We start from the raw sequence: 72089 nt of genomic DNA, 5'->3' as shown, positions 1-72089 counted from the left end.
ATTATTTCTGCATCCTCTATTGTCCAAGTCCTCAAGGTGTCTGTTAATTTCAATAAAGTGAAGTGAGTGTGAAGCTGTAACCGTCTCCAGCCTTTTTATTGATTTATCTCTGTGTTTTCCTGCTGCCTCAGTAGAGGTCAGCTGTTCAGCCAGCAGATTTGCTTTAAGATCAGTAATGGCTGCAGAGAATGTTGATTTAATGTCTGTTGCAAAGCCCGACATGTCTGCATAGGTAAAAGGGAGATTAGAGCACATGTGATTTTCTTACCATGTCAGGTCATCTTGCCCATTCTAACACTAGGAGGAAGAAAGGAATCAGGCAAAAAGTTTCCAGAATGTTGGAGCTCCTCTATTGTGCAGCCATCCATGCAGCATGCCAAGACAGTCACAGATCTGTAAAAAGTGAATGCTATGTTTTGAGTACCTCAAACTAAAAATGGATGTGTGCCTCTATGAATATAAAACAGGAACAAATAAACCCACAAAAGAAATGAAAACTCCAAAATACCAACCTCTGAAATAAAAGCATTTTTTTTTTAAAAGGAAAGCATTGCAGCATAAAAAAACTTTTCTATAGCTAAAACTGACTGATGACCTTAATAAACAACAAATTCAAATAAAAATACAATTAAAAAAGCCCCTGTGATGGGGTTGTGCCATGTCACAGTGTAGAGAGGATTTGGTGTTGCCCAGGGTTGTCATACATGCAGGTTGAAGGGCTCCAGGATGTGTGCCTCATTAGTAAAAAGCTGGCCTTGAAGTTTTCTCCATGACTGGTAAATTCTGGTATGAGTTCTGGTGCCCCGAGAATATTGGGAGGGTTGAAGCTTTCAATCCTGGGCCCATGTTTTGATGGTAATCAACAACACAAAACTCCAGCGCTAAGATTTTTTGGTCTTATGCTGGCCATACACCATACAATTCTCCTCTACGGATCTCCCCCAGATCTACCAAAACCATATAATATGAGGCCAAATCTAAACACCTTCAATGTGTGTGCAATCAGACAGGCCCTTGTACCACACAGCTGAAGGCAAACCCAAAGAAAATTGAATAAGAAAATTGCATGGTGTATGGCCAGCTTTATTGGAGACAACCTATGAAATTCAGATTAAAAACTAGTGATTCCGAGTGGTATCCAGTGCAGCTGAAAAAACTTCCGGAGAGAGGTTCACATGAATACAATTTAAAATCAGTGCTCAGTGGAACTCAACATAAATACAATCAATGAATTAAAAATATCACATTTAATCAAAAAAGAAGCACAGAGGTAAAGTCATTAATAACCAGCACAACAGTGAGGGATGTACTTATGCACAGTCAAGTAAAAATCCAAAAGTAGGAATAAAGCAAAAGTAATAGTACACTGTGCTGCCTTCCTTCAGGAAACAAGGGGTAACTCTCGGCTATAGATCTATTAACAGGTAGCCAAAGCATAGAGGACTCATAGCTCCACGTTGCAGTAACTTGGCAATTCACTTATCGCAGGCTGGTGTCCACTTAAAAAAAGCACACATGTTTTTGTTTTGTTTTTGATCTATAGCCGAGAGTTAACCCCTTGTTTCCTGAAGGAAGGTGGCACAGTGTACTATTACTTTTGCTTTATTACGACTTTTGGATTTTTACTTTACTGTGCAATAAGTACATCCCTCTCTGTTGTGCTGGATATTAATGACTTTACCTCAGTGCTTCTTTTTTGATTAAATGTGATATTTTTAATGAATTGATTGTATTTATGTTGATTTTCACTGAGCGCTGATTTTAAATTGTATCCATGTTTTGATGGTAACTAGCGTAGTGATTGTGCAAGCCTTTTGAATATGAGCGCTGACTATGGATCAGGACCCCACCTTATAGACGGGAGCCTCTGCCAAGGAGTAAAACCCGATACACAATATGAGTTTTTTCCATTCAACCAAAAAACTGTCGGCTCCGGTTGAAAAAGTTAGAAAAGTTTCTCCTGCTGAGCTATTGTGTCTTGACATGGGGATGGCCCCCCTGCCAGAACTCTCTGATAAGCATTCTCTGCCATTGGGTGTTGGCTGCTGATTTTCCAATGTGCTCATCCGACAGAAGCTGGGCAAATGGTCGGCTTCTGTTGGACAGGGTGGCATACACATGGAGCAATATTTTTTTTTAACCGGCTGATGTCTCCCAACATTTGGCCCATGTGTACAGAGCTTAAAGGTGTGAGTCAATATGGCTGGAGGCAGTTAGAGCCAGTGCATGTGTTCACTGAAGGAGGCAGAAGTAAAGAGAAATTGTTTTGTGGCTTTAAAAGTGTAATGCTGAATAACCACTGCGAAGAAAAATCTGGTATAAGATACTTTTACTTTTAAATAAATGTGAGTAAATCAAGCCCTGAAATCACAAATCACTGACCTTGACTGAAGTCTCTAAAAGCTCTACCCTTGATGCCAGACCTCACACCCCAATAATAAAAACAAAAAAAATGGTTAACTGTCAAAGTGCAAGCAGTCAGAATGAAATTACAATTTCCTAATTGATCCACATGTTTGTGCAGTTTATTGGTTTCTGTTAGGATTAAGTTCGCCAGCTGGTGGCACTATCCTGCTCTGGGCTGTTTGCTGCAGTTCTAGTGTTCACCAGCAGGTGTCACCTAGGAGCCAGCAGACTGGTGTAATCAGGCTAATTAATGTTCAGCTGCCTGGGGGCTACTTAAGGCTTTTCCTCCCTTCCCCTGGTGCGTCACAATTCTGGTCCCTTCCTTGTCCGCTGTGCATAGCTTGATCCAGTCTGTACTGCTCTGCCTTGTTCCTATTTGAGTACCCTGTTGAGATCCCCCTTCCTTGCATTCCCTTATCCTTGTCCTTTAGAGGGTTTTGTATATAGTTAGTAGTTAGGTTCCTTTGTTATTTGTCTTTTGGGGTTTGTTAATGTTAACATTTACTGTTTGCTGTGTGTGCTGTGTTAATGGTTTGCTGTGTTTCACTATAAATAAATATCACTTTAATATATATAAAGCCTTTGTTTTGTCTCAGTTCCTTTGTGTAGCTATGTGTCTGGTCTCCCTAGCTGCTGATTCTGACAGTTTCTCTATTGTTTTCCTACAGCTAATTGAATACATTGTCACTATGGCTGCTTTGTACCTTTCTTTTATAGTAATTTGCTTATCCAAACACCCCCTTATTGGACTATCCTAGCCTGTTGGTAATAAGTTAAAGGCCATGTAGTGCATTTTGATGTAAAACACCCTCCCAGGCTAATTTGTACCTACATTTACTGATACAAGGCTTTGCCTAAAACCCATGGTAGCAACAAACCTGAACCATGTCTCTATTTTATTACATTTGGGAATAAGACTGCAAAATATGAATTATTTTCCATTTTGTATAATATTTTCTACCTTTTCAAGCATATTCTGACACACATTGCCAATAATAACTTATACTAGAGAGCTTTGAGTCCTATCCAAGTTTTACTGAACAAAATTCCAGAATGTACAGTAGAATAGAGTAGAAATCAAAATTAAAAATCAAAGGTGTGATACAAACAATTACATATAAACAAAGTGACAATGTAAACAGTTTAAAGCAAAATGCCATTAGTATCTAAAATTCTAAATATCAGCTGCCTACCTAAAAATGTGTTTTGCATAAATATTCCCTGAAATTAAAGAGGAAGTAAACCCTGATGGGTTTACTTCTTCTTTGTCTCCCTGTAAAGGTAAAGCATAATGGGTTACTATGCATCACATAGTAGCCCATTATGTGTCACTTACCTGACACAGGAGCCAGCGATGTCACCACTGTCCCCTGTAGTACGGAGAGTTCATCTTCTTCCGGGTATCACTGCTCCGGCCACTCACAGCGCCGGAGCAGCGGTGACGTCACCCCCGCGCATGCACAAAGGATCCGCCACTAACGGCATATCGCCGTTAGCAGTGGCATGCCTGTCTTTTAGTAAATATCTCCTAAACCATGTAGGTTTAGGAGATATTTATTGGACCTACAGGTAAGCCTTAATCTAGGCTTACCTGTAGATCAAAGTGGTTTGTAAGGGTTTACAAATACTTTAATACAATCAGAAATATTTTAGGAATTTTCTGGTGGAAAATGTGTGGTGGTTTGCAATATAAATTGTATACTTATTTAATGTATTCAAATGTTATTTTCTACTGAAATTTCAGAAAATTGTTGATCAGTTTTCCAAAAACATTTTTCAATTCTTTATTCCTCAGGCTGTATATAATTGGATTCAGCAGTGGGGTCAATACAGTGTACAGCAATGAAAAGAATTTAGTCATATTCCATGATTCATCTCTTCTGGGTACCATATAAACACTAATGAGGGTAATATAATAAACAGAAACAACAATAAGGTGGGAGCTACATGTGGAAAAAACTTTTTGTCTCCCAGTAATAGACGGGATTTTAGAAATGGTAAATATGATATAAGCGTAGGATATAATGATAATAAAGAATGGAATTACAGCTACAATAATCACCAAATACAAAATTTCCATTTGAACAATTGAGGTATCACCGCAGGCAAGTGCCAATATTGGATCAAGATCACAGAAAAAGTGGTCAATGACATAAGGGCCACAAAACTGCAATTTCGATATGGTTATCGTGTGAATTAGTGCAACCAAAAAGCTTGAAACCCAACAGGTAACAACCATAATCCAGGATAACTGGTGGTTCATTATCAAATTATAATGCAGTGGTTTGCAGATGGCCAAATATCTGTCATAAGACATCACTGTCAGAAGAAGACTATCCAAGACTTCCATGACAGCAAATAAATAATACTGGGTGATGCAATCAGAAAGGGATACCATGGTCTCTTTCACCAAATTCATGTGGAGAAGGTTAGGAAGAATATCAGTTATTAGTAAAATATCTGATACAGCGAGCTGAGAAATAAAAAAGTACATGGGAGAATGAAGGGATTTGCTGTAGGACACCAGTGTGATGATCAGGACGTTTCCACATATTGTCATAAAATAATTTATAAGGAAAATAAAAAATACCACAATCTTAATGTTTTGGGAAAATTGAAATCCTAAAATGTGGATCATGGTCATCCCAGTCATATTTTTCTCATGCATAACCTGAACACAAAACATTACACATTTGTAATATGGGTTGTCCTGTTTGGTGGCTTCAATTCCTGCTATGGGGGAAAAGAAAAGGAAGGGGAAGGAGAAAAGGGAAAAGGAAGACTAGGAGACAATAGCAAATGACGCTCCAATTTTTATTTATGCAGTTTGCTAATTGCTTATTTATAAGAAAATAGTGAAGTGCTCCAAAAAATGTGCAATTAAATATATAAAAAAGTGCAATTCCACCAAATTGTTACTAAACACATACAGTATGATACATTTTATTCATAACAAACCAAGCACATGTGCATAAAAAATCACAAGTGTGTAAATCCACCAAAAAAATTGCTGCTTAGAAGCATAAATGAATCTTCAAGATAGCTACAGTCATTTTTAATACACTAAAAAGGTATAAAATATCATGGAACTCTGAATAATAATTTATATATTTTATAGAGAAGTTCATGGATCTCCCTCTACAAAAAAATGATTCAGGTGACAGAGGGTAGCAATTGGCAAACCCAAAATACAATTCTAACAAAATCAGTAGAAAAGGTACAAGGCACCTATCACAAGCCCACACAAAATGGCATATTTTATTATTCTAAATATATATGTAACACATTAACCCCAATATCAAACAAGCCCCCTCACACCCATCCAACTCAATAAAAGGTAAAAAATAAATAAATAAAAGTAAAAATAATGTTGTTGCTTTAAAAGAACTCAGAAAGTGCTAAACATGTCAATCAAAACTCTAGACCTAATGGGTATATTCTAAAGCAATTAGTGGTATAATATCTGTGTACGCAAAATAAAAAGTCTTGTAATTTTGCCTACCATTCTAAGCACATCCTATGCATACGTTGTATATTACTTAATTCTTATAAATTATGTATTGAAGCATACAGTTGCTTTTTGTCGCTTTATTTTTTGCATTCTATGTACAAACTATAAAGAGGAAAGAGAAAGCAGCACTCTGGAGTAAAAGCTACTGTTTCATTTTTTTTTTATTGCATCTGATATACAGGCAAACCACCAGAACATCCACTCTGATGCGTTTCACTTCAACAAAAATATTATTCATAGAGTACCTTATGAATAAGCTCATTTTTTTTTTAATTAATTACATTAGGAGTGGAGAATCAGGTGGTCTGACGCCTTAATAAACTTGTAACAGTAGCTTTTACTCCAGAGTGCTGCTTTCTCTTTCCTCTTTATAGTTTGTACATAGAATGTTATTAGATGAATAAAGCAAAAATATGTTTTCCTGACAGACTCCATGGCAGCATACGTATGGGTTAATCCCGCCTCTCATACCTCATAGGACCCCACTCCCATAAATCTTTGCTTAAGTACAGAGACTTTGTTCCTTTTTTGTCCTCCTCCTAGGACCAAGGTGTTTGCTTACCTCATGAAGAGTAGTTCCGGTCCAGTCCTGTTTGCACGAAGATTCTGATGGTGGTTATGGATTCCAGCAGTCCCAGCTATTAGCCGGGTGGAGACGGGCAACATATGCAATGCCATAAAGAGCTTACTAACCTGCCATTGGCAGGCAAGCGCTAATTTGGCCATACATCCTTTGTTATTAGCAGGAGGCCTCTGTTTTTATGTCCCGTTCGTGCAGTGGGTAAAGTGCCCCCAGTCAGGATGGATCGGGATCGTGCCGTGGCGGTATCGTATTGGCTTAATTATTTCTCATTATGGCAGCCTGTTTTTGTGTGTTGTTTGTCCTTTCCTTTACCATTTTCCAGTATGTATGGCGGCTGGAGCGCATCTGCGTTCCAGTCCGCCACCTCTTCTGTTCGTTCTGTGCAGGCGCGGGCCTCATTCGGATCGAGGCTTGGTTCACGCGTGCGCAGTTTTCGGAGGATGGCGGCGGTCGCGCATGCGCGCAAACTCCACTGGCCGACGCCGGGGAGCGTGGTGACGTCACTATCGGTGCTAACATTCAAATAGCTGTCAGATACAGCTATGGTTGGGATTGTTTTGCGGGATTAGAAGGGCGGCTTCCCCATGTGTGCTGTGTGTCTTGCTTGGAGGTATGTTCTGTTTGCCAGTAAGCTCTACTATTGATTCCCTTTGGATGCTTATGGTGTTTCCAAATCTCTCCAGCATACAGACTTTTCATTATGGATATATCATCGCCCCCCAGTGGCCAACCCTTACGCTGCAGGTAGAAATATTATTTCCTTCTGCTGGTTTTATTTTGGGTAACTACTTTTGTTTCTCTTGCTGTATTCTTTTCTTCTCTATTTAGCCCTTCTAGGTCTGAACGTCAATTGTCGGTACGCAAAGATACTGACCAGTCTAGGTTACAACATCGCCATTCTACATAGTTCTAGACGCTCTAGATCACCCTCCAGACACCGTAAAGATAGGTCAAGATCTGGATCTGGTCGTCATTCAACCCACCATTCCAGCCGCTCAGAGAGGAAAGCCTGCTGGGGTTGTAAAGCTCACGTTCCAGAGGGTAAATCCCTCTGTGAGTCTTGTTATTCTAGAGCTATGAAGGAAAGAGGAGCCGGAGACCAGCAAGTGGAAGCATTACTCAGGAAGGTGGTTCAGGAATCTCTGAACAAAGCAGAGTCTGATCGGATGTTTAATCCTGCCTCTGTTACAGCTCTAGTCGATGTAGACGCAGACCCTGTAATTCCGGGCCCCTCCAGACACAGTGTCTCTTCAAGTGAGTCTTCGGACAGTGAGATTGATGAATCGGCTGCAGGTTTCGATTTTTCTCTTGTTCCGCCGCTCGTCAGAGCAGTCAAGGATGCTCTAAAATGGGAAGATCCAGTGGAAGCACCCTCTAAACAGAGGAAGTACTTTAAACACCTTAAGAAGGATCACCCGAATTTCCCCTTCTTGGGTGAGCTCGGGGAGATTATTTCAGACGAATGGGGAAAAGCGGAGAGGAAGAACTCCTTAATTTCCAAGATTGCCAAAATGTACCCGTTTAAGAGTGAAGATGTTGGGGGCGTGGCTTGCGCGCGCACAGTGATGGACGCCTGAGCAGAGAGCTCCGCTATCCAGACCGGACAAAGAGCGACGAACGGGAGCTCGTTCCGCCGGTATCAACCCGAAAGTGCCCTGCGCGATCCTCTCGATACACCGCCACCACGATGTCCCGCAAACAGATTCAGGAAAGAGGTCCGAAAAGATTGGAAACCTTCTCCTTCCAGCCCCGCCGCAAGGCCCAAGATGGCGCCGCCGGCACAGCGCGGACCTCCCTGAGCTACACGGATCTCCCTGACGCCCATCCTCGTGACATTCAAGCGGATCCACAGACAGCATGTTCGCCTGATTCATCTCCTTCAACCCCGGCCTCCCGGAGCCCGGTAAAGTCGAGGATGCGGATGGATCCTAACAACCAGGCCTCAGACGCAGTGAGTACAGGCCTCCATAACGAATCTGTTATAAATGACTTGCAATCGTCAATAGCACAGTTCCCAACTACGGGACAGCATGTGCTCGATACAACGATGAAGGATATGCTCTTGTCCTTGCAATCGTCACTTATGTCCAACATGTTATCCCTGATCAATAGATTCTCATTGGAACTGAAACATATGGACAATAGAGTGCAGTTCATAGAGAACAAAATGGGTGAATGTACTGACACGGTCAATGATTTAGTAGACGCATACTCTGAACAAAGGGATGAAACTCTTTGGATCAAAGCTAAGCTCGCGGACCTCGAGGACTGCTCCCGAAGAAATAATGTCAAAATACGCGGTATTCCAGAGTCCATTCAGCCCACAGAGCTACATAACTTTGTGACCACTATGTTCTCCAGTATGATTCCCGAACTCACCCCTATTGAGCTCACTATCGATCGAATACACAGATTACCAAAACCACGCCACCTTGAGGCAGATATACCCCGAGATGTGCTACTACGGGTTCACTTCTTTCAGGCGAAAGAACAAATTCTACAGAAGGCTAGGGAGCACTCTCCATTGCCTGCACCATACTCCAACATCCAACTGTACGCAGACCTATCAAAGTATTCGCTGCAAATGCGGAGGCAATTAAGAACCCTCACTAAAGCAATGAACAACCACAAGATTAACTACAAATGGCGCTACCCTGCGACCATCTTGGCCACCCATAATGGCATTCCACACACCATCTCCACCTTGGAAGGGGGCTTGAAGCTTCTCCACGCATGGGGAATTCTACCTGATCCCCCACAACGTCCCCTGGGTCCTGACGGTCAGCACAATCCGTTTTCCTTTGGTCCCTCCCGGGAGACACCCAAGAACACCCATAGATGAACGTTCGGCCCGTACTTTAATGCCTAACTAACATACATGTCCGGTCTGGAGTTGCGTTTACACACCTGACTGTTGAACTTTCCCCACAACTTAGTCAGTTGCTCACAAGAGCGGTTTAGTACTGACTTCTTGTGCTTTTTGTTTTGTTGTTTTTCTCCTATACGTTGTTATACTTTGTTGCTCTTTTTTTCTTTTATTTTCTGCTTTATTGCCTACAGCTCATAGCTGCTGCTCTACCAAATATCCGAAAAGTGTCAGACACACACAGCCTCAACCTACGGAAATTTATCTTCCAAAAAGCTTCACGGATCTTCACATCATATCTGGATCACCGTTTTTTTTCTTTCTCATCTCACCTGGACTTCCGATTTAGGCCCGCATACGGTCCACCTGTTCCAGCTGGTATCCTGAACTCTGAGTAAGAAATCTCAACCACTGTAAGTTCTCACTCTATTTTCTTATTGTCTCCCAACACACCATGGGAATCACTATCCTTTCCCTAAACGCGAATGGGCTCAACCACCCTGCTAAACGCAACTCCCTATGGAGATCTGCATTGGCGCATAACTGTGATGTTCTATGTGTTCAGGAAACCCATTTTGCCGCAGACGCCACTCCTAATTGTCAACACAGACTGTTCCCTCATATCTTCCACGCCTCTTCCCCTCAGAAGAAGCGGGGAGTTCTGATAGCCGTAAAGAACACTGTACTGTTCACCTTGCAGGACTTTATTGCAGACCCGGAAGGTCGATATCTTATTTTGATGTGTACCATCAACCAGGTTCTTTACACCCTTGTTACCGTATATGCCCCTAACCAAGGTCAAATGCACTTCCTTAGGAAAACATTGAAGAAAGTGCGAAAAGTCCAAAAGGGACTCTTGTTAATTAGCGGTGACTTTAATATAGTACCAAACTTTACTATGGACTCCACAGCAGGGTCTAAAAGATTTGCCTCTCCTTTAGAGTCTTTTATTGTATCTAACGATTTATATGATGTATGGAGGTGTTGTCATGCGAGTGAGAGGGACTTTACGTTCCTCTCGCCGCGTCACAACACCTACTCACGTATTGACTTGTTTCTAGCAGATAAACGAATACTCCAGAACACTTTAGGTTCCAGCATCCACACCGCCACCTGGTCGGATCACGCCCCCATCAGCATCAACATCTCTGATGATAGACATCATCCAGACTCCTTTATATGGAGAGTGAACAATTATCTTCTCACCAATCCTCAATTTTCCATCCCCATCAAACGACACTTGGAAGAATACTTTCAATTTAATCAATCCTCGGTGTCCGACCCGACGGTGGTGTGGAATGCCCACAAGGCAGTCATGAGAGGTGTGTTCCTCCAAATGGGTGCTAGGGCCAAAAAACAAAGGACCCAGAGACTGGACGAACTCATGACTGACATCGCCGCCACTGAAGCTCTAAATAAATCTAACCCCTCCCAGTCCCTTCAAGCCAAGATTTTTACCCTACGCAACGAGTTGCGGTCACTTCTTTTAGAGAGACATGAAAAGTTCTACAAATTACTCAAGGCCTCATCATACTCCATAGGTAACAAAGCAGGTAAAATGATGTCACTTAAAATTAAAGGTCACAGGAACAAAACAAAAATCCCGTTCCTCTATCACCCACACACCAACGAAAATCTCCTTAAACCGCAATCCATAGCTAACGCCTTTAGCGCATACTATCGAGATCTTTACAACCTTAAAGAGGACCCAAAGACCACCCAACCTTCCCCTGAATTAATCCAAACTTTCCTACAAGACCTATCCCTCCCGCCTATATCTCAGGAACAGCTCTCAGATTTAAATTCACCCTTTACGATCGCCGAGATTATCTCAGTAATAAATAAGCTTCCTTCCTCCAAATCCCCAGGCCCGGACGGCTTCACTGGGGAATATTACAAACAATTCAAGGACATCCTAGCCCCCACTTTGTCCCAAACATTCAATCTAGCAACCTCAACCGCCTCATTCCCGACAGAGATGCTTACTGCCATGGTAGTTACTCTTCCCAAACCAGGTAAAGACCCTACTTCTCCTAAAAACTTCCGCCCCATCTCGCTACTGAACCTTGACTTAAAAATGTACGCAAAGTTGATAGCCAACAGATTGGAAGACATTATGCCCTCTCTAATTTCCCTGGACCAATCGGGATTTACCAAAGGACGCCAAACCTCAGATGCCACAAGACGACTGCTAAATATCATCCATCATGCCGAATCGACTAAGCTCCCCTCGATTCTCCTATCCCTCGACGCCGAAAAGGCATTTGACAGGGTCCACTGGGTTTACCTGTCGGCAATACTTAACAAATTTGGGATCATTGGCCCCATACATGATGCTATCATGGCCTTATACTCTTCTCCCTCAGCCCGTGTGTTCTCAGCAGACGCTATGTCCTCATCCTTTCAAATTTCAAACGGCACAAGGCAGGGGTGCCCCCTCTCGCCGATAATTTTTAATTTAGTAATGGAACCCCTGGCTGAAAGAATCAGATCAAATCCCGACATCACTGGTATATCCCTCGCTGGTGTAGATCACAAAATTAGTCTATTTGCGGACGATGTGATCCTTATGATCACTGATCCTGAACGTTCCCTCCCAGCAATCCAGAAGACGCTCGCCTGGTTCAGTTCTGTTTCATTCTACAAAGTAAACGAATCCAAATCATTTATATTAGACTTAGGTTTAGACGAGTCCACGAGTGTTCGACTTAAAGAACGCTTCCCCTTTTCATGGGCGGAAAATAGCATAACCCATCTGGGTATCCAATTAACTAAAACCACGAAATCCCTGTTTTCAGCCAATTATATACCGATACGCACAAAGTTACAAAGCGACCTCACCAGGCTAGCGTCCTTCGAATTTTCTTGGACGGGACGTTTAGCGGCGTTTAAAATGTTGCACCTTCCCCAAATACTATACCTATTCCGAACCCTACCCATCCCACTTCCCCTTAGCTACTTCAAATCTCTCCAGTCAATTTTATCCAAATTTATTTGGCAAGGTAAAAAACCTAGATGCAAGCACGCCCAACTCATTAAACATCAAATGGCTGGTGGTACAGGATATATAGACTTCCAAGACTACTATATGGCTTCCATTCTCACACAAACCAAAGCTTGGTCCCCAATCTCTCCTAATTTCACCTTATGGGGGAAAATGGAAGCATCCCTAATCCCAGGGGGGAATCTGTCCTCCTGGCTATTCGCATCAATCATGGGAGCTAAAATCCTCAGTAAACTATCCCCGACCATAGTGGCAACTATTAAAACGTGGTCGCGATTCCTCCAATCACTATCCGCCCAAACTAAAGGGGTATCAGTCCCTATACCTATAGAAACCCTGCATATACTGATGCAATCAACATCATTCGATCGTTGGAAATCAATGGGCATAACCTCACTGTCAGACCTATTTGTTAACGAGACCGTAAAATCGTTTCCGACACTCCAAAAAGAATTCATGCTACCAAACTCTGATATCTTCCTATATTTACGCACCAAACACTGTCTCGCTTCTCTTACCGCATGGAAATGTACTCTTCCCCACGTCGCTTGGCTCTTCTTCCAATCTACTCTGGTTCGCCAAAAAGGTATCTCTCTATTCTACAAATTACTCCACCACAAATCCACATTTACACGATCAGCAGCAAATCTACGCTGGGAAACAGCTTTCGACCGGCAATTCACATTGGAGCAATGGGAACAAGCCTACCAATCCACTTGTAAAGCTACATGTTGCGCTTCTTTATGGGAACTAATGTATAAACTGACATACCGTTGGTATTTGACCCCCGACATAGTCTCCAAATTTGACTTGACTAACGACGGTACATGTTGGCGGAAATGCGGCCATCATGGGAACCTACTGCACATCTTTTGGAACTGTCCCAAACTCAAGGGCTACTGGCACTCAGTATTCAAGCTGATCGCCGATGTTACCAAACAATCAGTCACAGAATCTCCCTACCTCGCCCTCCTGTCCTTAACTATTGAACAATTTCCTAACCCGACCAGAAACATCATAATACACATACTCCTAGCAGCACGCTTGAATATAGCATGGAAGTGGAATGACATTGATCCACCTACCCTAAGAGAAGTAATTCGCACTACCCACACACATTACATACATGAAACAGTACTCGCACTCAGACGAGGTCCCAAAACCCGACTTCTTTCTAACTGGCAACAATGGAAAGACTGGGTCAACTCCCCTAAGTTGATCCCACTATTGTATCCTTAATCTTTGAAACAAGTCCTAACGCAACCATAGGTGCAGGAGGGGATGGCTTTGCTCGAGCACAGAATAGATCCCTCAGGGGGTACTCGGGTGGAACATCCTCTCTCTCCGACGTAGTTGAAGAGTATAGCAGATGGTACTGACCCAGTCTTCCTCATGACTAGTTTACCAGCTGGACCCTTGATTTTACTTATCACATTGAAATGTTGATTTCTCCACTGTGTGTGTCCACCGGTATCTATGCTTTTCTAATTTACATAGCGGACGACGCTTATCTCACCTTCCTAACGTCCTTCTATAGGCGGGAAAAGTTATTATTTTATTGTCTTTTATTTAGTTTGAAGCCTGTTCTTGTTCTTTTTTTTCTTTTATTTTTCTATAATAGCAAGGCAATCCTCAGATGTCTACATACACTTTACCATTTCTAGAGCTATCTTAGCAAATGCCGCCTTTGTTAACTTGATGTACTTTCAGTTCTAATATTGTACATTACCTAATGCTGTACATTCTATCCTGTTTATTCATTGTATAATGAAAACCTGAATAAAAATCTATTAAGGAAAAAAAAAGAGTGAAGATGTTAAATATCTGGATTCAGCCCCTCTTATTGATGCGGCACTAATGCGTCTGGTCAGGCATGTTACACTCCCTCTTGAAGATACCGTTTCATTCAAGGATGGTTTAGAGAGGAAGATTGACACCGACCTAAAGCGTATTTATATCACTGCAGGCATGGCCTGTAAGCCAGCTCTGGCTCTTGCGGCATTGTCTAAACCCATGGAGTCTTGGACGGATGATGTTGGTGCGGCTCTGGGAAGCGTTTCTGAAGAACTGATCCGGAGTTCACCAGTACATGAACTGAAGATAGCATCAGTCTTTTTGGGAGAAGCATCCCTTGATATTATCCGCCTAGTGGCACATGTCATGCTCTCCTCGGTTACTCCGAAGCGCGCTTTGTGGCTTCGTCCGTGGGTTGCAGATCCTGCCTCTAAACAGGCATGGTGTAAGATTCCTTTTGAAGGTCTTCAGGAATAAGCTTGATTCTGCCATTGCCTGGAGGCAAATCAGGGTTCTTACCCCAGGATCGTCGCCTCTTGAATCAGAGGAAAGTTCAACCTAGACAAGAACAGGAGCGTGCTAGAGATGCTTGCCGTTACAGGCCTGTTCGGGAATTTAGAAAGAACTGGAGAAGAACTCAGTCTTCAGGCCAAAAATCCTCTAAGTCAACCACATCAGGGGGATGAGAGGCTTCTAAGTCCTTTTGATATGGGGCCTGTCCAGACGGAGCAAGTAGGGGCTCGGCTATTCCATTTCCGGCACTTCTGGGCAGCTTCGATTCAAGACTATTGGACTGTCAAGACAGTCTCCTCAGGTCATTCTTGGGTGTTCAACAGTCCACCCATTCATCAGTTTGTTCCTACAATCCTACCACTTGTAGAAGAAAAAAGAAAGGTACTCCTGTCTTACACAGACTCCCTGTTGGCTGCCATTCCGGTCCCAACCAAGGAGAGATTTCAAGGGGTCTACTCCCCCCTTTTTATGGTCCTCAAAAAGAATGGCTCTTGGAGACCAGTCATCGACTTGACGCATCTGAACTCCTTCATCAAGAAGGAAAAATTCAAGATGGAAACATTGCTAACAATACGTCAGACAATACAACCAGGTGACTGGTTGATTTCCATAGACCTGAAAGATGCTTATTTTCATGTTCTGATCGCAAAAAAGTTTCAGAAGTATCTTTGGTTCGCAGTGGGCCAATTACATCTTCAATTTGTATGTTTCCCGTTCGGGCTTACAACATCGCCTCGAGTGTTTTCGAAGCTCTTACTGGCTGTAGTAGCGCTAATCAGAATCAAAGGTATCCGATTACACCATTACCTGGACGATCTACTTTTGCTTTCTCAAGACAGAGAACAGCTGCTGATACATCGAACTCAGGTCATCTCTACACTCACGGAATTCGGTTGGCTGTTGAACGGGGGAAAAAAGTCATTTGGATCCAACTCAGTCTCTGATTTTCCTCGGAGCCCATTTCAGCACGGTAAAGAGTACTATTTCCCTGCCTGTGGAGAAAATTCCAGTGATCCGAGGCAGGATTCAGCTTGCATTGCATTCTCCTCTTCTCAGAGCTTCGCAGTGCCTCAAGATAATTGGCACCATGGTGTCCACAGCCCCCATGATAAAGTGGGCACAATGGAGGATGCGTCCCTTTCAGAAGGGTTTTCTTTTACAGTGGGACCCAGGGTCTCGGAACCATCTTGTCAGGATAACCCCCTCCATGCGGGAGAGTCTCTTTTGGTGGCTTCAACGAAAGAACCTCCTCAATTGCCATTCCATAGCCCCCATCTCTTGGATCACGGTAACGACGGACGCCAGCCACAGGGGCTGGGGCGCCGTGTGTCTGTCAGCAGGGCTGGTGCAAGGATTTTTGACACCCTAGGCGAAACCTAATTTTGCCACCCCATTGGCTCTACCCCCTTTGCCCTGCCCATGTGACAGAAGGGGTTGCTATACAGGAAGCATCAGCTGGCTCCAGTGCCGTGCTGCACCTCTAATTACACTACCGGTCAGACTGAGTTAGTTACATTCTGCAGCCTGTAGAGCATGCAAACACGCAGGGAAACCAGCGGCTGGGCGCCCCTAGGTAGCAGTGCGCCCTAGGTGGCTTCCTAGTTTGCCTAGTGGTAGCACCGGCCCTGTCTGTCAGAAATAGCCCAAGGCGTATAGGATTTTCCAGCCCGAGACGTAGTCTCAAATGTTCTAGAGCTTCGTGTTGCTCTCTGTGCTCTTCAAGCTTTTCCTCACCTGATTTGGGGGGCCTCGGTTCTCCTAAGGCTGAACAACACGACAGCAGTATCTTATATCAAGAGACAAGGGGGCACCCGCAGTCTCTCTCTGCTGAAGGAAGTAAGCCCGATCATGTCCTAGGCTCAGATGAACTTGGAAAATCTGATGGCGGTTTACCTCCCCGGAATTCAGAATGTCCAGGCGGACTTCCTCTCGAGGTTCTCCCTGGACAACAACGAGTGGTCTCTCCATCCCGAGGTATTCACATGGATTCTGTCTCTGGGGATCTTGCCAGAAGTGGACCTGTTTTCCTCCCTGTGCAATTTCAAGCTGGAGAAATATTATACGAGGTGTCATTGTCCCCAGGCCTTTGGTATGGATGCACTGACTGATCAATGGAGGTTTCGCACAGCTTATGCCTTTCCCCCAGTTCCGGTCAGTCGAGGTAGTGACAGTTGCTCCATTTTGGTCCAACAGGCAGCTGAGTTTTCGGGATCCAGTTCCTCTCCCTTCCAGGGCAGATCTCCTGCTGCAGGGAACATCTCTTCACCCATGCCCGTCCCATCTTCATCTGATGGTCTGGTTCTTGAAAGGGGAAGGTTGGAAGCATTAGGGTGTCCAAGTACTGCTATCGCTACTCTACTGAATGCTAGAAGGCTGGGTACTAATAAGGTCTATCAAAGAATTTGGGCGAAGTTTGCTGATTATATTTCTTCCACTGGTGGTTCCTGTAGTGATCCGAAGATTCAAGACATTTTGGGTTTCCTACAGACAGGACTAGACCTATCCCTATCAGTGAGTTCCTTACGTGTTCAAATTTCGGCAATTTCGGCATTTTCGGCATCTCCTGGGCCAAACACCATCTTATCAGACAGTTTTTTAGAGGAGCAATAAGACTTAGGCCCCAGAAAAAAACAAGATTCTCCAAGTGGGATCTTCCTTTTGTCCTGGATTTCTTCTCGGAGAAAAGGCTTGAGCATATGGATCAATTATCTATTAAGGATCTTTCTCTCAAAGCTGCCTTCCTGGTGGCCATAACATCTGCCAAGAGGGTTTCCGAGATCAGTTCTCTGGGTTGCAAAGAGCCTTTTCTGAAGTTATTTCCGGATCGTGTGGTCTTGATTCCCATGTTAGGGTCAAATCCTAAGGTCACATCTGTATTTCATGAGAACCAGGAGATTGTTCTTCCAACTTTTCGGACTTCCGAAGATTCTAACATTCACCCTTTAGATGTTGGAGAAGTTCTAAAACAATACTTAGAAACCACAGCTCCCTTTCGGATTTCTGATCATCTTTTTGTTTACTTTCATGGAAAGAATAAAGGATTGTGTGCTTCTTCAAGAACCATTGCAGCTTGGATTGTTCAGGCTATTCAAGGGGCTTATAAAGCTAAGGGTTTGGCTCCTCCGGAGGTGGTGATGGCTCATTCTACCAGGAGCGTTTCCACATCATGGGCGGCTGCTCGTCATGTTTCTCCGGAAGTGATCTGTAAAGCGGCCTCACGGTCATCAATTAATACCTTTATGACGCATTATTGTGTTGAGCCGGCTTCTTTATCTTTGGTTAATTTTGGTTTACATGTCTTATCTGTTGACGGTGCCAATTAAACCTTTTTTTCATTAACCAGCAATTTCCCACCCGGGTGTGTATGGCTAGTTATTTCCCATACGTAGGCTGCCATGGAGTCTGTCAGTAAAACTGAAAATTTATATCAAATACTTAGCGTAATTTTCCTTTCCTGATAGACTCCATGGCAGCAGGAGTTCCCTCCCATTTGCTGGAGTAGGCTAGATTACGGAACACAGTCTCTGTACAGAAGCAAAGATTTATGGGAGTGGGGTCCTATGAGGTATGAGAGGCGGGATTAACCCATACGTAGGCTGCCATGGAGTCCATCATGAAAGGACAATTACGGTAAGTATTTGGTATAAATTTTCCATTTTGTATATATATAATGTATGTAATAATTGCCTAATACTTCTTCTGGTGATTTTTTTTTCTTTTTCAACCCCTTAATGCTGACCTCACACAAATATGCTGCCCCCACTAGACTGGGCTTTATTATGCATATTTGCATATCTCCCTTTGTGATGAGAGCATGCCACGCGGTGCACTCCCAACACAGAGACCAGGGTCTCACCGAGAGCCTCTTGCCCCTGTACCAATGATCAGTACCCTGATTCCAGATCACCTGATTGCTGTGATAGCCTCTGATTGGCTACCACAGTGATCAGTCACTGTGAAGCCCACCCCCATGTTTTCTTTCTCTGTGAATGGAGTAGAGATATACATCATCTCTCTCTTTCCCTCTCTTTCCTTGCAGAGAGAGAAAAAAAAGTATGGGTAAACAAAAAAAAAGTAATAATAATGATAAATAAATAAAATAAAAAAAATACACATAAATACCTAGATTAAGGTTTGATCTAGGTCAGTGCCAGGGTTAGTGTTTGGGTCAAGGTCACAGTCTGGGCTGTACTATAGGTTCAAACAACAACTAACATACACATGAGGAGCAGAAGAATGTATCATGGGTGGAAGGTTATGGAAGTAGCAATAAATATACAGCTATATTTAAAAAAATATTTTTTAGAATATTTTGGGCCAGTTTTCAAAAAAAATCAGGAGATATTCATTACCATTTACCGCCAAATGAAAGCCCAATTTGTCCTAAAAAAAACAAGGTATAATCCACTTGGATGCACAAAGTAGTTGTGACGATAAAGGTAATGTAAATAACTCCACGCTATGGACTGGAGAGAAAAGCTATTATATGGGTTGGTATATGTGTTGCCTCCACAAATATCAACCACCAAAAAGGTAGATAGGTAAGCTAATAAAAAAAAAAAACACCAACAAAGCATAACATAACCTTAAAAAATGACACTACCCTGATACGAAAGTGCCAAGTGCAAGTGCAAAATGCATATGAAACCTTACATTAAAGCAAAGTGCTATTGTACAATATCAAATATAATCAAAATATTATAGTGGTAATAATAAACATGTAAAAAATCCATACATTCAAATAAAAGTCCATGAGCCATCAAAAAACGCCACCGGAGTCAATGCGCATGGCCGGCAGCCACGATATTCATTGGCGGCCCACGATCACTCCTCACACAGACAGGATGGGGATCTGTCAATGTAAACAGATCCCCATTCTGTCAGGGAAGTAGAAAGAGATTTGCTGTTCCTAGTAATCAGGAACAGTGATCTATCTCTACTCCCTGTCAGTCCCCACCCCCCAAAGTTAAAAACACCTCCCTAGGACACACTTAACCCCTTGATCGCCCCCTAGTGTTAACCCCTTCTCTGCCAGTAACATTTATACAGTAATCAGTGGCTATTTTTTAGCTATGATCGCTGTATGAATGTCAGTGGTCCCAAAAAAGTGTCAAAAGTGTTCGATCTGTCCGCTGCAATGTTGCAGTCCCACTAAAAATTGCTGATCACTGCCATTAGTAGTAAATAAATAATAATAATAAAAATACCATAAATCTATCCCCTATTTTGTAGACGCTATAACTTTTGTGCAAACCAATCAATATACGCTTATTGCAATTTTTTTTACCAAAAATATGTAGAAGAGTACATATTGGCCTAAACTGATGAAGAAATTTGTTTTTTTTGGGGAGGGGAGGATATTTATTATAGCAAAAAGTTAAAAATATATTTTTTTTCACTATTGTCACTCTTTTTTTGTTTATAGCGCAAAAAAAAATTAAAAACGTAGAGATAATCAAATACCACCAAAAGAAAATGGAGAAAAATAAATAGTCCTACAATAATAGAATGGATATGTGGAATGAATGAAATACAATATATGGAAGAGCAGATAAGGGGATGGGGGATGGAAAAAGACCAAAAGCCCATAATGTGGCATCAATGGGAAAAGTTTCGGACTTCGATAAAAATGACACAATTCCTGTGAAAGGGAAAAAAACACTCCGTAGAGATGGGGGAGATCCCTTTCTTTCCCCTCCCTCCTTTTTTTTTTTTTTTTTAGAGGAATATCTGTATAGAGGGAATGTTTGGAAAGTAAGATAGTGATGAATGGATATGTATGAGCACCTGTATAGAGTGTATGTTTGGAAAAGTAAGATAGAGATGAATGGTAGGAATGGATGGAGTATGTACATTGTAAAGAAATATATGTCAGATGGTTTAATATAGAACTGGTTATTAGAAATTATGGTGGAATGATGATATCTTAAGGAGGCAATATAATAACATAATGTTCAATTTGGTGATGAAAGATATTTATATGTATTTGTATAATTGTTTTAAAAAAAAAAAAAAATACGATTGAAAACAAAAAGAAGCTCTATTTGTGGGGAAACAAAGGACATCCATTTTATTTGGAAACAGCGTCGCACGACCGCTCAATTGTCAGTATTATCACTTTCAGTATCTTTCCACCCGTCTGGGTGGAAATAAATAGAGGCTGCTCTTACCCAATTTTTCATATTTATATATTTTTACCTTTTGTATTGAGTGGTCCATAGCGCAATCTAACCCCCCCCCTAATCTTATCACAAAAATGGCCTTGTCATTAAGGGGGTATATACTTCTGCGGCTGAAGTGGTCATTCTGACAGCAAAAAAAGTGATCAGAATTTTTTTTTCCAAAGAGACAGTGTAAAAAAAAAAAGAAAAAAAAAAAGAAAAATTTAAATTAAAGCGCCCCATCCCTCTGTGCTTTCCCATAGAAGTAAACACATACGTAAGTCGCAACTGTAAATGTAAACAGTGTTCAAACCACACATGTGAGGTATCGTCGTGATCATTAAAGTGAGAGAAATAATTCTAGCACAAGACCTCCTTTGTAACTCTTAAATAGTAACCTGTAAAAAATGTAAAAATGTCGCCTATGGAGATTTTTAAGTACCGAAGTTTGTCGCCATTCATCTTTCCTAATATACACAACATTTGGCTAACCTTACTGTTTTGTTTTTTTAGTTCATGAAAGTGTCTTTTTTTTTTCAGAAAAAAAATTGTTTGAAATACTGCTGCACAAATACTGTGTGACATAAAATATTGCAATAGCTGCCATTTTATTCTCTAGGGTCTCTGCTAAAAAAAAAAAAAAAAAAAAACACATAATGTTTGGGGGTTCTAGCAAAGAAATAGAGATTTTAACTTGTAAGCAACAAATGGCAGAAAAACGCTTAGGCATGAAAGGGTTAAGCTTAACAGGAAGAAGTACGTGGGTGATAACCATTCTGTCCATGAGAGGGAAGGTGTCTATGGTAAGGTGGAGGGTTGCTAGTTCAATAGAGAGAGACACTGGTGTGAAATATTTGAGGTCTTGAGTCCATTAGGATCTAATAGATTTACAATGCCACATAATATAGATTAGGGAGCCTACAGAACCACCATTTCTTCAACACTGAGCTGAGTTGGCATAAGAAATGATAGATAATTTGTTGCCAAAAGATATTTGCAATACAAGCTTAAAGCATATCTAAACCCAAAAACAAAATGTAATATATTGTGGCTTATCAATTTTTAGATGTGCTGGCTGTATTAGCTTTCTTTTTTCAGACTTTTTCCTTTACTTTCACATGATGATCCTGTAAGAAACACACTCCCTTTTTGGGTGATAATGGTTGTTACCCAAGCTGAACTTCAAACATGCTTGCCTTTGTTCAACTTTATTACAATGTACATAGGGACATGGGGGATCAGTAATTTACAGAAAGAAGATAACATTGTTTTTCGCTACCAGTGTAGCTTACAGAAAGTTACAAGGAAACTGAATTTCTGACAATATTAACAGCTATTTTTTCCACTTGCTTAAAATGTTCTTAGCCTGAAAAAAGAAATTGAATGAAGCTGCCAGATCTGAGGGCTGGCAAGCTGTAATATATATATATATATATATATATATATATATATATATAAATTTTTTGTTCTTGGATTTCGTTTTTCTCTGAGGCTCAATAGGTTCTTTAAAAGCTTGCATTGTAAATATTTCGAACTTACCATCACAAAGCACTTCCTTTTGTAAAATTACAACTATTTAGAGTACATCCACACAGTATGTCTCTGCATTAAATGAATAATGTTATGACTATGCAGAGCACATTGTTTTTATACATCAGTAGAATAGATTATAGAACAACTTTTGGGAATATGAGATGTTTAGGGATATTTCTGTGGGATCAATTATTAATAAAAATATGTATTCCTCCAAACCCACTTATCTTCCTTTGAGAAGCTCTGGTTGTGTTCATGTCTTAACCACTTATGACACTTATAATCTGACATTAGCAGTTAACCTATTTTCTTGTGCTGATGGTAATGGCATGGGGGTAGGTGGGAAAGGATTGACCTTTTTAAGGTTTTTTTTTTGTTTGTTTTTATTTAAATTTTTACTTTATTTCTCTTTTTATTTTTCATTTTTATTTGTCATTCTTTAGCTCACTTTCTTATTTTTCACTTTTCATTTATCTTTTATCATTTATCATTATCACTTTATACACATGGGAGTCATTTACTGTAGTGCCACATCGCTAATTCATCCACACAGTATGTCTCTGCATTAAATGAATAATGTTATGACTATGCAGAGCACATTGTTTTTATACATCAGTAGAATAGATTATAGAACAACTTTTGGGAATATGAGATGTTTAGGGATATTTCTGTGGGATCAATTATTAATAAAAATATGTATTCCTCCAAACCCACTTATCTTCCTTTGAGAAGCTCTGGTTGTGTTCATGTCTTAACCACTTATGACACTTATAATCTGACATTAGCAGTTAACCTATTTTCTTGTGCTGATGGTAATGGCATGGGGGTAGGTGGGAAAGGATTGACCTTTTTAAGGTTTTTTTTTTGTTTGTTTTTATTTAAATTTTTACTTTATTTCTCTTTTTATTTTTCATTTTTATTTGTCATTCTTTAGCTCACTTTCTTATTTTTCACTTTTCATTTATCTTTTATCATTTATCATTATCACTTTATACACATGGGAGTCATTTACTGTAGTGCCACATCGCTAATTAGCACTAAAAAGGTATTCACTATAGCGATGGTAAAAAAATACTCCCAAAATCGAATTTACTATAGTTCCCTGAAAACAAATAGTGCCCAAACCCTTATGACAATCGGACATTCTGACAACATAATCCTGGATTTATTTCCAACGGATGTTGGCTCAAAGTTGTCTTGCATATACACGGTCACACAAATGTTGTCGAAAATGCCGAACGTCAATAACGCGCTAATGTAGATCACGTACAATCAGTCGGGAAAAATGAAGTTCAATAGCTAGTGCAGCTCTTCTGCTTGATTCCGAGAATATGTGGAATTGTGTGCGTTGGAATTGTGAACACACATTTGGAACTTATGACAATGGATTTTGTTGTCGGAAAATTTGAGAACCGGCTCTCAAATTTTGTTTGGTGCAAATTCTGACAAAAAAATGTCTGATGGAGAATACACACGGTCGGAATTTCTGACAACAAGCTCACATCGAACATTTGTTGCCATAAATTCCGACCGTGTGTGCGTGGAATTTTTCTGCTACAACCTGGAGTAGTGGACATGGAAATAATGTTTAGAGCATGATATAATTGCCTAAATAGTACTGAAATATGTGGTATATTGTTTCAAGATAATCTGCTTTTAAACTGTAATATCTTAAAAAATCTGAGAAGAGATAAATTCCCCTTCTCTGTACAACTAGGTGCCAACACAACTGAGCATGCTCAGACCTGAAAATAGCTCTCATTTTAGCTCCAATGTCTTTTTTTGAAAGGCGCTATAGTAAATACCAAAATTAATGCTGTGTTAACCACTACAATACAGGGCACTTTCGCCCCCTTCCTTCCCAGCCCAATTTTCAGCTTTCATCGCTCTAGCGCTTTCAGTGACAATTGCGCGGTCATGCTACGCTGTACCCAAATGAAATTTTTATCATTTTGTTCGCACAAATAGAGCTTTATTTTGGTGTTATTTATTCGCGACTCCGTTTTTCATTTGGAAAAAAAACAATATTTTCTTTTTTCTATTTTAAAAGAAATCCAATAAAATCAAATTTTGTCATAAATTTAAGCCAAAATGTATTCTGCTACATGTTTTTGGTAAAAAAAATTCCGTTAAGTGTATAATAATTGGTTTGTGTGATCACGGACATATGTACGCAAATGATCATGTACATATGTGTGCAGGTGATCACGTACATATGTGTGCAGATAATCATTGGGACATGTGATTTTAGTGGGACATATGTGGGGGGCATGTTTTTATTATTAGGGACATGTGTTTTTATTATTTGGGGACATGTATGTTTTGGGGACATGTGTGTTTTGGGGACATATGTGGGGACTGTGTTTATACTGTGTGGTGTGTTGTGTGTTTACACTAGACTGATGATCAGTGAGTAAAAAACAGCTCATACTCACTGATCATCAGCCGGCTGCAGCGATCTGCTCTCCTCTCCTCAGCGATGACTTGTGTGAGGCTGTTTGTTTACATCACATGACGGCCGTGATTGGACATGTGATCAGGAGGGCCAATCACAGAGCCCTCCTGCCGATCTGAGATGCGCCGTGTCCGAGCACATCGGGATCGCGCTGGCATCAGAAATCAAAATGTAATTACCAAAAATTTGAGGGTAATATCACTATTCTACACTCACCCACAAAGAACCACCAAATATTACAGAATAAATCAAGAAGAATAACTCACACACATGAACTTTAATGGCAGCCCCGTCTTAGTCCGTAGGGTTAAAAATAACTTTTCAGCTAGAACAGCTTATGGGAAGGCTGTCCACAAGGTTTAGTGTGTCTATGGGAATGTCTATGGGAATGTTTGACCATCCAGAAGTGCATTTGTGAGACCAGGCACTAATGTTGGATGAGAAAGCCTGGCTAGCAGTCTCTGCTCTAATTCAGCCAAAAGGTGTTCTATTGGGTGAGGTCAGGACAAGTTCAAGTTCCTCAACCCCAAACTCGCTCATCCATGTCTTTATGGACCTTGCTTTGTGCACTGGTCACTAGTCATGTTGGAACAGGAAGGGTTCACCCCCAAACTGTTCCCACAAAGTTGGGAGCATGAAATTTTCCAAAATGTCCTGGTATGCTGATGCCTTAAGAGTCCCCTGCACTGGAACTAAGAGGCCAAGCCCAACACCTGAAAAACAACCCCACATTATAATCTCCCTCCACCAAATGATTTGGACCAGTGCACAAAGCAAGGTCCATAAAGACGTGGATGAGTGAGTTTGGGGTGGAGGAACTTGACTGGCCTGCACAGAACCCTGATCTCAACACAACAGAACACCTTGGGAATGAATTAGTGGAGTATAGACTGCAAGCCAGGCCTTCTTGTCCAACATCAGTGCCTGACCTTACAAATGCACTTATGGAAGAATGGTCAAACATTCCCATTGACACACTCCTAAACCTTGTGGACAGCCTTTCCAGAAGAGTTGATGCTGTTATAGCTGCAAAGAGTGGGCCAAATTAATTTTGAACCCTGCGGACTAAGATTGGGATGCTAGTACAGTTCATGTGCATATAAAGGCAGGCATCCCAATACTTCAGACAATATAGTGTACATTGCTTGTGACACTGATCATGGCTATGGACTTAGGGCTGTTTCATACCACACAGATACAGACAACATGTTTGAGACTGTCCGCTGGCTAAATGGGTAGCAATTCCATCTAGCAGCACTGGGGTTGTTGGTTCAATTCTCCAACATGCTAATGCTTGTGTTAAAGTTTATATGTTCTTCCTGTGTGGATTTCTCACCACAAGCCTAAGACATACTGGTATTTTATTTGTTTACTGTCAAAAAGGTCTCTAATGTATGAAAGTTAGTTTTGGACTTTAGATTGGAAGCTCATTGCAGCCAGGGACTGATGTTAATGTTTGTTAGCACTAATCATGCCCAGGGACTTGGACATTTAAAAGTGTAGAGTTTACACTGCGCAGGTACATATGCTTAGAAAACTGTTGCTTTGCTTATGTGCATGCAAATGGCCTTCAATCTTTGGCCTGTAGTTGGAGATTTGATGAACATAGCCAAGGGCTAACACAGTTGAAAATAGTATTATGTGTTCCTGCTCATCAGGTCCAATCACTTTAGACATACATGAAGAGACAGATTGAAAGATACAGGTGGGTGTGTACTTCTATTGGACGTGTGTCAGTGTGCTAACAATACAACTTTATATAAAGGGCTGCAGTAGGAGGGGGGCGTTCGTTTGGCTTGAGAAGGTCAAGTTTTCTGCTGTGATTTGTAGGTGAGAAGGAATGATATTGTGCATATTGACAAACACCCAACTAGGGCTGTTTGTTTGCTGAAATTCTTGTGCATTTTTTCCATCAAAAGTGGATTTATGTGGCCATGCTGTCAATGTTGTGTTTGTATTGTTCCTGTCTAAACAAGCATTTATGGTTTGGCAGCATCTGCTGACTCTTCTCGTTGATCTCATTGCTTAATTATGTACACAGAAATGCAGTTTCCAGCAGAACATGGTCACCTATGTATGTGTGTGGATTGTGGGCTAGTGGTGGGTGTTGTATTTTGAATAGGTGTCTTTTTTAATATTATGTTGGAATGCTTTGTAAGAATAATGACTGCTAAGTATGTTTCTATAATCTTGCAGATAAAAATGATGTGGGCTGGTGGATGAGTTGTAGTATGAAATGTTACCCACTATACACTGAAAGTAAAGGTTTAGACACATTTTAGATTTTAAGCTCCTATGGGCCCTTAAAACCCAATTGCTAACTGTTTTTGCTAAACGCAGAACCATATAACTTGTAGAATTGTTTTTGAAGATAGTAAATTAATGTACACAATTTTATTTCTGCTGGCAAAAAAGGACATTATTGAGTTTGTTTGTGTGTTTTTCTTTTCTTTTCTTTTTAATTAGTTTTGGGGTGGTTTATTTGGGGAAGTGAAATATTTTTCTTGTATTTCTTATAATTTCTATATGTATTTGTGCACCAAAAAAAAACAAATCTCTTCAGCACACCTGCAATTAAATGATAAAGGTTGAATATTTATATATAACAGCTGTGGACAATTGCAGGTAATGAATTCAGCTGGTGGATAGGCAGTGTTGTATGTGTCAGCCCTGGTTCACATTGGTGTGATTTGACATGCAATCCAGTGGCAATTGCACTGTTCTAATTGATGCGGCAAAACAATTTCCAAAAGTAGTTTCTGTACTACTTTTTGGCAACTTTGTGTGCAATTTTTATTGATATCAGTGCAGAAACCTGCACAGATGTCTCTGAAATTCCCCCCGCAGTTGGGACTGACATGCTAGAATTAAATCGTGGGTTCAGCTGAACTTGCATGATTTCCTCCCACTGTTGGTGTGAACCAGGGCTCAAAATGGGCCTTTGTCTTTGTAATTCACCTGCTGTAATCCCAGGGACACCATTTCTTTTTGAACTCTCTTAAAGCGGGAGTCCACCGGGACTCCGCGTTTTTTTTTTTTTTTTAAAAGCCAGCAGCTACAAATACTGCAGCTGCTGACTTTTAAAATAGTGACACTTACCTGTCCAGCGCGCCCGCGATGTCGGCACCCGAAGCCGATCTCTAGGTCGTCTATCGGGTCCTGCCGCCGCCATCTTGGGTATGGGAATCAGGAAATGGAGCCTTTCGGCTTAATTTCCCGGTTCACTACTGCGCATGCGCGAATCGCGCTGCGCAATAAGGATGCTCCCCGCTGCCTCAGGGATCTGTGTGTTTCCCAGCAGGCAACAGGGGCACTTGCGGGAAGGGGCGGGCACTTGCGGAAAGGGGCGTAAGTTACGCCCCTTTCCGCAGAGAGCTATCCCGGAAGTGGGTGCAGTTACCTGGATTATCCAGGTAACTGCACCCCCCTCCCCCCTGAAAGGTGCCGATTGTGGCACCGGAGGGGGGGAGGGTTCCGATGAGCGGAAGGTCCACTTTAGGGTGGACCTCCGCTTTAAGCTTACCTTCAAATATCATTATATGTAGAAATACAGATTTGGATTTCTACAAATAAACGAAAATAAAAAAATTCTAATTGTGGTTGTGATCAAACATTCACAGCTGCGATCAAAAGAGCGTGGTTTCCCCTTCTGACCCGAAAATGAGTCATTGTAATCACCCGGAAGTTCCTGTGCTGTTAAGGATCTCCATCAAAATGGACATGGTGAGGTCCCTCTTTAGCAAAGAGGAGGTGCTGCTCATTTGCCAGGTAAGTGCAGGATATGTACTTGTTCTTACTCAATGTGGGGGTGGATGTGGTGTGGGTGGGGTTCATTGATTTGTTTGGCATCACCACACATTTGCTTCTGGCCTGTGTGTACACATCACTTCCTGCATGTATTCTACTGATGTAAATCAGTAAGGACTATGCAAATGAAATGAATCAAATATTAGTAATAGTATTTTCTATGTATGATTGTGCTCAGCTTCATAATGTAGTGGTATGCCCAGCTACCTTCAAAGGTTCAAGTCATGGGTTTGAATCCCACCAATGGTATCATCTCATGAAAACGTGCATTGTAATCAGCAGCATAATTAGTGAATGTGCATAATTTTGGCTTATTCCATCATTTTAACTCTTCAAATGCATGCAATGATATGTAATTATTCAATAATATTATGGTGTGGAATTCCAAAAATCCAGCTATTCAAAAATCAAGGAAAAAAAACGCCAAAATTAAAAAGAACATTGACATGCCCCCCCTAAAATCCATACCAGATCAAATTTTGACTTAGCATTTGTGTGCGGTAGTGTTGTGCCACATCCTATATAAACAGCAAATCAGGGAGAACAACTCCCTATTTTTAGGACTTTTATGGCACGTACACAATTTCAAGCTTTAAAATATAACAAAATTTATTACACACAAAATATAAATGTATGTTGAACACAACAATAGAACATATATAATAATCAAAGCACAATTAAAAATACATGCAAATGATATCCGTAATAGTAATGACAATCGTAGATAGAAGGTCACCCATATAACACAATGTAGGCCATGATGTTTAAAGACCCTACACGTTTCGGAACAATGTTGGTCTCCTGGGGTGTATAGAGCACAAAGGGCACATTATATGGTGGAGGGCATGAATAACAAAATGTTAATAGAATAGACACAACTATAGGGCAAGACCAGAATACATGAAAATACTGTTTCAGATTACTTACATGGAAAATTACAGAGACAGGTGCACGCAATGAAGGTAATTAAAAGAAACAAAACACGAGCAAATATCCTGCTGGGAGTTCCAGTGCACCAGCATGAGTTATATTTTAAAACTTGAAATTGTGTACGTACCGTAAAAGTCCTAAAAAATAGGGGGTTGTTCTCCCTGATTTGCTAAAATCCATACCAGGCCCTTCAAGTCTGCTATTGGTTTTAAGGGGGACCCTGTACCAAAATAAAAAAAAAATGGTGTAGGGTTTCCCCAATCAAAAGTGGGGGAAGAAGAAGGCGGAGGAAGATGGAGAAGACCGGAGGAAGAAGCGGAGGAAGATGGAGGAAGAAGTGGGGGAAGAATCAGCTGGAGGAAGAAGGAGAAAATCCAAAGGAAGACCAGAGGAAGATAGAGGAAGAAGCGGGGGAAAGAAGATATTTTTAGTAAAGGAATTGTCAAAAACTGGCTATTGTCTTTTGTCACATTTCACGGCTTTTTTTTAGGTGAATGGGTAGGGGTACAATGTACCCAATACCCATTCACATGGGGGGCGGGATCTGTGAGCCCTCTTGTTAAACGGTGCTTCCAGATTCCAATAAGCCCCCCAGCCCCAGACCCCATCAACATGGCAACAAGGGGTTTTGGAGGACTCGCTCGCCCCCCCTTCCTGACCTGCCAGGTTACATGCTCGGATAAGGGTCTGGTATCGATTTTGGGGGACTTCTACTCCATTTTTTTTATTTTCGCTTGGTGTTCCCCTTAATAACCATACCAGACCCGAAGGACCTGGTATGGCCTGGTGGGGGTGCCAATTTTGTCTTTTATTTTTACACTACATTGCCGGGAACCAGCAATTCATTACAGCCGTGAGCAATTTTAGATGAAAATGTTTCCTATAGAAATGTAATTTTGCTGAGGTACAGTAATAAAAATGGGAAAGATGTGCTACTTTATGGGCACACTAAGGACACACACCCCCAAGCACGATATTTAAAGGAATTTTTATTGTTTCAGTTTAAGCATTATTAAAATCACTGCTCCTGAAAAAGCTTCAGTTTTAAAAACATTTTTTTCCAATTGATACATGTCATCATGTTATGGCAAAGAACTTGCATATAAGCCTTCAGTGAGAACTTTGGGTTTTGCAGGTTCGAGCCCCATTGGCTTCCACTATTTCCGCATATGTGATCTGACAAGCATGTTCACTGGCAATAGCGCTGCTTTACATTTAAATTAGCGCCCAGTTTTTGAGAGCTGTCTTAATTAGCCTTAATTGGGCACTATTTTCCGGGACTGCAGGACCATTTATTGGTGCTATAGTAAATGAACCCCATACTGTATACACTACTTTATTTTTTCACATCCAGCTCTATTTTCTTCTTATTTATCACACTCATTCCCTTCACATCCTCTTTTTCTGATTTCAGTTCACCTTTCACTCTTTTCGCACCTCACCTTATCATTCCTCCAATAGGGTCCTTTGACACGGGCGGTCCTCCTGGCGGACTCTGCTTTGCTCAGTGGGGAATTTCTCCTCTGATCCTCACTGAGCAGGCGGATGACAGGTCTGTCTCTGCTCACTGTGCAGAGATGGACCTGTCAGAGCCCCACTCTCCTCTATGGGGAGATCAGAAGAAAAGGGACAGGCGGTCCGTGAATTGCATATTCTTTCACCAGTAACTAGTATTACCATCCATCGTCTGCTTCCTACTTCCTGTGATACGTACTCCCGAGTTATACATTGGGTCGGAGAGTAGCGCTGGCCATGTGATGATCATATGATCGCTGCGTGCATCTCAGTGGTCGGAGGGCCAATGTACATTGAGTCGGAGCACAGCGCTGGTCACGTGGTGGTCATGTGATAGCTGCGTGCATCTCAGTGGTCAGAGAGTCGATGTATTACTCACCAGTACTGCGAGTTTGTTGATTGGAGAATGAGAGCGAGGTTTGGTTTGGCTGTATACTGGTTATATTCTATTGGCCTACTACCACGTTATATGACTAGGATTGGCCCGTGCCTAGATGAACCCAGAAGTCACACTGCATACGGTCAGTTCAGGTGTTGTCCATGGTGTTCATTAATTTTGTCTATATATTAACATTTGGGTGGCAGGTTGGCATATACCCCAGCAGAAATCTATGTGGACGAAACGTGTCGGTAGGTATGCCAGTCTAGTCACTTTTTTTTAATTTGCAAAATTTTATCTGTTCAATTGAACTGTCCTTTTATATGTTTTGTGATGTTGGAAAATACATTCTATGAATAAATTTATATTTGTCACTAGATTTACGCTATGTGGAGGCTCCTCTCTTTCCTTCCTTTTTTTTTATTTATCTTAAAAAAATTAATGATTTTTGAGACGGGTACTGGAGCATTTAAGACGTCCAACTGAGGAGATGAACGTATAAGCCAAACGTTTGAGTCTAAGTGCATTGTCCTCTGGAGGGTGTCGTTCCGCGTCCTTGGTTCCAGTGGGAGCACCCCATTGATGCTGATCCGACCATCGTTCACCCCCTGTTGGGTTATGCCTCTTTGACTTGCGGCCATTGATCTAGAGTCCATCATTACTGGTAAGAGTACCTCACCTCTTTTTATTTCCATTGTATGAAGATACTCACCAGAACGTTGGATTCACCTTAGAACATACTCAGAAGCCATGCAGAGATTTGAATAATATTTTTAGTCATGTATATGAACTTTTTATATATTGATATGGACTTTATTCGTCATTGATATTTTTATTAAATATATTTCACATATGGACTTTTTGTACATATTATTTTGATTGTTATATCACTGTTTTGGGTATTTTTTGCATCCAGATTCACTTCTGAGATGTTGCTTTGAATACCACTAGCGCTACACTTTTTTCCCATCCATGTGGATTAGTTTACATCGGTGAAACTACACAGAAGGTGAAGGACAGAATCGCAAGACACAAGTATTCAATCAGGGATAAATTAACACAATTACCACTTGTTAGACACTTTGTAGAATTTGGACATAGTGTATCACAATTAAAATATATGGTCCTAAAAGGTGTGGAAAGGAATAGAAGAGGGGATGATCGTGAATTAGCCCTTAGAAAGAGAAAGGTTCATTGGATCAATTTTCTCAATACAATTGCCCCACGTGGTTTAAACGTAGATTTAAATCTTTATTTGTGCATTTGATTATACAAATGTTTTAAAATAAGGGTTTTTTGATTCTGAGTGTTGATTGAATAGATTTTTGGATTTCTAGGTTTATTTAATAAAGATATATTTGTGATACATTTATATTTATATATGTTTTGCAGATTTGATAATAGGATGAACTACAAGAGGATAATGAGATTATCGATCACTTGATTATTGATTATTTTTAATTGGCACTATCACTTGTTTAATGGGCGTGTTCAATAAAGACATGAAAAATTATTATCGTTTTTTGTGTTCTTAGCGTAAGCACATTGTGTCCATCTATTGTTGTGACTTAAATGAGGTTTAGATCACATCTTATGGAAAATGACTGCAGAAAACTAGTTAAATCCAAGGGATTCACATACTTTTTGCCTTTGTATATTTGCTAACATATGCAACAAAAATTTCTATTTCTATTGAAAATTGGAGGATGCCATCTTCATTGATAATGAGAATAAACAAATATTTGCAACAGATTTCAAATCTGTCCATAATTTATTTTCCACACAAGCTCAGAAGTGATTTACAGATCAAGCATCACTGTGGGAAGGCTGGACATACACATACAGTGGGTATAGAAAGAATTAATCCTTTTTAAAATAATTACATCTTGTTGCTTTGTAGCCTGAGATGAAGACAGACACTGTTTTTGTTTTATCCAGTTGTATTTACTAATGCAACTTATAACATCCAAGTTATTCGCTGAGTTGGAAAAATAATCCCCCCCCATGTCGTATTTTGTTGGAACACATTTTGCTTTAATTACAGCCTTTAGTCTGTTGGGATATGTCTCTACTAACTTTCCACATCTAGACTTTGCACTATTTGCCCATTTTCTTTGCAGAACTGTTAAAGTTCAGTCAAATTTTATGGTGAATGTTTGTGGACTGTGAAGTCTTCATTTCACAGATAGTGAGCTTGTTTGGTGTAGAGGCCCAATAATTTTATTGAGATTTTAGTCTCATCTGACCACCTAAACGCACATTGAAAATTCTGATGCCCCATGGGAAAGTTTTTATGGTCAGATTAGACTAAAACTGAATTATTTGGTCTCAACACGAAAACCATATGGCTGGTGGAAATCCCATACAGCTCACAATCCAAATAACACCATTCCTATATTAAAGCATGGAGGTGCTAGTATCCTGTTATGTTGTGTATAGCTTTGTAAGTTGTTGTTTGTATTTTGAATTTAATGTGTTAATGGAATCCAGTGGAGAGATTGACAGAGAGGTGTAGCAGACACTGAACAGTTAGTAAGGCGGATGCATCTGGCAGCAGCATTTATGATGAACAGAAGGGGAGATAGCCTATGTAAAGGTAATCCCATAAAGCGGGAGTTGCAGTAGTCGAGGTGGGAAATGACCAGGAAGTGGATTAGGAGCTTTGTGGTGTCATTGGTTAGGAAGGGGTATATTTTGGAGATGTTGCAGAAGTTTTGGCAGCAAGATTTGGACAGTGATTGGATGTGGGGCTGAAAGCATAGTTCAGAGTCCAGGATTACACATAGCCCTTTGGCATGTAGGGACGGGCTGATAGTAGTGCTATCGATCTTGAAAGAGAAATCAGTGGAAAAGGCACGTGGGGGAGGAAAAATTATGAGCTCAGTTTTAAATAGATTGAGTTTGAGGAAGTGGTGTGAGATCCAGACTCATATTCAAAAGGCTTGTCTGTCAGTAGTTTAGTGATACGTGAGGAGACTGAAGGAGTGAGCTGAGGGCCTTGAGTAGAGAGTTAGATTAGGGTGTCTTTAGCATAGAAATGGTATTGGAAGTCATGGGAGGCTATTATATGACCCAGGGAGGAGATGTAGATGGAGAATAAGAGAGGTCCAAGAACAGAACCTTGGGGGCCATCGACATAGAAAGAGAGAGGAAAGGATGAAATAGAATTGTAAGCAATGACAAAGGTGTGGTTGGATAAGTAGGATGAGAACCAGGGAAGAGTACAGTCACTGAGATCAAAGGCATGGAGTTTTTTTGAGTGGAAGGGAGTGGTCCACTGATTTAAAGGCAACACATTATGCTACAATCTAGAAATTCAGGAACAGATGATTAACAAAGTAATTGACATATATCAGTCTGGAAAAGGTTACAAGGACATGTTTAAGGCTTTGGGATGCTAGCAAACTATGGTGAGAACCATTATCCACAAATGGAGAAAACTTGGAACAGTAGGGAACCTTCCCAAGAGTGGCTGGCCTACAAGTGAATGCTATGTTTTGAGTATCTCCAACTAAAAATGGATGTGTGCCTCTATGAATATAAAACAGGAACCAATAAACCCCCAAAAGAAATAAAAACTTCAAAATCCATTATCTCTGAAAAAAACAATCTTTTTTAAAAAGTAAAGCATTGCAGCAAAAAAAAAAAAAACAACTTTTCTATAGATAGCTAAAACTGACTGCTGACCTTAATCAACAACAAATTCAAATAAAAATACAATTAAAAAAGCCCCTGGGATGGGGTTGTGCCATGTCACTGAAGTTTTCTCCAGGACTGGTAAATCCTGGTATGAGTTATGGAGTCTTGAGAATATTGGGAAGGTTGAAGCTTTCAATCCTGGGCCCATGTTTTGATGGTAACTAGCATACTGATTGTGCAAGCCTTTTGAATATGAGTGCTGAATCAGGACCCCACCTTATAGATGGGAGCCTCTGCCCAGGAGTAAAACCCGATACACAATATGAATTTTTTACATTCAACCAAAAAACTTTCATCGGACAAGCGATCTCCCCTGCTGAGCTGTTGTGTCTTGACATGGGGACAGTCCCCCAGCATTCTCAGTTATTGGTAGACGGCTGCTGATTTTTCTGCATGCTTGTCCAACAGAAGCTGGGCAAAAGGTGGGCTTTTGTCAGACAGGGTGGCATACACATGGGCCAAATTTGTTTTGAACTGGCTGATGTCTCCCAACAGTAACTGTACGGTGTGTGTACAGGGCTTAAGGATGTGAGTCAATATGGCTGGAGGCAGTTAGAGCCAGTGCATGTGTTCACTGAAGGAGGCAGAAGTAAAGATCATTTGTTTTGTGGATTTAAAAGTGTAATACTGAATAACCACTGCAAAGAAAAATCTGATGTAAGGCACTTTTACTTTTAAATAAAAGTGAGTAAAGCAAGCCCTGAAATCACACATCACTGACTCGACGTAAGTCCCTAAAAGCTCTACCCTTGATTCCAGAACTCACACCCCCAATAATAAAAATAACAAAAAGTGTTAATTTTTAAAGTGCAAGCAGTCAGAATAAAATGACAATTTCCTAATTGACCCACATTTTTGTGCAATTTAACAGTTTCCTTACAGCAAATTGAATACATTGTCACTATGGCTGCTTTGTACCCCTCTAAAGAGCTTTGAGTCCTATCCAAGTTTTACTAAACAAAATTCCAGAATGTTCAGTAGAATAGGTGTGATCTTCTTTTAGTAGGAAATCAAAATTAAAAATCAAAGGTGTGATACAAACTATTACATAAAACAAAAATGGCAATGCAAACAGTTTAAAGCAAAATGCCATTAGTATCTAAAATTCTAAATATCAGCTCTAAAAATGTGTTCTGCATATATATTCCCTGAAATTAATACAACCAGATTTTTTTTTATGGATTTTCTGGGGAGGAATTTAGGTGGTTTGCAATATTAATTGTATACTTATTAAATCTATTATTTTCTATTGAAATTTCAGAAAATTGTTGATCAGTTTTCCAAAAACATTTTTCAAGTCTTTATTCCTCAGGCTGTATATAATTGGATTCAGCAGTGGGGTCAATACAGTGTACAGCAATGAGTAGAATTTAGTCATATTCCATGATTCACCCCTACTGGGTACCATATAAACGCTCATGAGGGTAATATAATAAATAGAAACAACAATAAGGTGAGAGCTACACGTGGAAAAAACTTTTTGTCTCCCAGTAATGGAAGGGATTTTAGAAATGGTAAATATGATATAAGCGTAGGATATAATGATAGTAAAGAATGGTATTACATCTACAATAATACCTAAATATAAAATTTCCAATTGAACAATTGAAGTATCACCGCAGGCAAGTCCCAATATTGGATCAAGGTCACAGAAAAAGTGGTCAATCACATAAGGACCACAAAACTGCAATTTCGATATGGTTATCGTGTGAATTAGCGCAACCACAAAGCTTAAAACCCAACAGGTAACAACCATAATCCAGGATAACTGGTAGTTCATTATCAAATTATAATGCAGTGGTTTACAGATGGCCAAATATCTGTCATAAGACATCACTGTCAGAAGAAGACACTCCAAGATTTCCATGACAGCAAAGAAATAAAACTGGGTGATGCAATCAGAAAGGGATACCATGGTCTCTTTCACCAAATTCATGTGGAGAAGGTTAGGAAGAATATCAGTTATTAGTAAGATATCGGATACAGCAAGCTGAGAAATAAAAAAGTACATGGGGGAATGAAGGGATTTGCTGTAGGACACCAGTGTGATGATCAGGAGGTTTCCACATATTGTCATAAAATAATTCATAAGGAAAATAAAAAATACCACAATGTTAATGTTTTGGGAAAACTGAAATCCTAAAATGTGGATCATGATAATTCCAGTCATATTTTTCTCATGCATAACCTGAACACAAAACATTACACATTTGTGAAATGGATTGTCCTGTTGGTGAAAATGACTTCAAATCCTGCTATAGGGAAAAAAAAAGCTAAGGAAAGGAAGGGGAAGGGGAAAGAGAAAGGGATAATGAAAGGGAAAGGGAAGGGGAAAGTGTAAAGAGGAAAGAGGAAAGGGGAAAGGAAAGGGGAAGGGAAAGGAAAGGGGAAGTGGGAAAGGGAAGGGGGGTGGGGAAAGGGGAAAGGGAATGTCAAGGGAAAGGAAAGGGAAAAGGAAAAGGGAAAGGGAATGGAAAGGAGGACTAGGAGGCAATGGCAAATTACGCTCCAATTTAAATTTATGCAGTTTGCTAATTGCTTATATATAAGAAAATAGTGAAGTGCTCGACTAAAAAGCTGATCGGCTGTTATCCTAAGCAGTGGAAGGGGACGTTCCCCCCCACTCCCACGGCTCTCCCGTCCCACCGGGAGGCCCAAGCAACCAGTCTTCCAGCTGGTCGGAGACCCGACTGAAGCCGGAATTGGCTTTGATTGGGTCTCGGATCCAGTAACCCCGGAAGCAATGTCATGACATGACTTCCGGTTTACAGAAGACTTAAAGGCACCATCAAACTTAATGTTTTAACCTCTTATTGACCAGCCGCTGATCTTATACTGTGGCAGGATGGCACGGCTGCGAAAAACCACCCTAGGTGTACGTCGGGTGCTTTAAGAGGTATAGGGGGCATGCACCCGCTGCCAGGGCCAATGCGCGTGACCAGCCACCGCAATGTCCATTGGCAATCCACGATCGCTCCTCACAGAGACAGAATGGGGATCTGTCAATGTAAACAGATTCCCCATTCTGTCAGAGAAGTAGAGATTTGCTGTTTCTAGTAATCAGGAACAGAGATCTATCTCTACTCCCTGTCAGTCCCCTCCCCCACAGAAACACCTCTCTAGGAGACACTTAACCCCTTGATTGCCCACTAATGTTAAACTCCATCTCTGCCAGTGACATTTATACAGTAATCAGTGACTATTTTTAGCACTGATCGCTGAATGAATGTCAGTGGTCCCAAAAAAGTGTAAAAGTGTCTGATCTGTCTGCCACAATGTCACAGTCCCACTAAAAAAATCACAGATTTCTACCATTAGTAGTAAAAAAATAATAATAATAAAAGTGCCATAAATATATCCCCTATTTTGTAGACGCTATAACTTTTGCGCAAACCAATTAATATACGCTTATTGCAATTTTATTTGCAATACATATTGGCCTAAACTGATGAAGAAATTCATTTTTGGTTGGGATATTTATTATAGCAAAAAGTAAAAAATATTGTTTTTCTTTCAAAATTGTCAGGCCGCGTACACACGCGGGGACTGTTCGCCGAAACTGTCCGCTGAAACCAAGTTTCAGCGGACAGTCCGCTCGTGTGTGGGCTTTCAGCGGACAGTTTCAGCGGACAGTCCGCTGAACAAGGTTTTTCGGAAATTCCGAAAAACTGTCCGCTGAAACCTTGTTTCAGCGGACAGTCCCCGCGTGTGTAGGCTTGTTCGTCAAACAAAGTTGCGCGCATGCTCAGAAAGGATTTTCACGCCGAAAGTTATAATGCAGTGTATAGGACGTCGTATTTTTCGTCCCGTCGTACGTGCCGTTCACGTCATCGCGCACGGTTTCAGCAAACTGTTCGTCCGTCGTGTGTGGCCATGTCCGTCCATGCTAATTTTGAGCGGACTGTTTGCCGAAACTGTTTGACGGACAAAGTTGGGCGAACAGTCCCCGCGTGTGTACGCGGCCTTACTCTTTTTGTTTATAGCACAAAAAATGAAAAACGCAGAGGTGTTCAAATACCACCAAAAGAAAATGGAGAAACATAAATAATCCTACAATAATGGAATGGATATGTGAAATGAATGAAATACAATATATGGAAGAGCAGATAAGGAGAGAGGGGATGGAAAAGACCAAAAGACCATAATGTGGCATCAATGGGAAAAATTTCTGTGAAAGGGAACAAAACACCCCGTAGAGATGGGAGAGAGGGAGAGGTTCCTTTCTTTCCCCTCTCTCCCTTCTTTTATTTTTTATTTTTAGAGGAATATCTGTATAGAGGGAATGTTTGGAAAGTAAGATAGTAATGAATGATAGGGATGAATGGATATGTATGAGCACCTATATAGAGTGTATATTTGGAAAAGTAAGATAGAGATGAATGGTAGGAATGAATGGAGTATGGACATTGTAAAGAAATATGTCAGATGGTTTAATATAGAACTGTTTATTAGAAATTATGGTGAAATGATGATATCTTAAGGAGAGGATGCAATATAATAACATCATGTTCAATTTGGTGATGAAAGATATTTATATGTATTTGTATAATTGTTTTACGAAATTAATAAAATAAGATTGAAAACAAATACCACCAAAAGAAAACTCTATTTGTGGGGAAAAAAAGGAGATCAATTTTATTTGGTTACAGTGTCACACGACCGCACAATTGTCAGTATTATCACAAAAAATGGCCTTGTCGTTAAGAGGGCAAATCCTTCCAGGGCTGAAGGGGTTAAATACTTTTAAGTTCAAAGGAGGAATTTGGGGTCTTATTGACCTGAGATCTTTCCATAAAAAGTACCTGTCACTGCCTATTACTGTGACAGGAGATCTTTACATTCCTTCTGACAGCAAAAAAAGTGATCTGATTTTTTTTTTCCAAAGAGACAGTGTAAAATAAATAAAGAAAAAATAAAATGAAAATTAAAGCGCCCCATCCCTCTGTGCTTTCCCGTAGAAGTGAACCCATACGTAAGTCGCAACTGTAAATGTAAACAGTCCTGTCAGTGGAGAGGAGATGGTGGTATGTTCCCAGTACAGAGGAACACCGATCGGTCTCCTCCCCTTGTGAATCCCCTCCCCCACAGTTAGAATCACTCCCATAGGGAACATATTAACCCCTGCAGCGCCCCCTGGTGTTAACCCCTTCCCTGCCAGTCACATTTACACAGTAATCAGTGCATTTCATAGCACCGATCATTGTGTAAATGTGAATGGTCCCAAAAATGTGTCAAAAGTGTCCAATATGTCCGTCACAATGTCGCAGTCATGAAAAAAACTGTAGATCGCCGCCATTACTAGTTAAAAAAAAAAAATGCCATAAATATATCCCCTATTTTATAGACGCTATAACTTTTGCGCAAACCAATCTATATACGTTTATTGCGATTTTTTACCAAAACTATGTAGAATAATACGTATCAGCCTAAACTGAAGGAAATTTTTTTTAAATGGGATATTTATTATAGCAAAAAGTAAAAAATATTGTGTTTTTTTCAAAATCGTCGCTCTTCTTTTGTTTATAGCACAAACAATAAAAACCACAGAGGTGACCAAATACCACCAAAAGAAAGCTCTATTTGTGGGGAAAAAATGGCATCAATTTTGTTTGGGTACAATGTCGCACGACTGCGCAATTGTCATTTAAAGTGACGCTGTGCCGAATTGCAAAAAGTGCTCTGGTAAGGAAGGGAGTAAAATCATCCGGGGCTGAAGTGGTTAAATGGTAACCTGTAAAAAAAATTCAAGCGTTGCCTATGGAGATTTTTAAGTACCATAGTTTGTCGCCATTCCACAAGTGTGCGGAATTTTAAAGCATGACATGTTAGGCATCTATTTACCCAGCGTAACATTATCTTTCATATTATACAAAAAAATAAAATGGGCTAACATCACTGTTTTGTTTTTTTAGATCATGAAAGTGTCTTTTTTTCAGAAAAAAATTGCTTTTGAAAGACCGCTGCACAAATACTGTGTGACATAAAATATTGCAATAGCTGCCATTTTATTTTCTAGGGTCTCTGCTAAAAAAACAAACAAAAAAAAAAACACATATAATGTTTGGAGGTTCTAAGTAATTTTCTAGCAAAGAAAATACAGATTTTTAACCCATAAGCAACAAATGTCAGAAAAACACTTAGGCATGAAAGGGTTAAGCTTAAAGGGGTTGTAAAGGTTCATTTTTTATTTTCTAAATAGGTTCCTATAAGCTAGTGCATTGTTGGTTCACTTACCTTTTCCTTCGATTTCCCTTATAAATGTTTTTTTTCTTTGTTTTCTTTGTCTGAATTTCTCACTTCCTGTTCATCCTCAGTAAGCTGTTCAGTAAGCTGTTCTGGCTGACTAACCACCACTCGGATGATGGTGAGAAGTTTACTGAAGAGAAACAGGAAGTGAGATATTCAGACAAAGATAAAAAACATTTAGAAGGGAAATTGAAGGAAAAGGTAAGTGAACCAACAATGCACTAGCTTAGAGGAACCTATATAGAAAATAAAAAACAAACCTTTATAACCCCTTTAACAGAAAGAAGTATGTGGGTGATAACCATTCTGTCCATAGGAGGGAAGATGTCTATGGTAAGGTGGAGGGTTGCTAGTTCAACAGAGAGAGACACTGGTGAGAAATATTTGAAGTCTTGATTCCATTAGGATCTAATAGATTTACAATGCCACATAATATAGATTAGGGAGCCTACAGAACCACCATTTCTCCAACACTGAGCTGAGTTGGCATAAGAAATGATAGATCATTTGTTGCCAAAAGATATTTGCAATACAAGCTTAAAGCATATCTAAACCCAAAAACAAAATATAATATATTATGGCTGATACATTTTTAGATGTGCTGGCTGTATTAGCTTTCTTTTTTTCAGACTTTTTCCTTTACTTTCACATGATGATCCTGTAAGCAACACACTCCCTTTTTGGGTGGCAATGGTTGTCACCCAAGCTGAACGTCAAATATGCTTGCTTTGTTCAACTTTATTAAAATGTACATGGGACATAGGGGATTAGTAGTTTACAGAAGGAAGATAACATTGTTTTTCGCTACCAGTGCAGCTTACAGAAAGTTACAAGGAAATAGAACTTCTGGCAAGATTAACAGCTATTTTATTCCACTAGCTTAAAATGTTCTTAGCCTAAAAAAAAGACAATGAATGTAGCTGCCAGATCTGAGGGCTAGCAAGCTGTAATATATAAAAAATGTTGTTCTTGGGTTTAGTTTTTCTCTGAGGCTCTTTAAAAGCTTGCATTGTAAATATTTTGAACTTACCATCACAAGACACTTCCTTTTCTAAAATTGAAACTATTTAGAGTACATCCACACAGTATGTCTCTGCATTAAATGAATAATGTTATGATTATGTAGAGCACATTGTTTTTATACATCAGTAGAATATATTATAGAACAACTTTTGGGAATATGAGATGTTTAGGGATATTTCTGTGGGATCAATTATTATTAATAAAAATATGTATTCCTCCAAAACCACTTATCTTACTTTGAGAAGCTCTGTTTGTGTTCATGTCTTAACCACTTATGACACTTATAATCTGACACTGGCAGTTAACCTATTTTCTTGTGCTGATGGTAATGTCACAGGGGTAGGTGGGAAAGGATTGACCTTTTTCATTTTTTGTTTGTTTTTATTTATTTTTGTTTTTATTTACATCTTTTTATTTTATTTCTCTTTTTATTTTTCATTTTTTAGTCATTCTTTATCTCACTTTGTTATTTTTCACTTTTCATTCATCTTTTATCATTTATCATTATCACTTTTTACACATGGGGGGGGGGGGGGGGGGTCATTTACTATAGCACCCCAGTGCTAATTAGCACTAAAATGATATTCACTATAGCGCTGGCAAATACTCCCAAAATTAAATTAACTATAGTTCCCCCAAAAACAAATAGTGCTCAAACCCTTATGCCGCATACAGATGATCAGACATTCCTGATGATCAACAAAATCCTGGATTTATTTCCGATGGATGTTGGCTCAAACTTGTCTTGCATACACATGGTCGCACAAATGTTGTCGAAAATGCCGAATGTCAACAACATGGTGACGTACAACATGTACAATGAGCTGAGAAAAATTAAGTTTAATAGCCAGTGCATCTCTCGAGCATGCATGGAATTTTGTGCCTTGGACTTGTGAACACACGATCGGAATTTATGACAACGGATTTTGTTGTTGGAAAATTTGAGAACTGGCTTTCAAATTTTGATTGTCAGAAATTTTGTCTGATGGAGCATACACACGGTCGGAATTTCTGACAACAAGCTCACATCGAACATTTGTTGTTGGAAATTCCGACCGTGTGTATGCAGCATTTTTCTGCTAAAAACTGGAGTAGTGCACATGGAAATAATGTTTAGAGCATGATCTAATTTCCTAAATGGTACTGAAATATGTGGTACGGTATATTGTTTCAAGAAAATCTGCTTTTAAACTGTGTGAAAACCTGATTTCTACACTGAAATATCTTTAAGAGTCTAAGAAGAGATAAATTCCCCGTCTCTGTACAACTATGTGCCAACACAACTGAGCATGCTCAGACCTGCAGATAGCTCTCATTTTAGCTCCAATGTCTTTTTTACAGGGCCCTATAGTAAATACCAAAATGAATGCTGTGTTAAAGAGTATTTTTTTGGAGTGAAAATTTACGCTATTATAGTCCAATGCTAGTTTTAGCTATTGATTCTAATGGTGCAATTGTAAATTCCCCAAATAAATCCTTTTAATGTTGAGATGAAATGTATCTTTCTCAGCAATACATTTTCCTTTGCAACAATGTTGCTTCTACTTAATCTATTTTGTTTTTAAAAGAGAAGTATGTTTTTTCAGTTTTTTTTTTAAATTCATACTTACCTTGGTGGATGGAGCATCAGCATGATGCTGCAGCTGTCCCACACCATCTCTGCACTAAGAACCGAGCCACCGAACACCGCCGATAATTCAGTCCTCACTCTGACTGTTAGTCAGCATCTCTCCTCTCTGCTTCTGCATGCTCACTGGAGCACTGAGCTGTGGAGGGGTGGGTAGAGGCTGTCTGAGCATCTGAACTGCTCACTGAAACACTGAGACATCAATCAAGGCATCTGGCGGATCAAGACTTGGAAGTTGGGATGACGCAGTGCCTCCACTGATGGCAGTAATGTCAGACCATTCTCTGCTGAAAAGGGATCACAGGAGTGCAAAACGAATTGCACTCCTGTGACCCATATGAAAAGCCCATCCAAATGAGCTTAGGCTGGACTTTTCCTTTAACCACTTTAAGACCGGACCATTTTGCTGGTAAATGACCAGAGGTCTTTTTACACTTTGGCACTGCGCTGCTTTAACTGGTAATTGCGCGGTCATGCAATGTTGTACCGAAACAAAATTTGCGTCCTTTTCTTCCCACAAATAGAGCTTTCTTTTGATGGTATTTGATTGCCTCTGCGATTTTTATTTTTTGCGATATAAACGTAAAAAGACCGCAAATTTTGAAAAAAAATGATATTTTCTACTTTTTGTTATTAGAAAAATCCAATAAACTCAATTTTAGTCATACATTTAGGCCAAAATGTATTCAGCCACATGTCTTTGGTAAAAAAAAAGTCAATAATTGTATATTTATTGGTTTGCGCAAAAGTTGTCACATCTACAAACTAAGGTACGTTTTCTGGAATTTACGCAGCTTTTATTTTATGACTGCCTATCTCATTTCTTGAGGTGCTAAAATGGCAGGGCAGTACAAAACCCCCCCAAATGACCCCATTTTGGAAAGTAGACCCCCTAAGGAAATTGATAAGAGGCATGTTGAGCCCATTGAATATTTTATTTTTTTGCCTCAAGCGATTGAATAATGACAAAAAAAAAAATTTATTTTTTTTTTTACACAAAGTTGTCACTAAATGATATATTGCTCACACATGCTATGGGCATATGTGAAATGACACCCCAAAAAAAATTCTGCTGCTTCTCCTGAGTACGGGGATACCACATATGTGGGACTTTTTGGGAGCCTAGCCGCGTACGGGGCCCCGAAAACCAAGCACCGCCTTCAGGCTTTCTAAGGTCGTAAATTTTTGAGTTCACTTCTCACTACCTATTACAGTTTTGAAGGCCATAAAATGCCAAGATGGCACAAAACCCCCACAAATGACCCCATTTTAGAAAGTAGACACCCCAAGCTATTTGCTGAGAGGCATGTTGAGTTCATGGAATATTTTATATTTTGCCACAAGTTGCGGGAAAATTACAAACTTTTTTTTTTTTTTTTTTTTTTTCACAAAGTTGTCACTAAATGATATATTGCTCATGCATGCCATGGGCATATGTGAAATAACACCCCAAAATAAATTCTGCTGCTTCTCCTGAGTACGGGGATACCACATATGTGGGACTTTTTGGGAGTCTAGCTGCGTACGGGGCCCCGAAAACCAAGCACCGCCTTCAGGCTTTCTAAGGGCGTAAATATTTGACTTCACTCCTCACTACCTATTACAGTTTTGAAGGCCATAAAATGCCAAGATGGCACAAAACCCCCACAAATGACCCCATTTTAGAAAGTAGACACCCCAAGCTATTTGCTGAGAGGCATGTTGAGTTCATGGAATATTTTATATTTTGCCACAAGTTGCGGGAAAATTACAAACTTTTTTTTTTTTTTTTTTTTTTTCACAAAGTTGTCACTAAATGATATATTGCTCACGCATACCATGGGCATATGTGAAATGACACCCCAAAATAAATTCTGCTGCTTCTCCTGAGTACGGGGATACCACATATGTGGGACTTTTTGGGAGCCTAGCCGCGTACGGGGCCCCGAAAACCAAGCACCGCCTTCAGGCTTTCTAAGGGCGTTACAGTTTTGAAGGCCATAAAATGCCAAGATGGCACAAACCCCCCCCCAAATGACCCCATTTTGGAAAGTAGACACCCCTAAATTTAGGGGTACACTAGTGAGACTAGGTAATAAATGGCGGGTGCCCTGAAACTATAAAAAAATAACTAACCAACCAGCGTCACCTGTAACAGTTATATGGTGATCACTGGTGAAAGGGTTAACTAGGGGGCAATCAGGGGGCTTTATGCGGTAGTATATGGGGGTCCCTGGCGTTATAAAAAGCTGCGGCGAACCTAAATACCTAACTGCCGTCACCTGTGACACTAATACAGCGATCAGAAAAACGATCGCTTATTAGGCTGGGTTCACACTGGAGCGATGCGGGAACGCCACGAATGCGCGGCGGGTTCCCGCATCGCATGCCTCCCGGCGGCAGTTCACACTGCCCTATGCGAACTGCTGGGAGTGTCAGTGAAATGTTAATGACACCCCCAGATCAGTTCGCATATCGCAGTGCGATCTGCAAACTTGGATCGCATGGTGTGAACACCCATGCGATCCGATTCTGCTGCGGACCAAAAAAAGGGTCCCGTGCGAGTTTGCGGCGGGTGCGGCGGGTGCGACACGAATTCAGCCATACTATCTGTATAGCTGAACTCGAATCGCACAGAGATCGGATGTGATTTGCACTGCAGTGCGGTGCAAATCACATCCGTTCTCATAAACCGCTGCAATGTGAACCCAGCCTTAGTGACACTGGCGACGGGGGGTGATCACGGGGTTAAACCTTTATTGGGGGGGTTAGGGGGGTACCTTAGAACTAAAGGGGGCTAACCCTAACTGCCCTAACAGTTATTAGTCACAAATGACACCCGCCGGGTGATCAGGGGGTTAAACCTTTATTAGGTAATAAATGGCGGGTGCCCTGAAACTATAAAAAAATAACTAACCAACCAGCGTCACCTGTAACAGTTATATGGTGATCACTGGTGAAAGGGTTAACTAGGGGGCAATCAGGGGGCTTTATGCGGTAGTATATGGGGGTCCCTGGTGCTATAAAAAGCTGCGGCGAACCTAAATACCTACCTGCCTAACTAGCGTCACCTGTGACACTAATACGGCGATCAGAAAAATGATCGCTTATTAGGCTGGGTTCACACTGGAGCGATGCGGGAACGCCACGAATGCGCGGCGGGTTCCCGCATCGCATGCCTCCCGGCGGCAGTTCACACTGCCCTATGCGAACTGCTGGGAGTGTCAGTGAAATGTTACTGACACCCCCAGATCAGTTTGCATATCGCAGTGCGATCTGCAAACTCGGATCGCATGGCGTGAACACCCATGCGATCCGATTCTGCTGCGGGCCAAAAAAAGGGTCCCGTGCGAATTTGCGGCGGGTGCGGCGGGTGTGGCGGGTGCGGCGAATGGCTGAACTCGAATCGCACAGAGATCGGATGTGATTTGCACTGCAGTGCGGTGCGAATCACATTCGTTCTCATAAACCGCTGCAATGTGAACCCAGCCTTAGTGACACTGGCGACGGGGGGTGATCACGGGGTTAGACCTTTATTGGGGGGGTTAGGGGGGTACATTAGAACTAAAGGGGGCTAACCCTAACTGCCCTAACAGTTATTACAGTCACAAATGACACCAATGCAAAAAAAAAAAAAAAAAAAAAAAAAAAAAAAAAAAAAAATGACATTGGTGTCACTGTGACTGGGGGGCAGGGGTAATTGGGGGGGTGATCGGGGGGTAAAGGGGGGGTGTGAGTGTGCCTGGCATGTTCTACTGTTTGTGTAGAGTGTTGGTGCAACTCACCGATCCGTTCTCCTCCGTGTCGGAACGAAAAATACCGACACGGAGGAGAGAATACATCACTTCCTCTCCTCACAGGAGAGGAAGTGATGTCACGAAGGATTTTCATTCGTCGGGAGCGATCGCGAGGGGGTGGCCATGAATGAATGGCCGTCCCCTCGTCCGGGATCGCTCCCGCACGAAAACCGACCGCCGCAGGCACCGGGCGGGGGCCCGATCGGGCCCCCGACCCGCGGGAAGGCAGGGACGTACATGTACGCCCTTATGCCTGCCCGTGCCATGCTGTCGACGTACATCGTCGTGCGGCGGTCGGCAACTGGTTAAGAATGCTAGAATGTGGAATGTTTTGATGTTTTGGTAAAATATATTTTTCTCTGTCACTTTCGCTTGTTACTCTCCATCTCACACCAATCTTTACCCAAACTTACACAGGTGTCTTTACAAATCACAAATAATGTCATTGCTGATGCAAATTTAAAATGAGTCACAATTTTTGTGCTTTTTATTATTTCCAAATAATCATAATTTGAGCCCAAAAAAAGTGGTATGTGTACCAACATCAGAAATCAAAATGTAATTCCTAAAAATTTGAGGGTAATATCACTATTCTACACTCACCCACAAAGATCCACCAAATATCACACAATAAATCAAGAAGAATAACTCTTGAGTAATGTAATTCCACCACGTGTATGTCCAAAGAAATGCAGTATTTATGTGTAGGAGATTTTACACATGTGGCAGCTCTGTGGCTTAGAGGTTAGAATTTCTGCTGAGCATCTGGGTTCAAATTCAAAACATGGCGCTTCATGTAGAGAAGTTGTCTCATCTTTCAGGTCCTAAAACTATGTAAAAATGTAGTATTTATGTTTAAGAGGGTTCCACTACCATTGTAGATCTTGCAAGATACACTTTCTAGCCAAAAGTATTGGGACACCTGCCTTTACACACACATGAACTTTAATGGCAGCCCCATCTTGGTTCATAGGGTTAAAAATGTATTTGGCCCACCATTTGCATCTAGAAAAGCTTTTGGGGAGGCTGTCCACAAGGTTTGGTGTGTCTATGTGAATGTTTGACAATTCTGTGCATTTGTGAGGCCAGGTACTGATGTTGGATAAGAAGGCCTGGCTCACAGTCTCAGCTCTAATTCAGCCAAAAGGTGTTCTATCGGGTTGAAGTCAGGACTCTGTGCAGGCCAGTAAAGTTCCTCCACCCCAAACTCGCTCATCCATATCTTTATGGACCTTGCTTTGTGCACTGGTGTTCAGTCTTGTTGGAACAGTAAGGGGTCATCCTAAAACTGTTCCCACAAAGTTGGGAGCATGAAATTGTCCAACATGTCTTGGTATGCCGATGCCTTAAGAGTTCCCTTCACTGGAACTATGAGGCCAAGCCCAACACCTGAAAAACAACCCCACATCCTAATCCCCCTCCACCAAATGATTTGTAACCAGTGCACAAAGCAAGGTCCATAAAGACATGATTGAGTTTGGGGTGGAGGAACTTGACTGGTCTGCAAAGAGTCCTGATCTCAATACAACAGAAAGCCTAGGGAATGAATTAGAGTGGAGGCTGTAAGCCAGGTCTTCTTGTCCAACATCAGTGCCTGACCTTACAAATGCACTTATGGAAGAATGATCAAACATTCCCATTGACACACTCCTAAACCTTGTGGACAGCCTTCCCAGAAGAGTTGATGCTGTTATCGCTGCAAAGAGTGGGCCAAATTAATTTTGAACCCTACAGACTAAGACTGGGATGCCACTACAGTTCATGTGTGTATAAAGGCAGGCGTCCCAATACTTCAGACAATATAGTGTATATTGCTTGTGACACTGAGCATGGCTATGGACTTAGGGCTGGTTCACACCACAGAGGTGCAGACAATATGCATGAGGCTGCCCGCTAGCTAAATGGGTAGCAATTCCATCTAGCAGCACTGGGGTTACTGGTTCAATTACCCAACATGCTAATGCTTGTGTTGAAGTTTATATGTTCTCCCTGTGTGGATTTCTCACCACAAGCCAAAGACATGCTGGTATTTTATTTGTTTACTGTCAAAATAGTTTCTCATGTAAGAAAGTTAGTTTTGGACTTTAGATTGGAAGCTCATTGCAGCCAGGGATGGATGTTAATATTTGTTAACACTAACCAGGGACTTGGACATTTAAAAGTGTAGGGTTTACACTGCACAGGCACATATGCTTAGAAAATTGTTGCTTTGTTTATGTGCATGAAAATGGCCTTCAATATTTGGCCTGTAGTTGGAGATTTGATGAACATAGCCAAGGGCTAACACAGTTGAAAATAGTATTATGTGTTCCTGCTCATTGGGTCCAATCACATTAGATATACATGAAGATACAGATTGAAAGATACTGATGGGCGTGTACTTCTATTGGGCGTGTGTCAGTGTGCTAACAATACAACCTTATATAAAAGGATGCAGTAGTGGGGGTTTGATTGGCTTGAGAAGGTCAGGTTTTCTGCTGTGATTTGTGGGGGAGAAAGAATGATATTGTGCATACTGACAAATGCCCAACTAGGGCTGTTTGTTTTCTGAAATTCTTGTGCATTTTTCCATTAAAAGTGGGTTTATGTGGCCATCCTGTCAATGTTGTGTTTGTATTGTTCCTGTCTAAACAAGCATTCATGGTTTGGGAGCATCTGCTTACTCTTCTTTTTGATCTCATTGCTTAATCATGTACACAGAAATGCAGTATCTAGTAGAATATGGTCACCTATGTATGTGTGTGGATTGTGGGCGGGTGGTGGGTGTTATATTTTGAATAGGTGCCTTTTTTAATATTATGTTGTAATGCTTTGTAAGAATAATGACTGCTAAGTATGTTTCTATAATCTTGCAGATAAAAATGATGTGGGCTGGTGGATGAGTTGTAGTATGAAATGTTACCCATTATACACTGAAAGTAAAGTTTATATTTATAAAGACACATTTTAGATTTTAAACTCCTATGGGCCCTTAACCACTTTCAGACCGGACCATTTTTCTGGCTTAAGAGCAGACCACTTTTTGCGATTTGACACTACGTCGCTTTAACTGACAATTGTGCCGTCGTGCAACGTGGCTCCAAAAAAAAATTGACGTCCTTTTTTTCCCACAAATAAAGCTTTCTTTTGGTGGTATTTGATAATTTTTTGCGCTATACACAAAAATAGAGCGACAATTTTGAAAAAAACTCATTATTTTTTACTTTTTGCCATAATAAATATCCCCCCAAAATATGTAAAAAAAAAATGTTTTTCCTCAGTTTAGGCCGATACGTATTCTTCTACATATTTTTGGTAAAAAAATCACAATAAACGATTATTGATTGGTTTACGCTAAATGTATAGTGTTTACAAAATAGGGGATAGTTTTATGGCATTTTTCTTAATATTTTTTTTATTAGTAATGGCAGCGATCAGCGATTTTTATTGTGACTGCGACATTATGGCGGACACATCGGACATTTTTGACACATTTTTGGGACCATTGTCATTTATACAGCAATCAGTGCTATACGAATGCACTGATTCCTGTGTAAATTACACTGGCAGTGAAGGGGGTTAACCAGGGGGTGGCAGTGTAGGAATTAGGTGTGTCCTAGGGGTGTGTTACTAACTTTGGGGGGCTGGGCTGTGTGTTAGTGAACACTGATCTCTGCTCCAATCACATGGAGCAGAGATCAGTGTCACTTGTTGGTAGGCAGAACAGGGAGATACTGCTTACATTGGCATCTCCCCATTCAGCCTCCCTGTGAGACGATCGTGGGTATCCCCGTGGCGATCGAGTCCATAGGACCTGCGACTGGACTCACGGGGTCCCGACCGGCATGCGCGCAAGCCGCCAGTGGCGTGCACGTGATGACAGGGCGGCAGATACAAATGGATGTACCTGTACGCCAATTTGCCTGCCCGTGCCATTCTGTTGACGTACTTCATCGTGCGCCTGCCCCAATTGCTAACTGTTTTGCTAAATGTAACACCATATAACCTTTAGAATTTTGTTCCTGCTGGCAAAAAAAAGTATATTATTGAGCTTGTTTGTTTGTGTGTTTTTTTTTTCTCTTTTCTTTCTTCTTTTTAATTAGTTTTGGGGTGGTGGATTTGGGGAAGTGCAATATTTTTTTCTTGTATTTCTTATAATTTCTATATGTATTTGTGCACCAAAAAAACAAATCTCTTCAGCACACCCACAATTAAATGATAAAGTTTGAATATTTATATATAACAGTTGTGGAGAATTGCAGGTAATGAATTCAGCTGGTGGATAGGCAGTGTTGTATGTGTCAGCCCTGGTTAACATCGGTGCAATTTGACAGGCAATTCAGCGGCAATTGCACCGTTCTAATTGTTGTGTGGCAAAACTATTTCCAAAAGTAGTTTCTGTACTACTTTTTTGGCAACATCGGGGTGCAATTTTTATTGACATCAGTGCAGAAACTAGCACAGATGTCTCTGAAATTCCCCCCGCAGTTGGGACTGACATGCTAGAATGAAATTGTGGGTCCAGCTGAACTTGCACGATTTCCTCCCGCTATTGGTGTGAACCAGGGCTCAAACTGGGCCTTTGCCTTTGTAATTCACTTGCTGTAATCCCAGGGACACCATTTCTTATCAAACTCTCTTAAGCTTACCTTCAAATATCATTATATGTAGAAATACAGATTTGGATTTCTGCAAATAAACAAAACTAAAAAAGAAGCGGGGGAAAGAGTACATTTTTAATAAAGGAATTGTCCCCTTGTTAAATGGTGCTTTCAGATTCCGATAAGCCCCCTGGCCCAAAACCCCCACAATCACCGGGCAAGGGTTGTGGGCATAAGGCCTTGTCCTCATCAACATGGGGACAAGGTTGCATGCTCAGATAAGGGTCTGGTATAGATTTTGGGGGACCTCTATGCCATTTTTTTTATTGTGGCATGGAGTTCCCCTTAATATCCATACCAGATGCAAAAGACCTGGTATGGCCTGGTGGGGGGAACCTATGCCGTTTTTGTCTTTTATTTTTTAGACTATATTGCCGGGAACCAGCAGAACCAGCATTTCATTACAGCCACGAGCAATTTTGGATGACATTTTTTTCTATAGAAATGTCATTTTGCTTCTGTACAGTAATAAACATGGGGAAGATGCGCTACTTTACAGGCATACTAAAGACACCCCCACCTCCCCCCCGGTACGATATTTAAAGGAATTTTTTATTTTTATTGTTTCACTTTAAGCATTATTAAAATCACTGCTCCTGAAAAAACTTCAGTTTTGAAAACATTTTTTTCCAATTGATACATGTCACCTGGGGTAGATCCCAGGTCCCCATACACGTTTTATGGCAAAGAACTTGCATATAAGCCTTCAGTGAGAACTTTGGGTTTTGCAGGTTCGAGCCCCATTGACTTCCACTATTTTCCGCATTTGTGATATGACAGGCATGTTCACTGGCAATATCACTGCTTTCCATTATAATTAGTGACCAGTTTCTGAGAGTTGAAGTCATAATTAGCCATAATTGGGTGCTATTTTCTGGGATTGCAGGATCATTTAGTGGTGCTATAGTAAATTAACCCCATACCGTATACACTACTTTATTTTTTCACATCCATCTCTATTTTCTTCTTATTTATCATACTCATTCCCTTCACATTCTCTTTTTCTGATTTCAGTTCACCTTTCATCATTTTCCCACCTCACCTTATCATTCCTCCAATTGGGTCCTTTGACACGGGCAGTCCTCCTGGCGGACTCTGCTTTGCTCAGCGGGGGATTTCTCCTCTGATCCCCGCTGAGCAGGCGGATGACAGGTCTGTCTCTGCTCACTGTGCAGAGACGGACCTGTCAGAGCCCTGCTCTCCTCTATGGGGATATCAGAAGAAAATAGACAGGCGGTCCGTGAATTGCATATTCTTTCACCAGTAGTCACGAAACGCAGTTGCATTTAAACTAGTATTACCATCCATCCTCTGCTTCCTACTTCCTGTCATATGTACTCCCGAGTTATATATTGTGTCGAAGTGTAGTGCTGGCCATGTGATGATCATGTGATCGCTGCGTGCATCTCAGTGGTCGGAGGGCCAACATATTACTGGCCAGTCCGGAGAGTTTGTTGATTGGAGAATGAGAGTGGGGTCTGGTTTCGGTGTTTACTGGTTATATTCTTTTGGCCTACCCCCATGTTATATGACTAGGATTGGCCCATGCCTTGACGAACCCGGAAGTCAGACTGCATACGGTCAGATCAGGTGTTGTCCATGGCGTTCATTAATTTTGTCTATATATTAACATTTGAGTGGCAGGCTGGCATATACCCCCGCAGAAGTATATGTGGATGAAACGCATTGAGTAGATATGCCAGTACAATTTGTGAAATTGTATCTGTTCAATTGAACTGTCCTTTTATATTTTTTGTGATGTTGGAAAATACGTTCTATGAATACATTTCTATTTGTCACTGGATTTACGCTATGTGGAGGCTCTTCTCTTTCCTTCATTTTTTCATATACCTTGAAAAACTTGAATAATTTTTGAGAGGAGTACTGGAGCGTTTAAAAATCCAACTGAGGAGATGAGCGTATAAGTCAAACGTTTGAGTCTAAGTGCATTGTCCTCTGGAGGGTGTCGTTCCGTGTCCTTGGTTCCAGTGGGAGCACCCCATTGATGCTGATCAGACCCTCGTTCACCCCTTGTTGGGTTATGCCTGTTTGACTCACGGCCATTGGTCTAGAGTCAATCATTACTGGTAAGAGTACCTCACCTCTTTTTATTCCCATTGTATGAAGATACTCACCAGAACGTTGGATTCACCTTAGAACATACTCAGAAGCCATGCAGAGATTTGAATAATATTTTTAGCCATGTGTATGAACTTTTTATATATTGATATGGACTTTATTAGTCATTGATGTTTTTATTCAATATATTTGACTTAATATCTGTGCATTCTATGGGCTTTTTTATTAATAGTTCTGTTGATAGTAATATGTGACAGTTCTGACTCATTTATCTTTCAGAAATCACATTCTCTGTTGAGATTAATTTTCATTTAAGCAATATATAAATGGTTTGTTTCCGCCCCTTTGTTTATAGATTCTATGGTGGATGTGAATCTGTGTGCCCTATTATTTTTCATATATTATACATCTCAGTGTTGTGTTGGCTTTATTAATTTAAGGCCCTTGTGCTTAGTCACTGTACACTCATTTTGTGTTTTTGTGTGACTTGGGTGTCGCATTTCATCACATTGTGCGACTTGGGAGTCACATTTCACCATATACATTTTATTTCATTGTAAATCATTTTTATATATACAGTTACAGTATATCTTGTTCTTTTCTTATATTTGTAAGTTTTTTTGATTTAGGTACACTTATATTATTGATATTAATATAGTTCACATATGGACTTTTTCTACATATTATTTTGATTGTTATATCACTGTTTTGGGTATTTTTTGCATCCAGATTTACTTCTGAGATGTTGCTTTGAATACCACTAGTGCTACACTTTTTCCCATCAATGTGAATAAGTTTAGTGTGTCACAATTAAAATATATGGTCTAAAAGGTGTGGAAAGGAATAGAAGAGGGGGTGATCATGAATTAGCCCTTAGAAAGAGAGAGGTTCACCGGATCAATTTTCTCAATACAATTGCCCCCACGCAGTTTAAACGTAGATTTAGATTTAGAATTTTTTTATTTGTTCATTTGAATTTACAATTGTTTTTAAAATAAGGGTTTTTTGATTCTGAGTGTTGAATGAATAGATTTTTGTATTTCTGTGTTTATTTAATAAAGATATATTTGTGATACATTTATATTTATATATGTTTGCAGATTTGATAATAGAATGAACTACAAGAGGATAATGAGATTATCGGTCATTTGATTAGCTATTTTCTGTGTCTATGGTATAAAATTAGTACTTGTAACATGAATTGAATTGAAGCTGAGAAAAAATAACCATATTGATTCCATGTGTGATGATGCTTGTGTATGCATATAAAGTAAATGATTGTGGTGAAAACCTTTAGATGTGTTCTGACTAGGGATGAGCCGAACACCCCCCGGTTCGGTTCGCACCAGAACTTGCGAACGACCCCCGCGTTCGGTACGAACGTTAGAACCCCATTGAAGTCTATGGGACTCGAACGTTCGAATTGGAAAGTGCTAATTTTAATGGCTAATATGCAAGATAGTGTCCTAAAAAGGGTTTGGTGACCTGCCTCCTGCCTCAGGGGACATGGGTCACTGCAAAAAAAAGTTTTAAAAACTACCGTTTTGGCGGGAGCACTGATTTTAATGACGATTAAAGTGAAAAAAAAAAAGTGAAATATTCCTTTAAATATGGTGCCTGGTGGGTGTCTGTAGTATGCCTGTGAAGTGCCACGTGTTTCTCGTGTTTAGAACAGTCCCTGCACAAAATGACATTAAGCGGAAATAACACCATTTAAAACTGCTTGCGGTTTTAATGTTATATCTGGTTCCTGCAATATGGTTGAAAATCATTCAGAAAAATGGCATGGGTAGCCCTCCCTGCCCATTACCAGCCTATTTGGGTCTTGTACGCATATTAAGGGGAACCCTGTACCCATATTAAAAAAAGGAAATGCGTGTGGCCCCCAGGCCCTATATACTCAGAACAGAAGTATACAGGCGGTGCAAACAAGACAGGGACTGTGTAGGTTTGTTGTGTTAAGTTGAATCTGTTTGTCATTTTCAACCGGTACATTTTTAAAGTGTAGCTCCAGTCAAAAAAAATATTTTTAAGCTTTTTGGAAAACATAGGGAAGGGTTATCACCCCTGTATAATTTGTTTTGTCGTCCATCTTTTTTCATCTCACTTGCTGTTGTCTCCTTCCGTTTGCAAGTAGGAGATGTTTGTAAATTGGATGTTTGAAAGTAGGGGCCTGCCCTATATGCTCTGCAGAAATGGCAGAACAAGGTGTTGGTTTTGCAACAACATTGTAAGCCCTCAAAGTGACTCTTGGTGGGCGCTGGAGCGCCCTGCTGTGAACGATTATATCAAGAATTGTAATTACATGCCATTGTTGAACAGTGGTAGAAAAATTGACCTTTGGTGGTTGTGGTGCTGGTGCCACAACACTATAAGTCCTCACAGTTACTCTGGGTGGGCACAGGAAGGGGCCCTCCTGTGAAATATTATATCAAGAATTGTAATTACATGTCCCTGTTAAACAGGGGCAGAAAAATTGGGCCTTAGGCACTGGTGCCATCACACTGCAACCTCTGCCATACACTCTAGTTTTATTGCAGGAATTAGCCCTGCTGCAAAGCATTGCATCAAAAATTGTACTTAAACGCCCCTGTTAAACAGGGGCAGAAAAATTGGGCCTTAGGCACTGGTGCCATCACACTGCAACCTCTGCCATATACTCTAGTTTTATTGCAGGAATTAGCCCTGCTGCAAAGCATTGCATCAAAAATTGTACTTAAACGCCCCTGTTAAACCGGGGCAGAAAAATTGGGCCTTAGGCACTGGTGCCATCACACTGCAACCTCTGCCATATACTCTAGTTTTATTGCAGGAATTTGCCCTGCTGCAAAGCATTGCATCAAAAATTGTACTTAAACGCCCCTGTTAAACAGGGGCAGAAAAATTGGGCCTTAGGCACTGGTGCCATCACACTGCAACCTCTGCCATATACTCTAGTTTTATTGCAGGAATTAGCCCTGCTGCAAAGCATTGCATCAAAAATTGTACTTAAACGCCCCTGTTAAACAGGGGCAGAAAAATTGGGCCTTAGGCACTGGTGCCATCACACTGCAACCTCTGCCATACACTCTAGTTTTATTGCAGGAATTAGCCCTGCTGCAAAGCATTGCATCAAAAATTGTACTTAAACGCCCCTGTTAAACAGGGGCAGAAAAATTGGGCCTTAGGCACTGGTGCCATCACACTGCAACCTCTGCCATATACTCTAGTTTTATTGCAGGAATTAGCCCTGCTGCAAAGCATTGCATCAAAAATTGTACTTAAACGCCCCTGTTAAACAGGGGCAGAAAAATTGGGCTGCTGGCATCACCCAGAACCAAAAATGTTCTTCCAACATATCAGCGGAGGAGGAAGAGGATAGACAATCAACATAACAGGACAGTCACTCAGCATCAGCATAGGCAGTCTTGAAGGGATGTGGTATTTCAAAAAAAATGATTCGGTTACATCAGCTTCAGGTGCTTGGTAGCTGTGGGTGATCCAAGACTGATTCATCTTGATGAAGGTCAGTCGATCAACTGATTCAGTGGACAGGCGCACCCTGTGATCGGTAACGAAGCCACCAGCAGCACTGAAGGTGCGTTCCGAAAGAACGCTGGATGCAGGACAGGCCAGTAGCTCAATTGCATACTGTGCAAGCTCTGGCCAGTGATCCATCCTCAAGACCCAGTAAGCCAGAGGATTTTCAGTGGGAAAGGTGTCCAAGTCTGACCTTGCCCCTAGGTATTCCTGCACCATGTAAATTAGATGCTGGCGATGGGTGCTGGAACCAATCATACCTTGGGGATGCGGACTAAAAAATTGTCTGAAAGCATCAGTCAGACGGCCACCTTCTCCACCGCTCCTTCTGACTGATGCCTCAGCAACACGTTGTCCAGGACCAGGAGTTTGTGACCTCCCAGTCTCTGGGAACGCGTTGCACAGAGCTTTCTGCAAGGCCTCCCGGAGATGTCTCATCCTCTGCTCCCTCTGCGATGGCAAGATAAGGTCGGCAACCTTACCCTTGTACCGTGGATCAAGGAGAGTGGCCAGCCAGTAATGGTCCCTCTCCTTGATCCGAAGAATACGAGGATCCTTCCGCAGGCTTTGCAGGATCAGGGAGGCCATGCAGCGTAGGTTAGCTGAGGCATTCGGTCCGGAGTCCTCTGGGTCACTAAGGACAACATGATCCGCAGCTACCTCCTCCCAGCCACGTACAAGTCCACGTGTTTCTTGGGACTGTAAATCATCCCTATAAGACTGCTGCTGCTGATGCTGAGTGCCAGCCTCCACCTCCATGCTGACACAATCATCCTCCTCCTCCTCTTCCTCCTCCTCACCCTCTTCCTGTGTGATGGGTGGCACAGCAGGAACACTGTCTGGATAAAGGGGGCCTTGAGAGGCAAGGAAGTCCTCCTCTTCCTGCCTCTGTTCTGCCTCAAGTGCCCTGTCCATTATTCCACGCAGCGTATGCTCCAAGAGGTGGACAAGAGGTATAGTGTCACTGATGCATGCACTGTCACTGCTCACCATCCTTGTGGCCTCCTCAAACGGTGACAGGACAGTGCATGCATCCCTGATCATGCCCCACTGGCGTGGTGAGAAAAAACCAAGCTCCCCTGACCCTGTCCTGGTGCCGTAGTCGCACAGGTACTCATTGATGGCCCTCTGCTGCATGTGCAGCCGCTGCAGCATGGCCAATGTTGAGTTCCATCTGGTGGGCATGTCACATATAAGGCGGTTCTTGGGCAGGTTCAACTCCTTTTGGAGCTCAGCCAGCCGAGCACAGGCATTAAATGATCGGCGGAAATGCACACAGACTCTCCTGGCCTGTTTCAGGACATCCTGTAAGCCGGGGTACCTGCCCAAGAACCGCTGCACCACCAGGTTAAGGACGTGAGCTACACAGGGCACATGGGTCAGTTGTCCCTGTCGGAGGGCGGAGAGGAGGTTGGTGCCATTGTCGCAAACCACCATTCCTGGCTTAAGCTGGCGTGGTGTCAACCACCTCTCGGCCTGCCCCTGCAGAGCTGACAAAACATCCGCCCCAGTGTGGCTCCTGTCCCCCAAACAAACCAGCGCAAGCACGGCATGGCATCGTTTTGCCTGCGTACTTGCGTAGCCCCTGCAACGCCTACGGAGCACCGCTGGTCCTGAGGACAGAGCACTGGAAGAGGCCATGGAGGAAGAAGAAGAGGAGGGGGTGGAGGAGAGAGGTGTGTCACAACCAATAGTAGCATTTTGGAGGCGTGGTGGCGGAACAACCTCCAACACTACTGCACCTTGTCCTGCATCCTTCCCAGCAGCCAGGAGAGTGACCCAATGGGCCGTGAAAGACAGGTAACGTCCCTGTCCATGCCTGCTGGACCATGCACCTTACCGCTGACCGCCCTGTCCAGCGAGGCAAGGACATTGCCTTCCACATGCCGGTAGAGAGCCGGAATCGCCTTCCGTGAGAAAAAGTGGCGTTTGGGGACCTGCCACTGAGGAACCGCACATTGTACAAACTCATGGAAGGGGGCCGAGTCTACCAACTGAAAAGGCAGCAGTTGAAGTGCTAGCAATTTAGCCAAGCTAGCATTCAACCGCTGGGCATGTGGATGGCTGGGAGTAAATTTCTTCCGCCGGTCCAGCAGCTGGGGCAGGGACATTTGTCTGCTATAATCGGACGTGGATGTACCACTAGCAGAGTTCCCGGAAGCACTTGGCTGTGACACACCTAATTCTACACCTTCATTCCTCTCAGAGCAGGTTTCAGAGAGGACTGAAGGTCTAGTGGGGTTGGAGATGCCAGCTGATGAGGAGCAAGGAGAGGTCCGCTTTGTTCTTTGGTGTGGGTCTTTGAGGTATGCTTGCCAACGAGCTGCATGGCAGGTCAACATATGTCTGGTCAAGCATGTGGTGCCCAAGCGGCTGATGTTTTGGCCACGTGAGATACGCTTGAGACATATGTTGCAAATAGCAGCGGTGCGATCTGATGCACTCGTCTCAAAAAAGGCCCACACCAAAGAACTTTTAGAATAACGCGCAGAGGAAGCGCTCTGCGCAGAGGAAGCGCTCTGCGCAGGCGGAGCTCTGCGGTGTGATTCAGTCGGTGTGCTGCCCCTAAGCTGGCCCCCGGAGGGCATCCTGCCTCGTTGGACATGTGCCTCCTCCTCCTCCTCCTCCCTCCTTCCAGGCACCCACGTGGAGTCAGTGCCCTCATCATCCCCTCCCTCTTCATCGCTGTAGCAAACCTGGCAGTATGCTGCAGCTTGTGGAACATGACTGCCAGATTGCTGTCCTTCTTGAGCATCCCCTCTCTCTGTGCTCACGCTACTGCCTTCCTCTAGCTGAGTGTCATCATCAGAGCCCACCAAACACTGGGCATCCTCCTGGAGCATGTACCCAACACTGTGCTCAAAGAGTTCAGGAGACTCCTCAGGAGGACGTGGTGGGTCTAGGGAAGGAGTCACTGATGATGACATTGAGAGGAGGGACGACGATGTGTTGGCAGCTGCTTTTCTACTACCCTGAGACTGGGTGAGAGAGGATGAGGAGGATGAAGAGGGCTTGGTCATCCACTCTACCAAGTCGTTGGCATGTTGCGGTTCAACATGTCCAGCTGCAGAAAAGAAGGACAAGCATGTCCCATGGCCACGTGCTGATGACAATGCACCGCGTCCACGACCAGCACTGTTGTCTCTAGACACAGAGCCTGCTTGCCCTCTTTTATCGGCTCGCGCCTGTCTGCCTCTCCTTGCTGGCCTTCCAGACATGGTAATGGCCTGAAGGGAGTTGGGTAAAACAGTAGTTGGGTAGTTTATATTGTGCTGGAGGCACACAACACCCACTAACTCCTGCAGATGCCTTTTTTATAGAACAGCAGAGTTAAAGGGGTATATACAGATGTATACTGTGCTGTGCTGGAGGCACACACAACTTCCAATAACTCCCGCAGATGCCAATCGGGCCCAAATAGAGAACAGCTATGTAGGTGGATAATAGCGGTATGTACTGGGTACAGAGCAGGCACACAGCACGCACTATCTCCTGAGTGACACTACTGACTGCAAGCTCTATTGTTAAAGATGGACCACTAGCTATATAGGTGAGGTGAATATCACGGTGTATACTGCGGTCAGGGCACGCAGACAATAACAAGAAAACAGCAGAGTTAAAGGGGTATATACAGATGTATACTGTGCTGTGCTGGAAGCACACACAACTTCCAATAACTCCCGCAGATGCCAATCGGGCCCAAATAGAGAACAGCTATGTAGGTGGATAATAGCGGTATGTACTGGGTACAGAGCAGGCACACAGCACGCACTATCTCCTGAGTGACACTACTGACTGCAAGCTCTATTGTTAAAGATGGACCACTAGCTATATAGGTGAGGTGAATATCACGGTGTATACTGCGGTCAGGGCACGCAGACAATAACAAGAAAACAACAGAGTTAAAGGGGTATATACAGATGTATACTGTGCTGTGCTGGAGGCACACACAACTTCCAATAACTCCCGCAGATGCCAATCGGGCCCAAATAGAGAACAGCTATGTAGGTGGATAATAGCGGTATGTACTGGGTACAGAGCAGGCACACAGCACGCACTATCTCCTGAGTGACACTACTGACTGCAAGCTCTATTGTTAAAGATGGACCACTAGCTATATAGGTGAGGTGAATATCACGGTGTATACTGCGGTCAGGGCACGCAGACAATAACAAGAAAACAGCAGAGTTAAAGGGGTATATACAGATGTATACTGTGCTGTGCTGGAGGCACACACAACTTCCAATAACTCCCGCAGATGCCAATCGGGCCCAAATAGAGAACAGCTATGTAGGTGGATAATAGCGGTATGTACTGGGTACAGAGCAGGCACACAGCACGCACTATCTCCTGAGTGACACTACTGACTGCAAGCTCTATTGTTAAAGATGGACCACTAGCTATATAGGTGAGGTGAATATCACGGTGTATACTGCGGTCAGGGCACGCAGACAATAACAAGAAAACAGCAGAGTTAAAGGGGTATATACAGATGTATACTGTGCTGTGCTGGAAGCACACACAACTTCCAATAACTCCCGCAGATGCCAATCGGGCCCAAATAGAGAACAGCTATGTAGGTGGATAATAGCGGTATGTACTGGGTACAGAGCAGGCACACAGCACGCACTATCTCCTGAGTGACACTACTGACTGCAAGCTCTATTGTTAAAGATGGACCACTAGCTATATAGGTGAGGTGAATATCACGGTGTATACTGCGGTCAGGGCACGCAGACAATAACAAGAAAACAGCAGAGTTAAAGGGGTATATACAGATGTATACTGTGCTGTGCTGGAGGCACACACAACTTCCAATAACTCCCGCAGATGCCAATCGGGCCCAAATAGAGAACAGCTATGTAGGTGGATAATAGCGGTATGTACTGGGTACAGAGCAGGCACACAGCACGCACTATCTCCTGAGTGACACTACTGACTGCAAGCTCTATTGTTAAAGATGGACCACTAGCTATATAGGTGAGGTGAATATCACGGTGTATACTGCGGTCAGGGCACGCAGACAATAACAAGAAAACAGCAGAGTTAAAGGGGTATATACAGATGTATACTGTGCTGTGCTGGAAGCACACACAACTTCCAATAACTCCCGCAGATGCCAATCGGGCCCAAATAGAGAACAGCTATGTAGGTGGATAATAGCGGTATGTACTGGGTACAGAGCAGGCACACAGCACGCACTATCTCCTGAGTGACACTACTGACTGCAAGCTCTATTGTTAAAGATGGACCACTAGCTATATAGGTGAGGTGAATATCACGGTGTATACTGCGGTCAGGGCACGCAGACAATAACAAGAAAACAGCAGAGTTAAAGGGGTATATACAGATGTATACTGTGCTGTGCTGGAGGCACACACAACTTCCAATAACTCCCGCAGATGCCAATCGGGCCCAAATAGAGAACAGCTATGTAGGTGGATAATAGCGGTATGTACTGGGTACAGAGCAGGCACACAGCACGCACTATCTCCTGAGTGACACTACTGACTGCAAGCTCTATTGTTAAAGATGGACCACTAGCTATATAGGTGAGGTGAATATCACGGTGTATACTGCGGTCAGGGCACGCAGACAATAACAAGAAAACAGCAGAGTTAAAGGGGTATATACAGATGTATACTGTGCTGTGCTGGAGGCACACACAACTTCCAATAACTCCCGCAGATGCCAATCGGGCCCAAATAGAGAACAGCTATGTAGGTGGATAATAGCGGTATGTACTGGGTACAGAGCAGGCACACAGCACGCACTATCTCCTGAGTGACACTACTGACTGCAAGCTCTATTGTTAAAGATGGACCACTAGCTATATAGGTGAGGTGAATATCACGGTGTATACTGCGGTCAGGGCACGCAGACAATAACCAGAAAACAGCAGAGTTAAAGGGGTATATACAGATGTATACTGTGCTGTGCTGGAGGCACACACAACTTCCAATAACTCCAGCAAATGACAATCGGGCTCAAATAGAGAACAGCTATGTAGGTGTATATAGTGGTATGTACTGGGTACAGAGCACGCAGACAGCACGCACTAACACTACTGACTGCAAGCTCTATTATTAAAGCTAGATCACTAGCTATATAGGTGAGGTGAATATAGTGGTGTATACTGCGGTCAGGGCACAGACAGTAACCACTACACAAGAGCAAAATAGTAAATCAGCCAAAAACGATTGGTGTGTAACTGTGTTGAAGGTACACAGAACACCCACTGCTTCAGATGCTAACAAACACTACACGAGGCCGCCTGAAAGGCAGCTTTATATAGTGTGGGGCGTGCACTACACAGCCTGAGCTATGATTGGCCACAGGCAGGATGCCTGTGGCCAACCATTGCTCTCCTCGCTACTGGCGCTGCGATTGGCCAAGCATGCGGGGTCACAGTGCATGCTTGGCCAATCGTGAGACAGCAATGCATTGCGCCATCGCAATGCATTGTGGGCCACACGAATTTTGCCGCGAACGGCCCAAACGTTCGGAATTCGGCGAACGCACGAACGACCGATGTTCGAGTCGAACATGCGTTCGACTCGAACACGAAGCTCATCCCTAGTTCTGACTGATCTAAGGAAAGGCGTGAGCAAACCAGCCAGAAACATAATCCTTGTCTGAACAGATGATTGTAACTATTTTTGTCTTGAATAACTCTACTTGCTTTGTAATCTTTTTTTAAAGATTGGATGAAATAAAACAACATTTATATATATAATTTTTAATTGGCACTATCACTTGTTTAATGGGTGTATTCAATAAAGACATGAAAAATTATTATAATTTTTTGTGTTATTCGCGTAAGCACATTGTGTCCTTCTATTGTTGTGACTTAGATGAGGTTTAGGTCACATTTTATGGAAAATTACTGCAGAAACAAGTTAAATCCAAGGGATTCACATACTTTTTTCCAAAGGGTTGACATACTTTTTGCCTTTCTATATTTGCTAACATATGCAACAAAAATCCTATTTCTATTGAAAATTGGAGGATGTCATCTTCATTGATAATGAGAATAAAAAAATATTTACAAACTGATCTAAAATCCGTCCATAATTTCTCTTCCACGCAAGTTCAGAAGTGATTTACAGATCAAGCATTGCTGTGGGAAGGCTGAACATACACATACAGTGGGTATAGAAAAAATTACCCCTCTTTAAAATAATCACATTTTGTTGCTTTGTAGCCTGAGATGAAGACATACACGTTTTTTGTTATATCAAGTTGTATTTACTAGTGCAACTTATAACATCCAAGTTATTCACTGAGTTGGAAAAAGGATCACCCCCCATGGCGTATTTTGTTGGAACACATTTTGCTTTAATTACAGCCATTAGTCTGTTGGTATATATCTCTACTAACTTTCCACATCTAGACTTTGCACTATTTGCCCATTCTCTTTGCAGAACTGTTCAAGTTCAGTCAAATTTAATGGCGAACGTTTGTGGAACGTGAAGTCTTCAAGTCATTCCACAGATGGTGAGCTTGTTTGCTGTAGAGGCCAAATAATTCATTTTATGGAGATTTTAGATTTTAATCTGACCACCTAAATGCACCTTGAAATTATTATATATTTTTTTTAATATCAATAATGTTTATTGAAGTTTTTCAGACTTAACAAAATACAAGGGGTAAATAATAAGTTGAGATATACATTAGCCAATAGGCACTTATACAGTGTACAATTTTCATTGTAGGAACACTTAGTCAGAACATCAAAAGTATTTGGGCCATATAGACCAACAGTTGTCAAACTTTCTACAGTTCAGGGAATTTATAGCTAAGAGTTTTTCAAAGGTATAGTTCCTTCACACCATTGTTACAATGTCAGATAAGTTTATGACCTTATTAGACTTCCAGTGATATAACAGGTCTGGTGTTGTAAGGGAACTTTTCTATGTTTATGTGTAGAATTGCTAGACCAGGGTCTGGTTTTGTGATTATGTCCAGCAGTGAGGAGATTAGGTGGGATACCTGGTTCCATAAACTCCTAATATTCGGGCAGTGCCAGTACATATGTAATAGGTTACCTACTTGTCTCCAGTTTCTCCAGCAGTAAGGTGAATGGCCCGGAAGTACGTTGCTAATCTAAAAGGTGTGTAGTGCCATCTATTTGCCATTTTAATAGCCAGTTCCCAGTGTTTACCACAGTGAGAAGCCTCATGTATTTCTCTAAATACGTGTAGCCATTGATCTTCTGAGAAATTGCTACCATTTTGGAGAACTGTAGTTTATCTAGGAGTGTGTTGTAGAAAAAAGATATGCCTTTTGTGTCATGTTTGGCTAAGGAATAGAATTTCCATGTTTTACTCGAGATCAAAATTATTGGGGGAGCCCGGGAATGTAGGTAATTTGTGATTTGCATACATTTGAACAGCATGATGTTTGGAAGGTGGCATTGAGTCATGATATGTTGCACTGTTTTGGGATGTGTGTCTTCATATAAGTCAGATATAAATGTTATTCCCTGGTCCATAAGGTCTTGGACTTTAAGCATTGGAATTTTAGCTTCAAGTAGCGTCAGGGGTAGCCTGAAGAGATATATTGATATGGTTGTGGTTTGGAGATCAGACGTTACCACCGGTCTTCTTTTTAAAGGAGCGCTTATGGGACACCACTTGCCAGTCACTTTGGATGGGTTGCAAGCCTGTGATTGATGGTTGTTGGGCAGGTAGATCAGGAAGTATACCCCAGTGGCTCAAGGCTTGCATCCCTTCTTCTAAAGTGGACACTGAAATGGTGTTCCCATTGTGGGTTATGTTAAGCGTAGTGGGATATTTCCATTTATGGAGGATTTTATGGTTCCTCAGTGCTTTGGTAATAGTGAGTAGGTTGCGGCGGCGTTGTAGAGTGTGTCTGGAAAGGTCAGGAAGTATTCTAATGCTTGTATATTGCGGAGGTATGTTCTCTGCTTTGCGTGAAGTCTGGAATATTTGGTCCTTGATGTGGGTCTCCGCAGGTAGAAAAGTCGGTTTAGGTACCCTATGGATTCTGTCCACTAGGAGATCCTGCACCATTGTCCCTGGTAAGAGAGTGGAGAACAGGGTTTGGGCATACTGCAGTAGTTGAGTAGGAGGGACAGATTCAGGTATTCCCCTCATCTTGTGGTTGTTCCTCCTGGACCTGTCCTCGAGGTCCACCATTTTGTCCTTTAGCCACTCTATATTCTCCCCCTGCGCTGTGTGGGCTTCCACCATCATGTTATATGAGGATGTGCATTCTGCCATCTTATTTTCTAGGTGGTGAACTCTGTGACCCAAATCCTGAACTTCCCTCCAACACTCATTCAGACCATTAACAAAATCAGTGTCAGACTTTACGTACCTGACTGATGAGCCCTAGATAGCAGGGGAATGCCTCCCTTACGTGTCTGGTTCGCAGCTCCTGGTAGTATGGACAGGAGGCTCGGGAGCACAGACTGGTATGAGAGCCTGGCAGGTTTGTTGCAGGAGAAGAGGCCCAAGGGCTAGATGCAGATGGATCGGTGGTCTCCAGGCAACTGGATGCTGTCAGCGGATGCAGAGTAAGAGCTGGTGAGGCAAGTCCAGGCACAGGCATGGTCAGCAACAGACAGGTGGGGCAGTACAAGGCATCAGGCAAGTTCAAAGTCCGGGTCACAGGCAAGGTTGGCAACAGACGGGCAGCACGGTACAGTGGAGCAGGCAGGTTCAAGGCCACAGACAGGCCGAGGTCAAGGGCAGGCAGCAAACAGGACAATCCAAAGGTCAAGCTGGGTAGTCAGGAGATCAGGAGCTTCAAAGCAAGGTAACGGGTACTAGGGCACAGGGAGCTGCAGATCGGACAGCACTGAGCACACTGCGGGGAACACCTAAATAGGCTGATTGGTGCCAAGGGCCATGCGTGCACGCACGCTGATGCTCACCAGCGCACGCACGCGTACACCCGCGCACACCCGCGCACACCCGCGCGCACCCGCACAGGCGCACGCTCCTGCACACGCTTATGTGCACAAGCACGCGCCCACACATTAGCGCAAACACCAGCGTGCACCAGCGCACACCGGCACACCCCAGAGTGCCCAGTTGCACGTCCGTTATGGCCATTTCCCTGACAATCAGATTGTAGCGAGGACCTCAGGGACAGCAGCATGTCCTTTAACAGACACTGGTCTGTCTGCTGTGGGGAAGTCTGCTATGGGGTGTCCTCCTAATGTTTGCTGGCCTGGTAAAACAGTATTAGGTCCACTTATCTCCATGGCAGATGCGGCCTGAGGCCTGTGCAGTGAGTCCATCCGCGGCCTTGATTTTGCCGGACTCCTGGTGGTAGGGCTGGGGGATCCAGAGGAGGAAGCTCTGTGTAGTAAGGTCGGATGGGCAGTGTCTGATAGGAGACCTTGGCTGGTGAGCTGAATTCCAGGGCCGTAGTCCTGCCTCACAGCGCCAGCGTCTCTGCCATTTTGCGCAGGCCCATGCCCCTGACAAACAAGGAAACTGTCCATTTTCTGCGGCTGCCCAGGCTTCTTTCTGTGTCTCGTCGTGCCCGATCGTTACCATGGGTGATAGCCGATCGGTTGGTGTTACGAGGAGCTGTGGTGGGGGCACCTACCTACGTATCATGGCAGCGGACCGGGCCCCTCTCCCCACCCATCTGCTTCCCAGCTGACCCCTTCTTCCCCTTCTCCTACATTCCCATGGATTGGATTACTGGTTCCCCAGGTGTGCTTAACTGAATACCTGATTGCCCCCCCCCCCTGCCCCATCTCCCCCTCCCTCTCCCCCTGCTCCTTCCTCTTCTCCACACCTATCCTCTCCCGACCTCTTCCCCCCTCTCCATACAGTACCTGCAGCAGGATTATAGAACCTGGATTCCATGGAATTACATGTTTACTATATGGCTATATGTGAAGCTTAAAGCTTAAATCAGTTGGTAAATTGGTTCTTACAACATAATAAATCACTATCATTTGGATAAGAAATCTCTCACCTAGGTTACGCTAATCTGCGTACACGTTTGTAATTGTATAACCTGTCCTCATGTATCTCTACCGTGATTGTATACTTTGCATTTTCAAGTGTAATGTACAGTTCATTCAATAAACATTACCGTGTTAAAAAAAAGAAAAGGCACATGGGGAGGAAAAATTATGAGCTCCGTTTTAAATAGATTGAGTTTGAGGAAGTGGTGTGACATTCAGGCTCATTATCAAAAGGCTTGTCTGTTAGTAAAATAGTGATACGTGAGGAGACTGAAGGAGTGAGCTGAGGGCCTGGGGTAGAGAGATATATTAGGGTGTCTTTAGCATAGAAATGGTATTGGAAATCATGGGAGGCTATTATCTGACCCAGGGAGGAGATGTAGATGGAGAATAGAGAAGTCCAAGAACAGAACCTTGGGGGCCCTCGATATAGAAAGGGAGAGGAAAGGAGGAAGTAGCAATGACAAAGGTGTGGTTGGATAAGTAGGATGAGAACTAGTGAAGAGTACAGTCATTGTGATCAAAGGCATGGAGTTTTTTGAGGGGAAGGGAGTGGTCTATTGATTTAAAGGCAACACATCATGCTACAATCTAGAAATTCAGGAACAGATGATTAACAAAGTAATTGACATATATCAGTCTGGAAAAGGTTACAAGGCCATTTCTAAGGCTTTGGGAAGTTAGCAAACCATGGTGAGAACCATTATCCACAAATGGCAAAAACTTGGAACAGTAGGGAACCTTCCCAAGAGTGGCTGGCCTATAAGTGAATGTTATGTTTTGAGTACCTCAAACTTGAAATGGATGTGTGCCTCTATGAATATAAAACAGGAAACAATAAACCCCCAAAAGAAATAAAAACTTCAAAATACCAACCTCTGAAAAAAAACAATCTTTTTTTTAAAAGGAAAGCATTGCAGCAAAAAAAGAACTTTTCAATAGATAACTAAAACTAACTGCTGACCTTAATCAACAACAAATTCAAATAAAAATACAAATAAAAAAGCCCCTGTGATGGGGTTATGTAATGTCACAGTGTAGAGAGGATTTGGTGTCTCCCAGGGTTGTCACCCATGTAGGTTGAAGGGCTCCAGGATGTGTGCCTCATTAAGAAAAAGGTGGCCTTGAAGTTTTCTCCAGGACTGGTAAATCCTGGTATGAGTTATGGAGCCCCGAGAATATTGGGAGGGTTGATGCTTTCAATCCTGGGCCCATGTTTTGATAGCAACTAGTGCACTGATTGTGCAAGCCTTTTGAATATGAGTACTGACTATGGATCAGGACCCCACCTTATAAATGGGAGCCTCTGCTCAGGAGTAAAACCTGATACACAATATGAGTTTTTTTCATTTAACCAAAAAACTTTGAGCTCCGGTTGGAGCCACTGTAAAGTTAGAAAATTGATCTTCCCTGCTGAGCTGTTGTGTCTTGACATGGGGATGGCCCCCCAGCATTCTCTGCCATTGGCAGTCGGCTGCTGATTTTTCAGAATGCTTGTCTGACAGAAGCTGGGCAAAAGGTGGGCTTCTGTTGGACAGGGTGGCATACACATGGGCCAAATTTCTTTTGAATAGGCTGATGTCTCCCAACATTTGGCCCCTGTATACAGGGCTTAAGGGTGTGAGTCAATATGGCTGGAGGCAATTAGAGCCAGTGCATGTGTTCACTGAAGGAGGCAGAAGTAAAGATCATTTGTTTTGTGGCTTTAAAAGTGTAATGCTGAATAACCACTGCAAAGAAAAATCTGATGTAAGACACTTTTACTTTTAAATTAAAGTGAGTAAAGCAAGCCCTGAAATCACACATCACTGACTCGATAGAAGTCCCTAAAAGCTCTACCCATGATTCCAGACCTCACACCCCCAATAATAAAAATAACAAAAAGGGTTAATTTTCAAAGTACAAGCAGTCAGAATAAAATGACAATTTCCTAATTGACCCACATTTTTGTGCAGTTTATCAGTTTCCTTACAGCAAATTGAATACATTGTCACTATGGCTGCTTTGTACCCCTCTAGAGAGCTTTGAGTCCTGTCCAAGTTTTACTAAGCAAAATTCCAGAATGTACAGTAGAATAGGTGTGATTCTCTTTTAGTAGAAAATCAAAATTTAAAATCAAAGGTGTGATACAAACTATTACATAAAACCAAAATGGCAATGCAAACAGTTTAAAGCAAAATGCTGTTAGTATCTAAAATTGTAAATATCAGCTGCCTATCTAAAAATATGTTCTGCATATATATTCCATGAAATTAATACAATCAGATATTTTTTTAGGAATTTTCTGGGGGGAAATTTAGGTGGTTTGCAATATAATTTGTATACTTATTAAATTTATTCAAATGTTATTTTCTATTGAAATTTCAGAAAATTGTTGATCAGTTTTCCAAAAACATTTTTCAAGTCTTTATTCCTCAGGCTGTATATAATTGGATTCAGCAGTGGGGTCAATACAGTGTACAGCAATGAGTAGAATTTAGTCATATTCCATGATTCACCCCTACTGGGTACCATATAAATACTCATGAGGGTAATATAATAAATAGAAACAACAATAAGGTGGGAGCTACACGTGGAAAAAACTTTTTGTCTCCCAGTAATAGAAGGGATTTTAGAAATGGTAAATATGATATAAGCGTAGGATATAATGATAGTAAAGAATGGTATTACATCTACAATAATACCCAAATACAAAATTTCCAATTGAACAATTGAAGTATCACCACAGGCAAGTCCCAATATTGGATCAAGATCACAGAAAAAGTGGTCAATGACATAAGGACCACAAAACTGCAATTTTGATATGGTTATCGTGTCAATTAGTGCAACCACAAAGCTTAAAACCCAACAGGTAACAACCATAATCCAGGATAACTGGTAGTTCATTATCAAATTATAATGCAGTGGTTTACAGATGGCCAAATATCTGTCATAAGACATCACTGTCAGAAGAAGACACTCCAAGACTTCCATGACAGCGAAGAAATAAAACTGGGTGAAGCAATCAGAAATGGATACCTTGATCTCTTTCACCAAATTCAAGTGGAGCAGATTAGGAAGAATATCAGT

General features: G+C 41.8%; 3 protein-coding genes across 3 annotated transcripts in view; all 3 read right to left on the bottom strand.

Moving 5' to 3' along the window:
• Nucleotides 1-4135: 4135 nt before the first annotated feature.
• Nucleotides 4136-5074, bottom strand: LOC143962382 (olfactory receptor 1M1-like). The gene has a single exon (XM_077471668.1). The coding sequence runs from the start codon at nt 5072-5074 to the stop codon at nt 4136-4138; it is 939 nt and encodes a 312-aa protein (XP_077327794.1).
• A 30787-nt stretch (nt 5075-35861) lies between these two features.
• Nucleotides 35862-42525, bottom strand: LOC143963940 (olfactory receptor 1468-like). Its single transcript, XM_077473670.1, has 2 exons — nt 42433-42525; nt 35862-37344 (listed from the first exon to the last, which is right to left on the bottom strand). The coding sequence occupies exons 1-2, from the start codon at nt 42433-42435 to the stop codon at nt 36403-36405; spliced, it is 945 nt and encodes a 314-aa protein (XP_077329796.1). The 5' UTR covers nt 42436-42525; the 3' UTR covers nt 35862-36402.
• A 28165-nt stretch (nt 42526-70690) lies between these two features.
• LOC143963939 (olfactory receptor 1468-like) overlaps nt 70691-72089 on the bottom strand; it is a 6334-nt gene continuing 4935 nt past the window's right edge. The window contains exon 2 of the mRNA XM_077473669.1: nt 70691-72089. This exon is cut by the window's right edge and continues 225 nt beyond it. Within this exon, the coding sequence (XP_077329795.1) occupies nt 71373-72089 (717 nt within the window). The 3' untranslated portion in view covers nt 70691-71372.

The sequence above is a fragment of the Lithobates pipiens genome, unplaced genomic scaffold (assembly GCF_037356315.1).
Source record: "Lithobates pipiens isolate NorthernLeopardFrog02 unplaced genomic scaffold, aLitPip1_a1.2 Scaffold_8, whole genome shotgun sequence".
NCBI lineage: Eukaryota > Metazoa > Chordata > Amphibia > Anura > Ranidae > Lithobates > Lithobates pipiens.
Note: the sequence above shows the minus strand (reverse complement) of the source record. Positions and strands in the feature narration are given on the sequence as shown.

What these genes read in the sequence shown, in the direction of transcription:
- LOC143962382 (XM_077471668.1), bottom strand. Translation starts at nt 5,074, where the DNA reads ATGCATGAGAAAAATATGACTGGGATGACCATGATCCACATTTTAGGA.